Below are 60,948 nucleotides of genomic sequence, written 5' to 3' on the forward strand. Positions count from 1 at the left end.
TATAACAATATTTATCATGTTAATGTATTTTAATTAAATTCTTACCATTTATGGACTTGAAAATTCTATAAATATTCACTGCTAAAAGGAGCACCATGTGATTATCAACTTAAAAAAAAAAAAAAAAAAACTAATTACTTTTGTGGATGTTTAAGTGAGTATCAATTAGTTGAATACATTTAAATATCAATGCTTTTAGTAAGTTTAGTAATGAAGAGATTAGAAATACACATATATGTTGTATAGATCAATCTCATTATCTAATACCTTTATTTTAGGTTATCAATTAAAATTGAAATCTTATTTTTATTAATTTGAATTTCTAAAAACAATATTATCTGGTCATCTTTCATTAATTGTTAAAGCTGCTGAATCTAAGTTTACTCATCAAGGAAGATAAATGATATCATGAAATTTTGAGTGTTTCTGTGACCCATTTTCTTCGACACAGCTTCGTGATTGAAGTGTATATAACCCAGTTGCCTTTGCATGTTCAAGGATAATGTGTATTAAATTTTTAGGTTAAGATTGTGATTATAAAAAAACCTTACTAAAAGTGACAGTTAATGAAGATAAAATTAGCGTAAGATCCAAATTTAAATAAATTTGTAGAAAGTCGTTATTACCACCTTACATTTGACCGGGTTACTAAAGAAACGCAATTACGTTACTTGTTTATCAAATTTTCCACATAATTTAATATTCAATTAACTATCCGTCAATATATTAGAGTTGTTAGCGTATTACTCACGATTTTAAAAAATGTCAACTATTTAATATTTCAATTCAATAACTATTAATTATTAAACATATTTTCACTATGAATGGATCAGATGATGATACTCAATGTTTTATTTTTATTTCAATTCTTAGAGTATTAGAATAAAATATTATATATAATTAAGTATTCAGTTTTTAAATATTTGTATTATTATTTTTATTTATTTTGTTAATATGTTTTCTTATTATATATAGTTATCACCTTTATATAAAAAATATATTTTGTTTTCATAAATTTATTATTATTATTTATTTTTGAATGTGGTATAAAAATGATATTTTTGCATTCATTTTAATAATATATCTAATTATATTTTATTTTAATATAAAATAAATTAAATTGTCCTCTATTTCTATCTAAATCATAAACTCTTAACACTAAGATGTTTAAAATAGTTTAGAATACTAGATAGGGTTCCATGAATAATCAATAAACTTAATGAAGTCAACTCTTGATCTCAACTCTCCCATCAATATCATATCATAAATTGGTATGTTCATGATAAACAAGATGATTCGGCCTTCTTTGTAGAATGAATGGCCATAATAGAGTCAGCCCAATGGAACTTGTACCCAAAACCACATAGTTTGAAAAATATTCAACTAAAAAACAAATGAAAACTCATGGTTGTAGAGTTTACATTTGACTAAACTCTTTTCACATGTTATTGGATGTAGGCTCGTCAATGGCTTAAGCATACAATGGGTGTTGCTCCCTCCACCACCACACATTTCTCTCTCCACCTCCCATTTACTATTTTGCCCCTAAGTAAAATTTTATTTTTAGGGTTATGTTTTACTTTTACCCATTCACAACCTATTCCACTAATAACCTATTATAGTGTCCCGTACATGAGTAAAATATTTTTCTTTCATTTTAACATTATATTTCTTCCTCTTTTTCTTTTACAAGTTGCAAAGGTTGGTGGTGGTGGAAAGAATTATCAAGCAGTCTCCCTCTCGTGGTGCAGTGTCGCTCTCGTAGTGTAGTGTGTGGAGTAGTGCAGTGTGTGGAGTGGTGCAGTGTGTGTTGCTTCCTCAAGGTGCGTATTCAAATAAACCTTCAAATAAAACTCTAAAATAAAAAAGTAAACTTTAAGACATCCTTCAACGGATGTCAAAATCCTTCAACGGATGTCAACATCCGTTTAAGGTAAAACGGATGTCGACATCCATTTTTTCTTAAACGGATGTTGACATCCGTTGAAGGATGTCACCTCCGTTTAAAAGTTACGTTTTTTATTTTAGGGTTTCTTTTATTAGTTTATTCTTTATTTTGGAAATATTTTAATAATTTAATTTAAATGTTTTGATTTATTATTTTTGAATATATTTTTAATGTATTTTAATAATGTAAAGGAATTGAAGAAGAAAGAAACGGAGGAGGAGAAGTGAAACGGAGAAGACAGATTGGGTTGTAGAGTAAAACGAAAGACAAATTATTAAACGAAAATGAGAGATGGAAAGATTGGGTGCAGGAGTAAAATAGGAGAACTAAATTTGAAATAAATTAAAATAGTAAAAGTAAAAAATTTTAATCTAAGGATATAATTGGAATTAAAATAAATTGGGGAGGTGGAGGGAGAAAGGTGTGGTGGTGGAAGGAGCAACACTCGCATACAATAGCTTGGGCCCAAAACAAGGGGAACAACGAGTCACAAGTTGAAACCCAACGGTGAAAAATTGAAAGAAATAAACGATTTTTTTTTTAAATTAAAGTGAAAAATGTTTTTTTATAGAGTTCATCGTTGTATTGAAAATAATTAAATATAATTTTGATCCCTTAACTTTTATAAAAAAAAATTAGAATTAGTCTGAGACAATTTAATCCTCCAACTTCATAAATAAGTGAATTTAACCAATGAAACGACATTAAAATTTTGTTGAGTTGTTTAATGATGTTCTACTATAAAATATATTGCTTAGACAAGTCATTATACATGTGTTAAATTGATACATGTGATGACATTTGAAAAGTTTATTTAATATTTTTTATATAATTAGTTAATATGTGATCACATCCATTAAGTTTTTTTTAGTTTTTAGTTTATTAATTTATTATATTTTAATTCAATATAAAAATATTATTTAATTTTCTTTTAAATTTATTACATGATTATATATAAAATAATTTTATTTTATTTAATAAAATAATTATTATTAATTTAATTTATATAGTATTATTTAATTAATTATTATAATATTTTTTATATTATTAGTTAAACAGATATGGTCACATCTTTTTTTTTGTTTATTAATTTATTATATTTTAAATTAATATATAAATATTATTTAATTTTATTTTAAATTTATTACATAATTATATATAAATCAATTTTATTTTATTTAATTAAATAATTATTATTAATTTAATATTAAAATATTTTTTATGTTATTAGTTAAACCACATCCGTTAAGTTTTTATTTTTATTTTTTAGTTTATTAATTTATTATATTTTAAATTAATATATAAATATTATTTAATTTTATTTTAAATTTATTTCATAATTATATATAAATTAATTTTATTTTATTTAATAAAATAATTATTATCATTTTAATTTATATATTATTATTTAATGAATTATTATAATATTTTTCATTAGTTAAACGAATGTACTCCATCCGTTAAGGTTTTTTTTTTCTTTGATATTTTTTAGTTTACGGATGTGGTCACATCCGTTGACAGATTTCCACATCTGTTAAAAGTGAAACTGATATTGACATTCATTGAAGATAAAATTAATGTTAACATCCGTTTTATTAGAAAGACAAATTAAGTATGAAATAGTGCAGGAAGCATTTGGTTTGGTGGTGGTAGAGGAAGCAACAATCAAAATTTCTGTTGATGACCCAAACAGTATGACAACCAACGTTAATGGGCCAAGCATAGAAGACAAGTATCCACTCACAAATCTCTCTGTTTGCTTCCCCACCACCCCATCCATATCTTTCACAACTTTCCACCCATCTCAAATTTACTCACACTATTAGGCCACTGTCCTTTTCTTTTATTTTTTTTCAAAATTTTTGATAAATTAGATATAAAAAATAATAAATATACCGTTTAGTCCCTAAAAACGTTGATTAACATAACAAACCCTTGCATAGTTTTTTTTTTTGTTTTTTTTTATAAAATAAAAGTTATTTATTTAAAGCAGTTTAAAGTTGGACGATGACGATGAATTCCCGTTTAACGTGAAATGGATCAACGTTTTGGTTGATTGACATTTATTTTTGTGTGGAGTGAATGAAAGAAGAGATGTGATAATAGGAGAAGATTTTGTTAGATTTTGCCACCAACATAGAACGTAAGAAGGATATATAGTGTTGAAGAAAACTTTCCGTATATAATATTGGATGGAAAATAGAGCAGCACGTGTAGATAATGTTTTGTTGGAGCCACTAATTTTTGTTCGCTGCTGTTTATTTTTCCCTTCTTTTCGATAATTTGACGCATTTATAAATATAGTATTATACGAACTAGGGTTGGGTAACTAAATGAAGTATATGTTTTTACCCCAAAAAGAAAAAACACTTAAAAGGCTTTGAGGAGCATTCATTCTTAATGTCGGCCACCTTTTTGGATAAAGCTGTGGAAATACAACAAATAGAATTGTCGTACGTAAGCTAAATATTAGTCAATCCATCCCACTAACATTAACAATAACATTAACATTAACATTGCTTCACATGTTGCTTCTTTCAGCTGCTTAGCAAAAGTGGTCGTAGTCTAACGTAAATGAGTGGACGTACGTATATATCCTTGCATGTTAAACTTTTCAGTGACATATATTCTATTTCTATATATATTCCTCCAACCACATATATATCATATCACATACATCATGCATATGCATGCATGCATCGATGAATTATTCCTCCACTCTACATACATCTCTTTCTTTCATCAACTTTGGTACATGTATAACTCAACAACTTAACTGTCACGTATTCAGTTATACATATTTTAAGTTTAATTTGATTCTGCTTGTCTACGTTTCAACTTATAAAATATCTTTTTTTAATTCTAAAAAATAGGAAGGATAAGAAAGAAAATAAACAATGGCAATTTGAAAACAGAAAATCAAAACAACTTCAAAATGCTTTTTTTCTATTTAAGTATTTGAATATGATATTTTTTTTCCTTTTTTTTTTATAAAAAATTTGCAGCTAGCCTTTTGGTAAAAGTAATTGATGTTTAAGTTTTATATATCCACGCATAAGAAAAATTCCGCGGAAGTTTTATCATCTATGTGTATTCTCTCTCAAATGAATAGGATGAAGCATTGTCACTTTCTATTTTTATTCCAATAGAAAATGGAAAAGGAATAAAGAAAGTAAGTCTAGTTGAGCTCTACATAAAATTTCATTCCCTCCTTAGTCAAAAATCATATTTATTATTTAAATGCCGAAAATATTGTAATAAAGGGTTGAAATAAAGAGGAAAATATAATAAAACAAGAAAAAACTAACACATTTAAAAAAGTATGACCAACATCCGAGTAAGTGTACAAACAGTCAAATAAGGCCAATAATAATAGTCTTGGTTGTAGAAAAATAGGAATTTTTATTGATTGAAAATATTATTATATAAATTAATTTAATATGTGAGTAATTATTTTTTCTCACAAAATAGTCTTAAAAGTTAAAAGAGTTATTAACATGAGGCAATATATTGTTTGGGGGCCACTGCCTTTAAAAGATCCGGCCTTTCTAGCGGGCCGATGATCCACCGTATGTCCTTTAAAATTTGTAGAATATTTTTCTTAGAATATAACTTTATTCATCTAATTTTAAAAATACTAATATTATTTTAATAACATCTTATAATTAATTTCCAATCGATTGAAACAATATAAATTGTTACATAAATTATTCTGAGTAATAACTTGTAAAATATTCTCCTTCACCTCCCTATAAATAACATCATTCTGGCCTCCCTCCATTCTTATCATCATCAACCACAAACCAAATCATACCATTCAATTCCATTCAACCACCACAACACTCACACTCTCCAACCCTCATCCTTGCAACTTCCTCTCACAGTGGTCTCTCTTAAGAGACCTCTGTTGGAAGCTGTTGCCTTGCTTCCTTCAAGGTATATTTCTTAATTCAATTATCGTACAAAATTTATATACAACTTTTTAACTCATATTTGTCTTTTCTGGTCATATTGAAGATAAAACTTCATTTCTGAAAAGAAAACAACACTAAAATCACTTAGAAAATGTATATAAGTTTTGTGCATGTATTTTCCCCACACCTCATGCATGTTGCCTATTTGACTCCACTTTGAAACTTGAAAATTTATTGTTTTTACTTCACTACTTTATAGTTATCATCACGTACACTTCTAGGGAAGTGTTTATGATCTTATTGCTACTTGGCGTTTTGTTCTAAATTCTTGTGACTTTTATGTGCAGCTAGCTAAGTAAGCAGGTCTTTATATTGCACACCTCAGCACCTTCTATTGCCATGACCAACAACGACAACATCAACAATGTCAACAACAAGCTCCAAGGCCAAAGCCTGCTATATTCTTCTTCTTCCTCTGTGAGGAGAGAAGAAGATACGATCATGCAGAAGCAGGGCATCATCACCATTTTGGACTCAAACACAGACACAATTTCTTCTGCTTCTTCTCTGCGAAGAACTCTCTCGGCTGACATGTCCTCAAAGAATTGGCTCTCTCAAACCATTGCTCCTTCCGAAGAACTCGTGCATGCCAAAACCATTGCTCACTCGGAAGATGATGAGAGCAATAACAAGGAGCTTGACGACGAAGCTGAAAGAGAGAGGCTCGAGATTTGGAGTTCCATCCAACGGAACAAGAAGGAGGAGCAAGAGAAATCAGGGTCATTTGATACGTGGAACTCAATCATATCCCTGAAAGGAAAAGATGAAATCTCGAAATCTCTTCCTGCGTCACCTTATGTTCATCCTCTTGTGAAAAGGTCCAAGAGTTGTTTGAGTGAGAAGAGCCTCCAAATCTGCACAGAGAGTCTCGGATCCGAGACCGGCTCTGATGGGTTGTTCTCTTCTTCTGAGACAGGGAATACAGAGGAAGAAGAGAAAGTTGTAGAACCAACAATCCAAGAAGAAGAAGAAGAAGAAGAGTTGAACAATTATGCTTCAGTGGTGGCTACAAAGAAGGCTTCATCACCAACACGTGCTTTCCCTCCTCCACTCCCTTCACTCTCTCATCAACCAGCTGGTCCTTCACTTCACATGCGTTCACGCCGTGACAATGGAAGGTTGGTTCTAGAAGCTGTTTCAGTCCCTTCTCACAACAATTTCAGCATTCAGCGTCAAGGTGGTCGCCTCGTGCTCTCTTTCTCCAATCACCGAGAGGAGGAGGAGGAGGAAGAAGAGAATAACGGTTGTCCGGAGCAAGAATACTTAGAAGAGTTGGAGTTTGAGGAAGAAGAATACTCTTTTGGGACGAAACCACGAGTATCTTCCACTGGATTCAATTCCGGCTTCATGGAATATGAGAGTGTAATGGAGAAAGGACCCTTATTGTCTGGTGGGGTGACAAGTAGTGTTCAAGGGTTGGCTTTGATGATGAAAAATAAGAACAAGCCAATCGGGGCTGTAAACAAGAATCCAAAGTGGTCGGAGAAGTTCAGTGAGATGACCAATTTTAATGATGTTAATGTGGCACAATCGCTGCCTACGATGCCAAGGGTGGCAAGGTTGATTCCATCAGCACCAGCGGTGGCTGCAGCTGCAGCTTCTTTCAATTTCAATGCTTATGAGTACTATTGGAGAACCAACTCTGCTCCATCGAAAAGTACGAGTGTTAAACTTAACCCACTTGACCAAAACAAAAAACATCATCAGAACCATCAAGAGAACATGAAGAGCAAGGTTGTTGTCTCCAGGGACATGAACAAGATGGTTCCAAGGGAGCAACAACAGGTGTTGGTTCTAAGAGGGAAGAATGGTGATTACTTGGTTCACAATCTGAAGAGTTGCAAGGATTCTAGAAGGTCGTTTCTGTTCTGGGAACCCTATTGCATTGCCACCTCTTGAGTCCGTGACAAACATTGATCCAGAATCCATTGCTCAAAACACTAATTATTGCTTCATCATCCTTTTATCTACCTGGTTCCAGTCTTGGCGGGAGCTAGTATAGTGTAGTCAGATAAAGGAAAAAGGATTGGGAGAAAGGGATAGCGAGAGAGGGAAAGGAGAAGATACTTTATTTGTGTTGTAAGATAAGAGAAATGACTTTAACAGTGTTGTCATATATAATACTATTTATCAGTCTGTATTTGCTACTGGCTAATCGTTCAATACATACACAAAGTAATCTGAATTAGTTTATCTTTGACTTGGTCAATTGTCTTGTCTTGCTCTAAAGCTACTGATTTTTTATAGAAAGTAAAGATTATATAGTAAATAGCTGTGTCATTAACTGATGGAATAAATTTGATATTTTTGTTTGTTAATAGAAAGGAACTGAAAGATCGCATGCTGATAAAATTCTTGAATAAGCATTTGTATGGTGGTGGTGTGGTGGATAGGTTAGAAACGTAAAATATGAAGAAATTTTAGGAGTATTTATGCATAATTCATGATTAGAGGACATTTTAAATTTATAGATGTTGTCTAAATGAGAGTGATACGAAATAAGATAAAAAAGGCGAATGAATTCTGAAGCAGTAGATTGACAAGAAAAGAGGTGGGGGAATAAAGGTGGGAAAATAACAGTAATCTTTGTTGTGAGACAGTCTGGAAGATAGGGTTATAGATTGGAGGAGGAGCAAACAAACGTATAATATATGTGGAGTGATGCAGTTCGTGAATTCAGATTAAGCCTCATCGAGAATTTCTCAGACATACCCTTCTGATTCTATCACCAAAAACAGTAAGAAAATGAGTTTTTTTAATATATACATATATATATAATCCCATGCACAGATGTCATGAAATGAGACGTAAAAAATTAACCCTAAGGAATATACATAAATTCTGCTAGGCTGGCTATCAATATATACCAGTTGAATGGAATGAAAATACCGAGCTAGTGGCTAGTGGTGGCTCATTCACTACCACCCCCAATGAGCTTGACCATGATAAAAAAGCCAAAGCCATTGCCACCGCTGGTCTCACCATCATGGTGGGCTAAGGGATTCAACCATTTTGGACCACCGAAAAAAATAAGAAAGGAACTGTGTTTTGTCCTTTTTCTTTTTTTCTTTTAGTTATAAGATTTGTTTGGTGATAAGAAATTGATAAGAATAGTGAGAAAAGTTGCGAGTTTTGTCCTTTTTCTTTTATTTTTGTTTTCACAAATTTTTATAGTTAGTGAAAAGAAAGAATGAAAAACAGACACTTATGCAAAATCGTTGTACATGACTCACGACCGAACTAAGATTACAAGATGGAAGAAGAAAGTGAGAAAAGATCCCTTGTCTTTTTTGCTTTTTTGTTTGTTGAAAATATGCTTCTTTTCAAAATTCGAAAGATTTAGATGAGAAATCTTTGATTTTGAGTACAATAAATGGCTTTTAAATCCTCGAATAAATCTTCAATGTGGTTTTGGTTAATAGCTTTTTTTTTTCGATTTTTTTCTTGAATGTCTCCTTTTATTTATTAAAATATGTTATGCATAACACAATCTTGTCTTCATAAAAAAAATTAGAATGTTGTTTTAGTAAAAGGATTTAAAAATAAAGAAGTACTTTGTTTACAATAAACTACAGTAATAAGATGAAAAAAATCTATTATAAAAGGAAAAGGTTAAATAAGATTATAGTTCTTAAATTTGAAAAAAAGAATTGTTTTTTGACACATTTTTTAGTGAAAAATTAATAAATATGACTTTCTTAATTTAATGATATTTTTAACAGATTGACATTTATCTATCAACCTATATAAATAACTTAAATGTTAATACTATTAAAAAAAACTTAATGTAATTGGATTAAATAAACTAAATCTATTCACTTTTAAATTTTAAAAACTAAAAATATATCAAAATTAAAAAAAAATCCAATTTCACATTAACTAAAAACACATTTAACTTAATTATAACCTGAACTTATTAATAAGCAAGAAAATTTGTAAACAAAAACATTGATATATATTAATAACATGAGAAGATGAGTATGAAGAATAGTAACATAAACCCTAATGGAAGCAGATGCGGTACACAGAGAGACAATCGTGTTCGTTGTGGTTGTGCAGCAGATGGCAATGGGTGATTGGGAAATAGAGTTATTCCCATTTTTAGTGTCGATCTGAATTAATTTAAAAGAATAGCAGAAACAATTTGTATGGATATATGTAATGGAATGGATTGGAATAGTCGGAAACATATTCCAGCATTTAAATTTTCTGTCTTTGTTTCTGTGCCACCATAACGTATCATCCAATCAAAGAGATAATGGAAGAAGAACTTCTTCCCTCATGAGAATAATTTGTGTTAAAGAACTCTTTATTACAAAAGGAACACTTGTTGCTATGCCGAATATCTCCCTTTTCTTTTATCCCTACACTTTTCTTTTATCTCTCTTTCTCCCTCTCTTTGTTTCAACAATTTTCATCCAAATATAATCAGTTTCTAAAAAGTATTTCAAAAGTAGAGATGCTAGCAGCTGCTTCGGATGACGTATATATATATATATATATGTTTTAGTTCTCTTTCGGTTTAAAAGCTGCAAATTCTGATAAATACGAATTTCAATTCTTCAATTGAATGACAAGGGATCTATTTTTATTATTATGTGCCACACTAATTCATACCTAGCTACCTTCCTTCAATTATTCCCTTTATAATTAAATAAACAATTCTTATTGTTTATACTTTATATAACAATCAATTTAAATTCTCCCTTCATCTGTGTTGTATAACTTCTAATTTATCTGTCATTACAAAACACAAAGCAGATGGTATTGAGTTTTTACTGATTTTCATTCTCTCCTATAATACGGTATATTTTCTGTAAAATTTGACTGATTCTCAAATGAATTACTAAATCTTGTAATTCTAATCATTTGATCAAATTATCTTAGTGATTTCTGCTTAAATGATTGTAAGGATTATAAATTTTTATTGTTTTCTAACTACCTCCTTTCATTATAATACCAAACTCATTATTAATGTTGTAGATTTGGACTCTTATGTGAAAAATTTATCTTAATAAATTCAGTTTAATATTATTGGAGTTCTTGTATTAATTAGAGAGAAGATAAATTTATTTATATAAGTAAAGATAAACTTTATCTTTTAAATAAGTTGGTAGGGGTTAAATTGAACTTAAAGTTTATATATTCTCCTATTATTCTCTAAATTATTAACCATAAGTGGTAAATAGCTTGATTAAATAAGATTTATTTTATACTACATATATTAGATAAACATAATTTATTAATTTTATTTCATATATTAAAAATTATTTTAAAAAATTGCCCATGATTCATTTCATCAAAATCCATCAAATTTACCTAACAGCAATATTTTCACAAATGAATATCTAATCCATTCTCAAAAATAGTATGTATCTAACAAGAAGTTATCCAATAAGTAAAAATAAATAATAGGTTAATTTCAACTAATGCCATAATAATTTAAAATCAAAATTTAAAGTTAAAAAAAAATTCAAATGATAGTTATGTTTGATGATACTATTCATAATTTAAAGAATAATATTTCAAACATTAAAAAGGAGTTATATGGTATGATTCAATAAATTCATTACCTTCATAAATAACATAAATGGATATCTCAGAGTGGAATTTGATAGAAGATTTTGGAAGAAGAAAAGAAATAATTTTGGGAGCCAAAAACATGATACAAAATTGTCAACATATGATTATATATATATATATATATATATATATATATATATATATGATAATTAATGATATTTAGTTTACACTAAATAATATTATTTAATATATTTTGAAAACTTACTTGTTGGAAGTCCTACATCGACTACAGATAGTCAATTCATAAATAGGTGCAAACCTCATCCTACAAACCAGTTTTGTGAGGTTAAAGTCCACTTCTAACATAGTATCAAAACCATGGTTAGAGTCTATCCTAACGGTTGAATTAAAAGTATTTTTCATGAAAAATATATCAATAGTAATCAAATTAATATAAAATTATCTAATAACTTATTTTATATATTAAAATAATAAATATTTTATATGATATAATATATGTTAATCACCATTTTATAAAATTTAACACACTTTAGTTGTAACTCATCAGTTGTATTTTCTTTCCATTACATTTTGAATAAATATTTTTTTAGATTCGCCTTGACGGGCTTGTTATTTGTTTCTACGTACTAGCTAGCTACACTGAGCAACATAAAAGTAAAAAATTATGAGGTTGATCATATACGAATCGTTGATCATTTATTTTATAGCAGTAATAAATATATTAAATAAAAATAATTTATTTCAATTTATACATAAACTAATATGTAAATAGTAGTAATATAACTTCCTTCCTTTGCATGGCTTTGTAAATAATATACGTTTTTGTCATAGCATTATAAGACTAAATTTTACATCAAAATTCATATCTTATATAAGTACTAGTAGCATATTCAGAAATAGATTATATATATATATATATATATATATATATTATGTTATAGTTCTTAATTAATTACATTATTTTTTTTATGTCACCTTAGATGAATATATTAGATTTACAAATTTAATTGTTATAAAATAAATAAAATTAAACGAAAAGTACAAAATTTGGCAAATCTGAAAACTAAAATTGCGAAAAAGTAGTTCATTAAAATTTGATATCTGGACATAAAAATTAAAAAGCAGAATTTGAAACATTATAAATATAAAAAATAAGATAATTAATTTGAAAAAGTGATTTATTTAAGAGAAAACACAACTCCTAAAAAAACGATAATTCAAGAGAAGATATTTAAATTTATGATATAAATAACACAGTTGTCCAATTTAGCGGTGAAGATGTGATAGTTTGTGGTATATTCTAATTTCATTGTGATTATTACATGTTATAATTTGTTAATGATAGAGATTGGAATAAGATGAAAATAGTATTGGCAATAATTAAATGAATGAAAAGTAGTTGTCGTACAGCAAATAAACAGTGGAACATAATGAATGAAGAAAACATTTCATGTATACATGAAAGTGATTTTATGTTCAAAGAGTCTAAACTTAGCATATACTGAATATATACATCTCTTCTAAATCCACACACGTAGTGATTAAATTCGGAAAGTGACTTCTATCGTATGCGTATGCATAGAGGCATGGATGCACAGTTATATAGAAGAAAAACACTATTTACTGTTGAACTAAGAATGATTGGTAAAAGGTGTTTATATATATCAACCTATAGTGACTTGAAAAATCTTATAATATTCTTCAGAGTTAAATATACGAGGATATATATTTTAAAAAGTGATCGACTTTTAACTGAGTAAAACATTTTGAATTTTCTGAGTAAGAAAAAATAAATATAAAAATTTTAAATTTTGTAAGTAAGAGAAAATGAATATAAAAGTGAATATATATTTCTTAAAAAATGATATATATTTATATAAGTGCTTTTCAACTTTAAATCTGATATCAAATAATAATAAAATAAGAACTTATATCAAATAAATAATAATAAAAATAATAATGTAATGTTTTATGATAATTAACAATAATAATATCATAATATAATTAAATTGATAAAAATTTGTTATAATTACTCTTAATATGTAATATTTGCTTCAATAAACGTGTTTTTAGAGTATTGTGTAATTGATCTAAGGTGAGAAGGCCTAATGGACCTTGATGGACGACATTTTTAGTAGGGTGTTTCTCCTTGCACTTTCTCACATTTTTTTTCTATGTCTTCATATTTCAAAAATACATTTCTTTAACGGATTTCAAAATCGATTAAAGCTTTCGAAAAATCCTTTAACGAATTTCAAAATTCGTTGAAGAAAAAATCCTTCAACGAATTTTGAAATCGGTTAAAGAATTTTTCGAAAGTTTCAAACAAATTTCAAAATTCATTAAAGGTTTGGAAACCTTTAACAAAATTCAAAAGCTTCAACAGATTTTTAGTCGGACTGTATGAGTGTTGTTGACTTAAGATAGTCTTTGAGTTATACTACCAGTTTTATTAAACTTTGTTTTGTGTTATCGTCCTTGACAAGCTTTGCTTTGTGATGCTAGCTTGGACAAGCTTTGTTTTGTGTTATGTTGTTAGCTTAAGCAAGCTTTTATTTGGTGCTACTGGCGTGATGATTATTTTATTGGTGACAATAAAACATTAATAAAGGATGAATCATCGAAATGATTATCCTACAACGAGTCATCGTTTCATATTAAATAATTTTAATCAAAACTGATATGATTGTATCTCAATCAATAAATTTGAAAACTGTTTCATATTAAATAATTTTAATCAAAACTGATATGATTGTGTTTCAATCGTTAAATTTTGAACGTTACAGCCAGAATCCAACTCAATTTTCATTCTAGATTCAAGTTTTTGTTCTTGTATTCTCTAATTTACTACTAATTATATAATTTTGATAATTTCAAACACTATATTGATAATACTCCACAATTTGAGAAACTAAATAGTTAATAAATTATTGTAAGTAGAGCTTTATGAACGTTCTTCTACGTATAATACATGATTTAAATTTGTGCTAAAAGTGAATAAAGATCGTTGATTGGTGATGGTACAGTGAAGAAGGAAGAAGCAAACAAAGCACACAATCACTTTCACCAACTGACATTCCCAAATATAGAAATACGAAATATCATGAACAATCATTTATGAATAAAAAACGCGAAATTGGGAAAGCAACTTATACGACAACTTATTTACAACATACAATAAATTATTAAAAGTATCCTTTCAATCACCTGCTTTCGCTCTGCATGTAGACGTACTAAAATACATTATCCCAACAAATTTAATGCACCATTTCAATCATATAATATTCTCTGTTGCTTTCTTCAAATATCAGATAAACGTCCTTTTTTGAATAGTTTGACGTGTTTAATCTAATGATAAGGTATTCATTTTTGTTTAAATTAAAGTATATTGTATGATAGATAAACAGCTTTGTAACGAACGTGCTTTTATAACTATCTAAATATACATTACTCAATTTATAACGTGTTTTCCGTTCATAATTTCGTGTCTTAAACATGTTTTTTTTATTGCAGCAAGTTTCTTAAATTGTACTTTAATTAAAACCATATTTTATAATATATTTTTTCAATTTGTATTAGAAATTTTAAAATAAAAAATGGATCAAAACATGCTCTCTGAGAATATTATTAAAAGAAAAAAAAAACTCTATCTCAACATCCATCATCATTAAAAATAAGAAAAAAAATTACTATCGTAAACTTCCATCCGATGTGTATATCTTCAAAATGAACTTCCAAATTGTAAAGCTATAAAAATATGTATACTAACTACAATTCCAAAATGTAAGAATATAGCATGTATGAACAACTAATTTAAGATAAGTAAATATACATACCCCAATTTTACAAACCTAGACAAGCACATAGATTCAGAAAGGTATTCAATACGTTTTTTTTTCTCTTATTTTTTGGTAAATTAATTATCGAAAGAATAATGATTAGAACATCCTCTCACTAACTTCAATAATATGTAAGAGATAATTAATTCTTAAGAGAAAACAGATTATCTATATAATTTCAAACTTAAAAAAAAAAAAAACAATCTTGCTACCTTTACCTAGATTTCTTAGTCCAATGAAGATCGTGATTCGAGAGGGTGATGAGTTAAGGATACCACACCACTCTTTGGTAAATTTCAAATGAAATCCTAACAACAAAACCATTTAAAATTATGCTCCAAATCATCTAAAAATATGACTTCTCCCAATAAGTCTAACACACCTTTACATTCTATAAGGAGAAGAAGGAAATAAAGGAAAAATACTTACTAAAGTTTTTTACTACAAAATTGGTGCTTATGGTTTTCCTCCAATTAGCTAATTATGATAAACAAAATCCTAAAAACTCCCAGTGTACTCCTTTCGAATTACACTGTGTTTAAAGGTTTTTATAATTTTCAGAAAATAAAATATATTATATTTAAATTCTTTTTAACAAAATTCTGTTCATTTTTTAAATATTTTACATGGATAGAATAATTAAAATATTTATATTTCAATTTTTTTATTTAGTGTGTGTGTTTAATTTTTACCCCTTTTTTAGTAACTTTTAAAATTTAATTTTTTAATCATTTAAAATACTTTCTAAATATTCTTAAATTTCATTTTTTTTTATTTTCACTCTAAGTAGTTAACATTTATACTGACTACTTCGCTCTTTTAACTCTTATATCTTCACACGTATAAAATTATTAAGGTAAACATACAATTAAGTAGAGTTAAAAACTCAAATCCTCACATAAATAAACATATTATTACGCATTAAGATTTAGTTCGATAGATAGGAGTAGCACAAAGAGTTGAGCAAATATCTCTTTATCTATCTATACATATAGTACATGAGTAAACTAAAGCGATTAATATGCGTAATCTGAATAAGTCATTTTCCATAAATTTATTGCTAATCAATTGAGCACATTTTTTAATTTTGATTAATTAATATTATAACACTTTTTTAAATTAGTTTCTTAGTGAAAAAATAAAATAGAATTATTTACATAAATATATAATTTTTTAAAAATATGTCTACTTAATTTATACTTTATCAAGAATTATATATTTAATTTTTTTCATTTTCCTTTTTAATTTATTCATTCATTTAATGTGTTCTATTTCTATTTTATAAATTAAGTAGGATAAAAGTCATTTTAGTATTTTAGACGAGAGTACAAAAGTTAAATGAACTTGAAATTTGATATTATTTTTTATGTATTAACAAGTATTGAAGCTTAAGTCCTATTAACAACTTGAAAATTCACCGTGACATACATGACTGCTAGAAGAAGGAAGAAACATATATGTGGTCAATTTTATAGGATCTAGTGGGCAAAAGTGAAAAAGTATAATGGCAATGGATGGACTAGTACAAAATAGGACAACTAAGGTGGGTGAGTTGGTCGAAGGCAGGAGTGAAAACATGTATAATATATAGCAAATACTTGTGAGTTATCTACCTATTTGCAAGCAGTCAATTGTAGGGAATAAATGAGTGCTATGCAACGACTAATACAACTCAAGCAATTACCTCAAATAGAAGCACTTCATTACAAAAATGGGAACTAAGCAAATTGGACTCCAACAAGGGACATATTGCTCCTAAATGATGTTGAATCCTGATAAAATCAACTTGACCTACTGAGATATGCATACCACATTGGGTAAAGTATCACTACAATGTAGTGGTCTCGAACAAAACTTATAACTTGGTGACATTTTGACTCTTCATTGTTGCATCTGCTTAGACAAAAAAACTAGACTCTAGATGAATTTTATCAAACAAATATTTTGGTTATATTTGTTGTTTTGGAAGGGTTTGATAGTTCAAAAAGACATGTGGGAAAATTTTGGGTTTAATAGTAACCTATAATAAAAACAAGGTTTTGTTTAAGGATTGAGACACCATTAGTGTCTTTGTGTGTGTGTGTGTGTGTATATATATATATATATATATATATATATATATATATATATATATATATATATATATATATTCATGTTGAGTAAGAAATTGCTGAAAGCAAACACAAATTGAAATTGATGGACCATAGTAATTTAAAGAGGTAGAATTATAAAACATGACATGAAAACAAACATAGATGTACCTTGGCATCTTGAAAAAGAGTTCAACAAGGAAACCCCTTGGCACCTTTTTAGTAGATGGGTGGGTTGGAATGGTTAAGATAGGAATGGGAAAATTTTGTGAAATGTGAAATTTTCCAAAAAAGTGGAGGTTTAGGAATTAAAGACTTAAAGGAGGGTTGGAACAAAATGTGAAAGACTATGGAAAACAGTTATAGATCCCAAATATGGTTCATGTAAGTCTTAATAATAGTATTGGTAACAAACTCCATAGTATATGAAGTGGAACATAGGAATGGAATTAGCATTAGATTTTGGAGTGATAGGTGGTTAGGCCATGAACCACTATGCAATACATACCCAATGTTATATGCAAACTCCATAAAGAAACAAGCAATTTTTTTTAGAGAGGGACAATTGTCATAATAACAATTGGAGGAGACAAAGGTTTGAGTAGGAGGCAAACCAATTGAATACTTTAAAGGAACAAATGGGAACTAAAACTCTTACCAAGGAGATAGAAGATAGTTAGGCTTGGAAAGATGAAGGTTGAAAGGATTTTACCATTTGGTCAAATTATAGAAAATTGCAAATTATCACTAATAAGAATGAAACAACAGTGTGTTTGATAAATTATGGATGTTGAGCATTTTGTCCGAAAAGTGATTTGGACAAAGCTACAACAAAGGAAAATTTAGGAAATAGGGAAAAGGGTGAATTGCCTGTAAATATCCAAAAGCAGAGTTTACTTACTCTGATTGGTGTTTTAATCCTTTTTATGCTTAAAAGTTATAAGGTAACACAACTTAATGATGGGTGTAGGCATAAAAGGTAATCTAAAATTTCAGAGCTTTTATTATTTTGTTTGTTGTTTGCTTTGTATCAAAATGTATCTGTATATTTTAACTCAGTTGTTATGTTTTATGACCACCCTTCAGGTGAAACTGGTTGCACAACACGGGTCAATAAACAAAGACACTTATTATCAAGATGAAAATAAAAAGAAGAGTACAACAATATAACATGGAGAGGAAATGATGTAACCAAGAAATGACATGCATGTTATTTGTTTTTGTTTTTTCGAGAGGGTATTGCACTAACGCAAAAATCATTTTTTGTTACAAATTTTTATACCCATTATAATTCACTCGCTATAATAACTTATGCGGTTGCAAAATTGTAAATAAGATAATACATCCTATAATAAGAGTTATAACTTATATACAAAGTAATTACGGTGACATACGAATTTGGATAACCCACATATCTAATATATATATATATATATATATATATATATATATATATATATATATATATATATATATATATATATATATATATATAGTTTTGTTGTTTGAGAAAACAAACATAATTAAACTTTTTCATATATGAAAAGAAATGTAAATAGGACAAAAGTAATATACATTTTCTATATTATGTTTCAAAATATATTAAATATTTTCTACATTTTATATTTTATTATTGTTTTGAGTGTATGGGGTTCAGAGTTTACATCGTCTTCTTCACTCTTTAACTTCTTTTTTAGTTTGGATATTTCAAGTCATCGTGTGTACCTACTATAGATATTTTGATCTTTAGATCAGTTTCATATTTGATTGATTTAATAATTATTGATGTAATAAATGTATCGTAAAAGTCTTAACAATAATACATTTGAGCTATATTTATAACTTTCTCCATGAATTTCTAATTAGGTTTGCCTACTCAGCTTAATTTTGTTAAACATGATTATTGACCTCTTTAGTTTAACTAAATGATTTGTTGAACTTGATTGGCACCGTTCAATTTTCTTCTAGTCTAGACTATCTGTTTGAGAAATTTGATGAGTATAAATAAGAGTTGGTACATATACAATACACTTATATTTGTAAAAGAGTTATAACATGATAATTAATATTATATTTAATGAATTCTTTATTATTTATAGAAAAACATTAAGTTAATCTTTTTCACCTCCATTGTTTGCAGAAGACCGTTAGCAAGTGGAAAGGAGGGACAGAATCGTATACTTTCCCTTTACAAAATTTTAAAAACGATTGGTTTCCCTTTAAATGACAATTGTTTATTAGGTAAAGCAAAGTAGTGGCCTATGTTCTTAAAGTTTTCATGTTCTTCACAAGTGCCATTTTCTCACTGGTCATATTTCTCAATGGGTTTGCCACTCACAAATGCCATTTCATATACGTACTTCAATTAACTAATACCAAAAACATTCATTTTTTAACCAATAGGGGAGGGGACAAAATAAATTATATCCAAATAAAAAGGGTCTTTTGAAGAAAAAGATAAATTCACATTTAATATGCTACTTTAATCTTGCCGCGCGCAGCTGCTTCTCAAACCAGCGTTTTACAAGTACTTGGTATTTAGACAAAGCTGATTCAAACGGAATTTAGGTTAAAAACAATGTTATCACACACTATAAAAGAATCACTACACTTAATTCTTATATTATAATAATATATAAATTAAGTATAATATGATAAAAAAAAATTAAATCTGGATATAAACTTATGTTGAATGAAAAAAATTAAAATATACGTAAAGTAGAAGAATTATAAATTTATTGTCTTAGTCTTAAGTAATCTTTAACTGTTTTTAAAAAACAAGGAGTTCTTCAGCTGCCTTTATATAATGCGAAAGGAACTATAAATTAAGACGATAGTGTCTACCGAGTAATTAATCAACTAACCTAAAAATGAAAAGAAAAATTGTGGAAGAACGAATACAAATAGAAAAGTAAACATAAGAAAAGTTTTCTTTCGATAATTTAATCATTTTCATACGTATGCTAAAGGGCACCAAGGTTTGCTTCAATTTGGTACATGCAATAGTTAATTCAAAGTTTTAGGTCAAACACTATACTAACGAACCTTTATAGGTTAAAATAATTGGTAAAAAGTTTGAAATAGTCAATTAAGCTTTATTTTGGAGCTTAGGTCCTTTAATGATGCATGCTAATCCAATACTATAAAGCTATGAGAGTTAGAAACAATAGTCTTTAGGTTGACGGAATCAATTAAACAATAATGAAAGCATTAACGATGTGGTTAATTAGTAGTTGAATTAATCAGTGCGAGAAACTCGTATATGCTTTTTGGCGTAAGTAAGAGTGATATGCTTGTGAATATTATTATACTGCGTAATAGCTAGTTATGCTAAATGATAGCTTGCTATTATCAATATAAGTGAAAGAAGTTGGAAAGTAAAATTCTGATTCAAAGAATGAAAACGTCGATAAAATGAACTCAGAAGTGGAGTCAACTCCGAATCAAACCGTCCAGGCCATTGCATGCTAACACGCCATTACCAAATTCTAACAAATATTATATCACTAACACTACTTTTTCCCATTAAATATCAGCTTCAACACTGCTTTCACATTTTAAGGATTTTTCTATTCTAAAATGAAAATTTTGAACAAAAAAAATTGGCTTGTTATGTTTTAAGCATTCTTAATTAAGTTTTCAGTCTCTCGGAAATTTTGATATTTTTAATTGAGTTTTTATTAATTTTTTTGTTTGATCGGTACTAAAAAATTTCATATTTTCAATTGAGTTATTTTTGTTTATTATTTTTCATTAATTGGGTGGAGTGATTATTATCTTAGTCTCTCATTTTATTTTTGTGTATATATCTGTTAATAGATGTAAAACTTTGTAGTTAAAAAAATGGTATTTCAGAATGACAATAAATAAATTTTATTATTATAATATTGATTTATATTAAACATAAAATCTCATATTTCTTATCACTTATAAATAACAAAGTGAGATGGTAAGATAATATAACAATTAGTACATTCAATTAACAAAAAAATTAGCATATAGAAACTCAATTAAAAAGTATAAAAAATTCAAGTACCCACTAGAAAAAAATATTAGTAAAGATTAATTGAAAATATACCAAATTTATAAGAAAGTTGAAACTTAATTAAATCTTGTGCTAAAGCAAAGTATATGATATTTATTGTTCAATGTTCTTAAGGTATTATCGAATAGAATTGTTATAAATGAGTTATGAGTAAACTCTTATAATTTAAAAGAGATTGTGAAAAAGTATTTTTTATATATTAGTTAATTTTTTTAATTTTTATTAAACGTGAGATAAGAAAAAAGTATTTTTAGAGAAATATAGTTATTAAAATATAGGCATAATGGGGTGAAGAAAGAAAAACCTGGAAGTAAGATGTGGGCAGTAATACTGTTGTTAGATTTGTTAAATGACAAATGATATTCGAAAGATGAGGAGAAATTGTTCGACGAAATGTCACGTCACTTTTTGTGTTTTTTGGCCTTTGTTTAAACGTACGTATATCCATCAATTCCTTAAGAGTGTTTCATCCTACACCTCCAACATCTCATCCTGCACCTCCAAAAATTCCATTTTTAACCTTCTGACATATGCACCTCCAACTTTTCAAAAAATTTTATTTTTTAATAAATATATTTTTATTTTCTTCTCTCTCTTATTAAAGACACTTTAATAAATACATTTTTATTTTTTTCTCTTTCTTATTAAAGTTCCTCTGCACCATTTTAATAATAATCTAATTTAATTTAAAATTTAAATATTATTTAATATAATTTTATATTTTAATAATTATTAAAATATGATTTATATCATAATAATAGTTATATTAAATATATAAAAATCAAATAACAAAATAAAAGTAATAATGATAAAAATAAAAATAAAAATAAACAATAACAATAATATAATATTTGCTTTAATATATTCAAATATATTAAATTATATTAAAATATTACAATAAATTAAAGAGTTATTAAATTTTAAATAAAAACAAAATTTTTAAAAACTTATTTATTGGATAGTTTTTTATTTAAAATATAATATATATTTTTATAATAGTTTTATTAAAATTACTAAAAATAATAATAATAAAAATAATAATAATATTTAAAATCACATTTAATATATTTAAATATGTTAAATTATATTAAATTATTAAATTAAATTAAATAATTATTAAAATTAAATAAAAAACAAAATTTTGAAAACTTCTCGGATACCCATATCCGATTCATACGTTATCGGATTTCTATATCCGATTAAGAAATTTTAAATTTATTTTCTATTTAAATTTTAATAATTATTTAATTAAATTAACATTTTAATATAATATAATATATTTAAGTATCTTTTATGTGATTTTCAATACTATTTTTATTTTTATTATTATTAACTTTATTTTAGTTATTTTATTTTACGTTTTTAATAAAATTATTATAAAATATAAATAATATTTTAATAATATTAAATTAGAAAGATATAATAAATAATATTATTATTTTTAATTAAATTAAATATTTAATAAATTTAAAAACAAAACTATTAACATATTTTACGGTATCCAATAAATAAGTTTTTAAAAATTTTGTTTTTATTCAAAATTTAATAACGGTTTAATTTATTGTAATATTTTAATATAATTTAATATATTTAATATATTAAAGCAAATTTTATATTATTATTATTATTATTTTATTTTTTTATTTTTATCATTATTACTTTTATTTTAGTTATTTGATTTTTATATATTTAATATAACTATTATATAAATCATATTTTAATAATTATTAAATATAAAATTATATTAAATAATATTTAAATTTTAAATTAAATTAGATTATTATTAAAATGGTGCAGAGGAACTTTAATAAGAAAGAGAAAAAAATAAAAATGTATTTATTAAAGTGTCTTTAATAAGAGAGAAGAAAATAAAAATATATTTATTAAAAAATAAAATTTTTTGAAAAGTTGGAGGTGCATATGTCAGAAGGTTAAAAATGGAATTTTTGGAGGTGCAGGATGAGATGTTGGAGGTGTAGGATGAAACACCCATTCCTTAATTCTCTTCTGTTTATCCTTATCAAAAGAATTTGTGAAATGAATCCTTTGCAGCTACCACAACCGCTTATTTTTTTCCCCCTTTAATTTTATTTTACTTTACTATTATGAATCTTCGCTCACTAATCTCACACTTTGCTTAGCACAAGATTCTCACACATTTTTAAATTCATATGCCAATTGCTTGCTATATATATATATACTTATACTTTCCTCCACTAATATCAGATGACCTAAATCAGAAACTAATGCTCTACAAATGCCATTTTTCATCATCTTTTGTTTCTTCACACCTGCATTCTGGATTCCACTTAAATGCCAGTTCAACACATATTTCAATAGGCATAGCTACTATACTAATATTATATTTTATATGCCATAAAACAAATATTATATTTCAGGTTAAATGTGCAGACCCTGTTATGTTTTTGTTCTGCTAACTATTGTATATTTGACTTATATATGAATATTGTAAATAAAACCAAAAATGTATAACATCATGCATACTGTGGCTACTACAGCCATAGCTAATTAAATAATGACTGTATATCATCACTGTCTTTTTTCGTTACCAGTCCACTTTAGTAAGATACTATATTTATTTAATATAGAGATTAAATAACTTGATTTTAAAAAACTATATCACTAAATATTGATTTAATAAGATTTAATTAAGTTTTTTTTTATAGTTTGATGTTGTAGATAATATGATAGTTTAATATTGTTTATAATTCAATATCGTTATATAGTTGAAAATTTTATGGTGGTTTATCAGTTGTCTTGATGAGTTCATCTATCTTTATCAATTTACTTGCATTGAATTAGATCTTAGTTAACTTTCTCTGTTTGTAATAAGAGAATCAGTCTAACGGTGAAAACGTTAACGTTATTCACGTATTTTCCTATCATAATTTATGTATGATTATGAAAACTAATTATGACACTTATTTATATATAATTCTTTTATCATAAATGTTAGTAATTGATTTTATTAATAGAATTAAACTCACATCCTCCTTAATCTTTCATTCTAAACTCTTTAAACAAACTTTATTTGTGCATAGGTAAGATTTTATGATTAATTGAGAATCTAAAGTTCAACTTTAGATTTTAGGGTTTAGGGAAATTTCAAATTACAGTTTTTGTTTCATAATGAATTTGTGTCGTGAATATATATTGAAGTTGATAACATTTGAATTAAACACTTTAGTTAATCTCTTTTATGTTTTTTCAGTTTTCTCTTATTAACCTTTTAAGTGTTCTTCATAATTTTCTTTTATATTATGGATTTATTTAAGTTATTTTCACTACATGATCACATTCATCTTTTAATCTGTTGTCTTCGAAATCTATCATTAATTTGGATAATTTTAGTGAGCCCGATATATATAAAAATATATGTTGGTCCAAAACATTATATATGAAGTAGTTTTTCTTAACTAAATTAATACTTTTGACACTTTTGTGATTGATTATGAAATATATTAGGTAAAAAAAAACTCACGACCATCGATTATTATTTTATAACAATTTGAATCTCCTAGAGTCGTAATTATATATACATAAGTTTTTTTCTCACCAATTTTTGGTATTAAAGAAACATTTTATCCATGTTTAATTTAATGATATATGTTATACGTTTGTAAAACTAACGCTAACCACAGTATATAAATTGATTATGTGAAATTAAACTAAAATAAAAATAAATTAAAACGTATCAATCCGTATAACACAATTAAGATACAATAACACTTTTAATAAGAAAAACGAACCAAACATTACAAATTCATACCACATTAATTAAACTTCATTCAACTCAACTCAAAATGCTATTATTTAAAAGAAAGGAGTTACATGTTCTCCAAGAGGACTAAAATAAACCGACAAATATTAGGATAAGAGGTGTAGTTTATACTATTATTATATATATATGATTTCTATATAAAATTCAATTTTTATTATTTTCAGTAATAAAAAACAATGTTTTTGGAGAAATAATTTGATTTTCTTTTTCTCTTAGTTGTAGTATAACACCTTAAAAATTAAAGTAATTTTAAACAGTGAGTAGTATTTAGAATGGGTTATGTGAAAAGCATGTATATATGCGTAGTTATGAGGAACGTTGGGGAGTGCAGCATTGGAGAATTGTTTATCCTTTTCAGAGCCGAAACAATTGGAATGTGATTCCTGCTTCATTTTGTTTATTAAAAGGATAAACAAATGATGAGCATTTAAAAGGACATTTCAATGTTGCAAAGCCAAATGTGCTTAGGCCATGCTCCTCCGAATTTGGTACCCAGCCATCTCCATCTATCAATTTTTAGGATCACCCTTCCCTTTTTGGCTCCTCAAGGTCACGTACCACAATCATTAATTACAGTTCATAAACAAAACAAAAATCTCACACATTCATTCATGCATCACCAACAACCTAACCCTAGCACACGTAACATCACAACTTAATAAAACACAAAAGCAACTTAAAGGTTCTCTCTTTAATGGACGAAAAAACAAAAAACACGAAGGAGTCTGTGCTTGGTTAGTGGTGCTTGCCAGTTGCATGGAAATATCTTGAAGTAGCATCTGGGTATCGATCACCATTTTTTTTTTCTGGTTAAAATTGAAAAGAATTTAAAAAAAAAAAAATGTAGAGGGTATACTATAGCGTTGAACGTAGTAGATAAGCTTTTGTAGGTTGAGTGGCTTAGCTTTATAGTTTTTATAGGCAGACAAAGGGCATCTACTTACCATCTTTGCGTTCCTCAGTTCGTGGCAAAGGATACTACTTGCCTTTCAATTCTTCTATCTATTCGTTCATTCATTCATATATATACTTTCTTTATGCTATTTCGTATTTCATATATACATCGTATATATTATTCTTTTTTCTCTCTCTCTCTCTAAATATACTCTTTGAAAATCATCAACATCATCACCTTTTAGTTGTATATATTTGTATAGAGAAACCCTAATATGAGTATTTTATACGAATAATACAAAAAGTAGAGTGATGGGAGGGAGAGAAAGAAGTGAGGATTGTATCCAAAAAGGGTCCCTCAAAATCAAGAAGTGACGCGCGTTCATTTGTTTCCACATACAATATTCCTTGTGATTAAACTATTCTGTAATATTTATTTATTGTTATGTGTGTGTGTGCGTGTGCATGTAAGTGTTGTGGGATTGTAGCAGCCAATCATGTTTTCCTTCTACAAAGGTGATTCCTTTGCTTCCTTCTTAAGCCAATTTCGACCACTTTCTGTCTTACCTAATTGGTTGTATTAGTAATGTGCATGAAACTGTGTTTTTCTCCATTCAGTAATGTTATGGTGCTAATTAATTACCTCACTTTTCTTGTCATCCTCTTATTGGCATTTCCCCTACCAATATCACTTTTATGTTCCTTCCCAATTTCTTTACAAAAATAATACTTTTTCTTTTCTGGGAGAGGAGGATCCGTTTCTTTCACTCTCAAAATTCTATGTAATTTGTTTCCATATACATTTTACAACTTTTTGCAATCCACAGAATTTATATAATTAACTTATTTGGTTTTTTTTATCAAAAAAATAAATATAATTAAACAAGACAATTGGTTATCTCAACTCATATAAAAAATAGTTAAAAATAAAGTAAAAACTCTATTAATACAGAATCTTTAAAATTCAAATAACAAAAAAAAATTAATTAAGTAAAAATACATTTCCCCAAAAAAAAAGTATAGAATTTTTCAAGAAAAATTACTTGGTTTGTTTACGAAGTATAGTTTGAAATTTTTGTAAGGGTTTCTAAAACTAAGAAAAAAAATTGACCCTTCACCATGTAAAAATTCTTAATCTAAAGCCCCCATAAATTATCAATCATTAGCCATTTAAAAGCAACTATAAAGTTGATTTAGTGATAACATTTTGAAGAGAGGGTGGAAGAAATTGTGTTGAACTTTTCATACCAACTTTTAAAAGATATAAAATTGATATTTGAAAAGTTAGAAAAGAAAAGTGAAAGAGGTTGTAAGTTCAACTCTTACCACTAACAAAATATTACTAACTAACATAATTAATACACGTTAATAAATTTCACTTAAAATGCTTTTAAGATATTTTCATTCTCAAAGTAAACATCTTAATTAGTGAAAGGTAATTGCATGAACCAGATGAACTAATACACAACATAATAAATGTATAATTTATAACATCCAAATTTGGTGTGGTGAATTCTACCATATTTCAATTTAAAATATTAAAATAATAAATTTATGAATTTTATTATTATATAATTTTATTTATTTTTATTTTTATTTAATATAAAACTTAAACTCAAACTTGCAAAATAGTTGCAAAATTAAATGTTATGTATGACACTGTCTTATGTTGCTATTACCTCAATTTCCACACATCAGATTTCAAATTGGGTATAATTCAACTTGCAATGACTATGTAACCATATTAGCATGGTTTGGCAGGTACATATATGCTTCATAGTATCAATAACTTCTGAAATATGACTAAATTTTAGCATATATGTTTTTTTTTTTTTGGAAATATCACTGTTGATAAGACAGAGAATTTAAAACTAATAATGCTTTTATTTTAGGATAACGATAGTTTGACAACATTTTTTTACAATATTTTAACATCATCTACTTGTTATTATGTGATTAGTCCATGTTAGTGTTTATGATTATTATTATTGATAGTAAAATAATTTTAGACCAATAACAAAATGACACGTAAATAATATTAAAATATTATAAAAAAATGTTGTCAAACTATCATTATCTTTTATTTTATTTTATGTATTTTTCTTAATTTTTCTTTTGAAAGTGTGTCATTTAATCCTAATGTTTTAAAGCTATCCATACGAAATTACAGAACCATAAAGCTGAATTTTCATACGATAAAAATCAAGTTAAACAAAAAGAGGCACCACAAAAATCACTTGATTTACTTCTGAGCCAACAATTTAAATTATTATGGTTGTTGGTGGATCTCTTTGTAAAAAATTTTCTAATTTTATTAAAATAGAAATAAATTTATAAATTTATTTTTTATATTAATATTATAAATGTTACATATATTAAATTATTAGATATTTTATATAAATATTTCATTTTTAATTTTTATCTTTAATTAATTTATTATTATTTTTTATTTGTATTATGAATTTAGTTCATGTTTGTTTTATTATATATGTTTTATTGAATATTCAATTCAAGGAAATTAATTTATATATAACTTTTACTATATTAAATAGAAGGTAAGAACGGTGATGTGATTATGCATATTCATTTTGACTGCTCATCATCGTCGTCCATTTTCATTTGTTCACCGATGTAATTAAATTCAGAAAACGAGTAAACGGCACATAACATATATTGCGTGACAGATCACAGTGTATTTAATATCCAATCACGGATCCTGTTTCTCTTCTCAAAATAATTTCTATTTTTGTTAAAATTTACTGTATTTTTATTTTTGTTTTTCTATTTTCATCACTTTTCTATTGTAATAATTTATTTTTTTAATTATATAATTTATTTTTTTAATTATATAATTTATTTTTAAAATATTAAAATTTATTTAATAATATTTGAATGGTTTATATATTTAATTATAAAATTGATATTTTAATTACACTGAACTAAATACATAAAATGAAATTGGAGAAAAAATTTACTTAATTGAGTTAACTTATTCATGTGTAGTTGATCTATTTAGATTATAATTTTTTTTACTTTTTTAAAATTAAATCGAATCAAATTATATTTATTTAATTTAACAATTTATTTCTTATATATATTTTAGTTTTTATAATTTTTTATTTAATTAAGTTTTAATATATTTTAAATAGAGTTAATTTAACTTCTTACATGCTAATATTATTTGAAATCTGTCGTGTGTCAAAATGTAAATTCTCATTTATTTTGATAATGTTTTTGTTTAATACGTGATATTCTCTAAAGAGTTTGATATGTAACATCTTCAAGATTTGGACGCGACATCTTCAAAATGACATGTTAATGTTTAATTAATTAATAAATCAAATTGAATAGATGAAAATTATTAAAATTTAATGAAATAAAAAGAAATATAAAAATTAATATAAATTTAAATATAAAAAGTAAATTACTAATTAAATATTTTTATTGAAAACAAATGGATGAAATTATGAGTTTCACGTCTTTTTCCTATTATCAAGTGCAGAGTATTGATAAATTTTGACAACACGCATGAATTTATATCTTGAAATTATCTATAATAAATAGGCACATCAACATTTTACAGAATCCCTCAGAAACCTGTGTCCATAATAAAATGGGAAAAGAGAAAGAAAAATAAAATAGAAATTGATAAAGGAGTGTTTTCCTGGTGCGTAAGTAGGGCCCACTGAACACGGTTCCTAGAGCTTTTGGCCCTTTAAATACCCTCATTCTCCCCTTCCACCATTCCCATCATCAACCACAAACCAAACCAACACTCACCCTCTCTTTCACGTTCTTGCCTTCAATCTTCTTTCAAGGTATATTTTCTTAATTCAATTCCTTTCACTTCACTCTTTTACAAAATCTCCATACAATTTTTTTAACTCATTTTTTCTTCTCTTTTCTTGTCAGAATTAAGATAAAACTTCATTTCTGAAAACAAAAAATAACACTAAAATCACTTACATAAATGTATCTAAGTTTTCTGCATGTATTTTCCCTGCCCTTCATTAATATTGTGCGTTTTCCAAAACCTCATGCATGTTACCTATCTGACTCCACTTTGAAACTTGAAAACTTGTTTTTAAACACTCCTCACTACTTTATAGTTTTTATCATGTACACTTCTAGGGAGTGTTTATGATGTTGTTAATTGTTATTTGGCGTCTTGTTCTAAATTCTTGTGACCTTTCTGTGCAGCTAGCTAAGTAAGAAGCACTTTTATTGGACATGTCAGCATCTTCTGTTGCCATCACCAACAACAACGTCAACAACAAGCTTCAAGGCCAAAGTCTATTCCTTTCTTCTTCTTCTTCTTCTTCTTCTTCTTCTTCCTCTGTGAAGAGAGAAGAAGAGACCATGATGCAGAATCAAGGCATCATCACCATTTTCGACTCAAACACAAACACAATTTCTCCTGCTTCTTCTATGCCAAGAGCTCTCTCGGCAGACATGTCCTCAGAGAACTTCCTCTCTCAAACCATTGCTCTTTCCGAAGAATTCGTGCATGCCAAAACCATTGACGACTCGGAAGATGAAGAGAGCAATGACAAGGAGCTTGACGATGAAGCTGAAAGAGAGAGGCTCGAGATTTGGAGTTCCATCCAACGGAACAAGAAGGAGGAGCAAGAGAAATCAGGGTCATTTGATACGTGGAGCTCAATCATATCCCTGAAAGGAAAAGATGAAATCTCGAAATCTCTTCCTGCGTCACTTTATGTTCATCCTCTTGTGAAAAGGACCAAGAGTTGTTTGAGTGAGAAGAGCCTCCAAATCTGCACAGAGAGTCTCGGATCCGAGACTGGCTCTGATGGGTTGTTGTCCTCTTCTTATTCTTCTACTGAGACAGGGGATGCAGAGGAACAAGAGAAAGTTGCAGAACCAACACACCAAGAAGAAGAAGAGTTGAGCAATTATGCATCAGTAGTGGTGGCTACAAAGAAGGCTTCGTCACCAACACGTGCTTTCCCTCCGCCACTCCCTTCACTCTCTCATCAACAAGCCGGTCCTTCACTTCACATGCGTTCACGCCGTGACAACGGAAGGTTGGTTCTAGAAGCTGTTTCGGTCCCTTCTCACAACAATTTCAGCATTCAGCGCCAAGGTGGTCGCCTCGTCCTCTCTTTCTCCAACCACCAAGAAGAGGATGAGGAGGAGGAGGAAGAAGAAGAGAATGATGATTGTGTGGAGCAAGAATACTCAGGAGGGTTGGAGTTTGAGGAAGATGAGGCAGACGCGGAAGAAGAATACGCTTTTGGGACGAAAGGACACTTATTGTCTAGTGGGGTGACAAGTAATGTTCAAGGGTTGGCTTTGATGACGAATAATAAGAAAAAGACAATCGGGGTATTGAACAGGAGTCCAAAGTGGACGGAGAAGTTCAATGAGATGACCAGTTTTAATGATGCTAATGTGGCACAATCGCTGCCCCCGAGGCCAAGGGTGGCAAGGTTGATTCCATCAGCACCAGCGGTGGCTGCAGCTGCAGCTTCTTTCAATTTCAATGCTTATGAGTACTATTGGAGGTCCAACTCTGCTCCATCAAAAGGTACGAGTGTTAAACTTAACCCACTTGACCAAAACAAAAAACATCATCAGAACCATCAAGAGAACATGAAGAGCAAGGTTGTTGTCTCCAGGGACATGAACAAGATGGTCCCAAGGGAGCAACAACAGGTGTTGGTTCTAAGAGGGAAGAATGGTGATTACTTGGTTCACAATCTGAAGAGTTGCAAGGATTCTAGAAGGTCGTTTCTGTTCTGGGAACCCTATTGCATTGCCACCTCTTGAGTCAGTGACAAACAACTAATCCAAAATCCATTGCTCAAAACGCTAATTATTGCTTCATCATCCTTTTATCTCTACCTGGTTCCAGTCTTTGAGGGAGTTGTTTAGTGCAATCAAATAAAGGAAAAGGGAGCGGAAGAAAAGGACAGTGAGAGAGAGAGAGAGGAGAAAATACTTTATTTGTGTTGTAAGACGAGAGAGATGACTTGAACAGTGTTGTCATATATAATACTATTTATCTGTCTGTATTTGCTATTGGCTAATGGTTTAATACGTACACAACGTAATCTTAGCTCATCTTTGACTTGGACGATTGTCTTGTCTTGCTCTAAGATTATCATCACTTCTTAGCTTTTCAGCTTTCTTACTTTTCTAATCCTAACCAATGGGGTTTCAGAATCAGTCCTGTCCTGCCTAATTGGTCTTATTTTTTGGGAACACCATGATCATTCCCTGATATGCCTTTCCCTTCCGAGCTGTTAAACTAACAAAGTGACAGCTATATGTACGTAACCAACTAAATTAAAATCATATTTTTCTTTATTGTACTAAACTTTTTTTAGAAATGTCCATAATTACAATTTCGTGAGAGGTAAATTTGAAGAACAAGGAAACATAGGAAAAACCTTAGTTATATCTATGATTTTGTTAATAGAGACTAATCTATACTGCAGTTAATGGTTGTACGTGCATCCACCGATTCATGCTTTTGGTTTTGCGTTCCTTGGTTTTGAGAGAAATAAAGTTGTGAAAAGAGCCTAGCACTATAAAAGGAAAATGTAGCTATATGTGTCATGCTACATCAGCACTGCATTTTTGAATAATATTATTAAACATGTGAGACAACTATGGAAAGGAAGATGACAGCATCATCAACTTCATCTGATACATATATATTTTAGCTGTCAATTTTCTGTTGGTGGAGATGACGACTTACCAATAGAAAACAGAAATGCACAAACTTAGGAATAAAAAATTAACATCAAGTGTGATTTTACTTCCAATATGTTGCTAATGGTAAACCATGGATTGCATGCTACTCATTTTGTTTTTCTGTAGTAACCTAAATTTCCTAAGGTTATCTCTTTATTCTCTTGGGCTACAAGAAAGAAAACCTTTCCTTTGTTTACTTGTATTATTATACATCTACTTGTCATATTATACATCCACGTCTTTAAAAAATTGTCATATTCATTACATTGAAATTGATAATTTAAAATAGATAGGGTAAGATAAGTTTTATTTACGAAGAAATGACATCATTTATGGGTTGTTCTAATTTAGTTATATGTGTTGGTATTTTTAGAAAAAATTTAAGTGAATATGGGAATGACTTATCGTTTTAAGAATGGAAACTTTTGTTTATATTAGGTTTATGAAATCGTTTATGTTTTGGAAGAATAGCTTTTACAAGTTTTTATTAGAAAGTGATTTTAGTTTAGTTTGTCATGATTTATTGTATAAATGAGTAACTTCTTCAAGTTTTAAAAAGAGATGACATCGATGCTTACATTTTTTAAGCATATACACTTTAAAAATTTACATGTTTTTATGAAAGAAATCATTACATCAATAAGTTAAATAATTTGGCTTTAGCTAAAATCTCTTTTCAGTCCTCTTATTTGTTTGAAAATTTTAATTACGTTCCTAATTTCTTTTTGGTTTAATTAAGTTATCTAATTTTTAAAAATATCCAATTTAGTCTTAATCAATGACAACTTTTAAATCGTTAACGATAGAGTGAGAATGGTTGCATAGATGATAGGTGTGTCCAGAACCTTTTTACAATTAAACACAACAAGTTACCCATGTGTCTTTATAGCTATCAAACCCTTCCAAAACAACAAATATAATCAAACTATTTGTTTGATAAAAAAACACCTAGATTCTAGTTTTTGGTCTAAGTCAGTGCAACAATAAAGAGTCAAAATGACACCATGTTATAGGTTTTATTCCAAACCACTATATTATACTAATACTCTGCCCAATGTATTATTCTTATCTCAGTAGGTTAGATTTATATTCCTTGCAATTTAATGCTTGCAAATATAGTAGATAACTCTCAAGCATTTGTTATATATTATACATCTTTTCACCCCTGCCTCTCACCAGCCCAACCACCTTAATTGTCTTATGTTGTGCTAGCCCATTTGTTAGCATTACCCTTTACTACTTTTCCAAAGGCCTTGCACTAATCTATTTTCCACACTAGATCTTAGCCAACCACATGTTTGTTTCCTCATTTTTCCAACTCCCATGTAGGTCATAGTGTTTTCAAGTAGTCAATAAGGCTTAATTTGTGTTGTTCGATTTTGAATATGTACTGTAAGTTTTTGATGTGTTGCTTCAAGCTTCAAATGAGTTGTCCAAGATTGATCTATGCTAATTTGGTATGTTGTCGTGTTTTTTTGGTATGTTATGCTATTTTAGTATGTTATCATGTTAGTTTTTGGTCAGTTATCGTGTTGTGTAGTTTTGTACCAGGTTGGGTTTGTTTTTTGTCGGGCTGAGTAGGTCTTGGTCGGGCTATGTTAGTGATTGTGTCAAGTTGGGTTGTTTCTGATTGAGCTATGTTGTTTGGACCGAGTTGTTTTAGACCTCGTATTAGAGGTTTTAGAACTTAGCTTGTATGCTTTGGAGGTCGACCACTTCAGTTCTATCAAACAATCTCCTACTATGACAATCAACTTCTTGTTTAAACAACTTAAACCTTTATCCATCAACCCTAACCCCCAAACCTAAGCAAACATAAATGGAATAAACACACATCTAACTTGAAATCCTCCCCTCATCTTTAATCACTTACTACACAATTCTTCAAGTAATGTTCTACTATATTTCACCTTCACAACAATGGACAATAGTCATGAAAAAGGAGTTCACTGTGTAAATGACTTTTTCCAATCCGTTAATAATCTATTCACACCTGCCAAATACTTTATTTTGCACGATTGTCGTAGATAGACCTACATATGAGAGTAAACAATTCAACATGTCAAACACAACTTTAACAAATAATATTTAATGAAATAAAAACATTATAGTTTCCCTTCAAACTTTTTTTCTCCATAATTTCCATTTAAACTTTTTTCTCCATAATTTCCACTGCAAGCAAGTCTCTACTTTTACTGCATCACCATAAAAGAAAATTCATAGTGCCACTAAATTCCAATATATATTACTATTGCCACCAATGTCTCATTTCAAATAATGTATTCCAAACATAACTACCAATATTATTGAAAAATAATACTATGGATGAGTAAAACGAACAGGACAACAAGTTTTTTTCCACTGTACAGAAACCTTGAATACTCCACCCAAGTTGTTGTCAAGTCCCACATAGTTTTTTCCTTTTGTTAAAAAAAATTAACTATTAGATCAACAAACCAAATAATCTTATACTACAAAATACACAAACATCATCAAATAATTTCTTTTCAAAACGACGCCTTTTTCATATTTTAAAAAATAATTATGAAAGGAATAAACAAATGGAGATTTACTCTGCCCTTAGAGCACCCACTACAACAACTATAAGGGACGAACCATCAACCAATAATTTTCACAATGACTCACACAGTTGCCAACAAATCATCCACGACAGGAATCTTATTCAAGTCATCACAATAATTCGATTTATTGTACTTTTTCCCACGGCAACCACCATAGCGCGCAACAATCACCCATGAAACGACCCTACGTTGTTGCAGCATTTTCACGACTTTGCGCCTCTTCACAACCATTATTTGTAACCCTTACCGATTCGTATTTCCCTTTAAAGAACCCTAACACATGTTCTCCTTGCGTCAAACAATCACCCACAAAAGAACCCTAACACAATTGCCACAATATTTTCACGACTTCGCATTTCTTCATGGCCACCATCCATAACCCTTACCCACTTGTCTTTCTCTTTAAAGAACTCTAACCCACGCCTGTGCCAAAAATTTACCCACAAAACGAACCTTAACATAGTCGTAACAGTATATGTAACTTTTACCCACTCGCCTTACTCTTTAAACAACCTTAACCCACATTTTCCCTTTTAATGTACCAATATTAATCCCCTTCACCCTCCCACCATATCTTTCAAGGATATTTCGAAAACAAACAACATAAGTGAGAACATACTCATTGGACGCCTTCCATACAAGCAAAAACACTAAAATATAATTTAGATCAAGAAAATGAAAAATTTTAAAAGGAAAAATAAGTGAGAAAAAAATAGAAAATCAAAGAGACGAAGAGTAAATCCAGCTATAAAAAGTTTTAACAGCATAAAAAAGAATAAAAAAAAAGATAGGTGTAGAAATGTATATATACACATAAAAACCTGCTATAATAGCCCAAAATTCAAAATTCGAAACATGAATTGAACTTGAACCCTAAATCTATGCAACAGAGCCAAAATTAGTGAAAACAATAAACCCTAAATTTGGATTAAACCTGTAATGGAAAACTAAAAAGCATGAAAGGACAGAGGAAAAAAATTAAAAACATTAGAATCCAATGTTTTTTTTATAGATGTGCAAAAAAAATGTTTCATTTTTTTTCTGTAAGCACACTTGTCAGTATCAAGCCTTAGGAGAAATGAGAAAAGAGAAGAGAGAGATTGAAGATTTTTTCACATTCGTGAAAGTATGAGGAAATGAGAGAAAGGTGAATTAGAAAAAAATGAAATTAGGGAGATTGTGTGTTAAGAAGAGAGAAGCTTATTTATTATGTTGCATAAATGTTTTTTTCTTACTCAGCAAAAGTATGATAAGTGTGGCATCATTTTATTACATTTACTCTTTTTTTATTTTGGACTCTAGGCACCTATTAGATGTGATTTAATTTTTTTTACATATGGTTGAGTTAGGTTGTTGCCATTTAACAAATTTCCTTTGAGGTAAAGATATGGGAAGTTTTTAATATATTTTTAGATTTAATATCTATTTTGGTCTCTCGTATTTGTTCAAAGTGATTTTATTTATTTTTTTAATCAAGAACACATAGGAATCCCAAATCAATACAAAAAAATTGCAATACCAAACCAACACAGAAAATTCAAGAACGCATAGGAATCCCAAACATCCAATTACCAACCTGCAAATCCCAAATTTAAAAATTGAGAAAGCAAGAACCAAAAATCCCAAATTGCAAGATAATGAACATCAAAATCCAAAACGCGAGATCAACCCAAGAAAAGGAAACTCAATTCGCAAATAAAGAAAAGAACATCAAAATGCGAAATCAACCCTTATTCAAAACCGTAATCTAAAATCCCTAAAATTTGCAAGATCTGAAACACAATGAAGAAAGTGGATAGTTCATTCAGTTTTGGTTAGAGGGCAGCTATATCGATAGAGTTTTTAACACCACCAGTAAAAAGAACTAACTTGAACCATTTTTACACAATATGGAATAATTTTGAACTTTTTTTAAGACCACTTTAAATAAACGTTATGAATCAATTGACCAAAATAGGTATTCAGTCTATTTTTTTAATTTAAGTTTAGATGCTTTGAATGTGTCAAATATCATATTTTGTTAAGTTTATTTCTTGTTAAGTGTAGTATTATTTCTTCTTATTATTATTCTTGTACCACTTATTTCTTCTTCTTTTTCCTTGTACTTTTTTTTTATATTATTTTTTTTTACTTTTTTAACATATGGCAAATATCACTTCTTCATCTTCTTTTTGTACTTCTTTTTCTCATACTTCTTCTTTGAACATGTGACAAATATCAGTTCTTGTTGTACTATTACTAATGTTATTTCTTCTTCTTCTTGTACTTTTTCTTTTCGTACTTCTTCATGTTCTTATACTTCTGAGATTGTTCAATTCTTTCAAAAAAAAAATGGTTATTTTGTTTTATATTTTTTGCATCCATAATATATATCAATAAGAAACTTTTAAGTTCTTAAAAATTGAAAACTTCTATACCACATCGTTCTCTCATACTTCAAATTAAATTATCAAGAAAAATAATGGATTTCGCTACTTTATTCATATGTTTACAAACAAATGTGAACAAATATAAAAGTTAGAGAAAGATATTAACAACGATTAATCCTAACACTTAAAGAATTAAGAAATACAAATTTTGACTTGTAGAAATATAATTAGACGGAAAAAGACATAAAAATAGACTCCACCAACCATAAGGTTTGATAAGTATTTCAAAATCACAACAAAAAATAATAAATTCTTAGTAAAATAAAAATAGTTCAAGAAAAATCCTAAAAAAGAATTTCTCCTACTTCAAATAATAACTAAAACATTTTATCTATTCCTTCGCTCACAAAATTATTTATATGCTTTTTACAAAAAATAAAATAACAAATAAAATTTTAAATCTTTTATTCAAAGTCTAACAATTGAGTTTAGTTGCAAGCAAATAACACATAAATAACACATTCACATGTTAAGCCTCAAGCAAATAACACATATAAGTAACACTTTCATATATTAGACCTTATGATATAATTGTGTATTAACCACTTTCGTATAAATCTGTACATATAAATTACCTTCTTGAAAATTCCATTACTGTTCAGTATAGGCCCCTCAAGTATTTTCTTAGTTTCATTACTTTTACTTTTAATTAAACATTCTCAGTATTCTCCAAATGTGCTTTTCATAGATATTAACCAAAAAAATGTTCTCCGATCATTTCAAACTTCTTATTTTACCTCAAGATATCTATATTTTAATTTCCTAACTGTCTATCCCTTCTAATGTCCCTTTTTATCATCATCCTATCTTTGTAAGAAACATTGGTAGTCAAAAAGTATTTGTAAATCGAAAACATAAATTATATTTAAATATAATCTTCATTATGAATTTCAATTACAATGTACAAAAAAATATTTATTTTTAAAAAATAAAGTTAAAAAATAAAACTGATTTATTATTCTCAACCATAAAAAATACATTATAATATCCTCTATTTATAATAATATAATTCTCCTAAAATAAAAAATAGAAAAACTAAGAAAATAAAATAAAATAAAATATTATATATATTTTCTCTAATCTAATAAGAAAGATTTTAAAGATATTATTTCAAATTACAACAAATAAAATTTATCAACTTTATGTAATGTTTTTTTTTAAGTTTTTTATACAGATTAACATGTAAAAAATGAAATTCTTAGGCAGACTGATGCATCTCAATCCGCTTTTTTACCAGTTAAATACAAAACAGATGAAAACGGACCAAGTATATTCCTATTCAGAGTTGGAAAGTAAGAATGGGAATTAAAACATGCAATTTCTATCACTGCCGGGATCAGTGTATGCTATTTGAAGCACAAGGCAATATACAAAATTCTATTTTCAAAATTCACATTTCTGTCAGAATATGTGGGTTCACACAGAAGTTAGTTGTACAGAGCATGGATGGGAATTACACAAAGCAACACCTATGATACATGGACCCCCCAAGAAAGATTTCTGATTTATATATCTCACCATCACAGGGAAAAAGAAAAGAAACCCGTCCTCTTCATTTAAAATATAAATTCAAAAAACAATAACCTAGGGACGATGAGTAAAAAATATGTAAGAAAAATAATGACAAAAATAACCAGCACTGACAATCCATGATGCACACATCCATGACCTTGATTTTGTACCTACGGCTCAATTTACAACAGCTGGGTGGGAACCCAAACTGCAACTTCTAGCTTTGTCAAAGTCAACCAACCTAGCAGTGGCTACCAACTTTGCTTCTCGAGCTTGTATCTTGTAGATGCCAGATGATTGAGTAGTGAGAACCAAGACAAAGAAAAGCTTGGTCCTTCAAGCATTCTGCGGGTATCAGATCACAAGCTCCAATACCCCGTAAATGGCATCATGCTATATATGTAACACCGGAAATTCAGGCGATAGCACAAGCGTCAAGGCATAAACATTACGGGTTTCCTTAATAATCATTATATCCAAGCAAGAGAACCTCGGTCATTTGTTACTTGAGGACGGCCTCTAGTTGGTGTTGGTGGTCTGTTGGCATTCAACTCCTATTTACGTTTTAACCAAAAAGAAATGTGTGAATAGCAAAGAGAAAACGCCAGAAATATAGATTTAGTCGCATAATACTAATTTTCAGATTAAAAGTCACTTAGATAGATATGAACGTAATCATTTAATAAGTGAAATATTATGCAGCACCAAGAGCGTGCTAAAAATTGAATGAACAATACCTGCATCCATGTGTCCTCAATGTGTCGCTCCGGTGAAGTTTCCGGTGAAGAAATTGCAGGTGGTAATGGATGAATCAATTTAGGAACCACAACAAGATCTCTTCCCAAAACTAAAATCGCCCCAGCATTATTTGCCGTACCTATTACCCAGCCAACAATACAGTGCCAAAATTTAGAACGGAGAATTATCTTTAGAGGAAAGTGCAATAGACAAAGGCCAGTAACAAATACCACAGTAGTTTGTCGCAGAAAAAAGTGTGATCAAATGTCCCTGAGCAAATCGCTCAAAGCCATCCATCACACATTCATGTGCCCGAACAATCAGCTGAAGATCATTGTTGTTGCAAAATTCCATGACCCGATCAGGCTGCAACAGTAAGACCCATTTAGATGAGCATAATATCACATATAGGAGTTTGGAGTTTAAACAATTAAGCCAACAGAAGCCTTAAAAAAAAAAATTTTAAAAAAAAAAGACTATCCAAGAAGGCAAGTGCCTAGATCTTAGGTGAACGAAACAAAAGATAGAATTAGAGAAGAACCGAAAATATTTTATCCCATCACACTGAAAACATGAGTACAGAAATGTATTTATAGGCATTGGTTACTGACAGTTGTACTAACTAACTCACTAATAAAACCTAAAGCAGTACAAAATGACTTACATATGATGACTATATAAGCTGTACAGACTAACTTGTTTCTACCAACACTAGAACAATAAAAATAATAGCCATCACAAAATGTATGCACTTCAAATTAGACGAAATATTGAGTGTAGCATTAACAATAACGTCAGAAAATGTTTGGGGCTAAGGTAACTCAAGTTGTAGCATTAACAATAACGTCAGAAAATGCTTGGGGCTAAGGTAACTCAAGTGGGAGAGCCGTGTTATGGGTGACCTTATTGCACGGTTCAGAGAGCACTTGTGTATGTGATGCAAGTGAACGTGTACGAAAAAGCTGTATCTAGGGTGAGTTCTTCGTTCCGTCGTCGACCCTATCTATGTTTCTACGATGGCCCAAGAACACGCTCATTCTTCAGCCGTAGAGAGACTCTTTATGGGAAGGGAATAAATGAGACTGGAGACATGCAGTATAGAAAAGCCAAACAACAGCACTAGTAAATGAATGAAATCAGATTTGTAGTTTTTGCAACTATCTATGATAAGGCTAGCTTTGAAAATAATCGCCCAATATATGCACGTTACAAGTACATAAGTTTCAGGGCATAAACACTGCACAATTTATTTGAAAAGTTTCAAATGATTCATCAAAATTATTATACAGTAATACATAAACATGAATTTTCTAGAATAATAAAACAATTAATGTATGAGCATTAAAAATTTGTCAAAGTTATGAAACCGAAAAAACAAAATAAACAATATTATTATACAAATTGAATTATAATGTAATGACATTCTAAAGATTTTATTCACCATCCTCTGATCATATATAGTCAATTATGTACAACTGTTGACATTAATAACAATTACTTTATAACTCATATAAGGTATTTTTTTAATTCTTTGATGGAGTAAAAATATTTACAATGCCAGTAAATAAAAATTAAACTCTTGTATATTTGTTGTCAAATGTAGAAAAAACAAAACCTGAACCTATTTGTCATTCTACTGCAAACTAAAAATCATAATGGTTTGTCCAAATACCAAATAACAACCACTCACCCCAAAAGTAACTAATCCTGGACCCCGAGCATTTGGCCGCAGCCCTTCCACACTGTCATTCTCTGTAGGGTCAGACCTGGAGAAACACTTCATGCTGTCATTCTTTCCAAAGAAAATGAAATAAATTGTTACAAACATCATGAGTATACAAAAAGCACCAACCACAATAGATCCATAAGCACGATTGATCCTGCTTCCATCGTAATTGGACGCTGAATATTCTCAATTTGTTCAACGTGGTTTATTGAACGACCAATACCCCCATGCATGCAAATAATTTTTTTCTCAATTAGTGCTGCCAGAGGAAGCCAATTAAACAGACGGTTTATACGGTGCCATGCCCAAATTCCATCTCTCTCACCCTATCAGCAAATAACAGAAGTTCTTGAGTGACAAATAACAAAAGAAAATATGCCCTGCATATGTAATGTCAAAGTCCTTACCATCCTCTCGATGCACTCTATTCGGAATCCAAAAAGGGCATTAATATCTGCAGCTTCATGATTTCCACGTATTAAATGTACGTTGTTTGGATACTCAACCTGCATAATCCAAACAACCATGCATAAATTTGATGCCATCAAACATGTCAAACAACACAAAAAGACAACCTATAGCATCCAGAGTACCTTCAGAGCAAGCAGAAGGCTAATAGTTTCCAGGCTGTGTTGACCCCTATCAACATAATCTCCAAGGAATAGATAGTCGATGTATCTGATAGTCATTATACAAATTAACATTAGAGGACATTAAATGCCTAAATCACTTACATTAGAATAGACCAAAAAATATAATGCTGCTCGGTCATGGGGGAAGGGGAAATAAATACAAATTATTTATTCTCTTCAGTACCTCTGCAACAGCCAGAAAACCAGTAAAAGTTTAAGAACCTTCTTATAAACTGATTTCAACTGGTCTTTTTAGAAAAAATAAGAAAAAAAAATGACTTATTCAATTTTTTTATTAATTTAAAAAATATTCTAAAGAATCTATTTGATAAGAAACTTGAAATGAAAGATTATATTACTTTTTTTTTAGAAAACGTTTTTTCTAACAGAAGCAAGAAAGGAGTCTTGAGAATTGGGTTTGATTCTAAATTCTAAGCATTAGTAGCTTTGTTTGTTCTAAAAAATGTTTAAATATTTTTGTCTCGGATTCAAGGAAAGATTCTAGTAGTGAAAAGGAATCAATAATTTTAGAAATGAATAAAGGATCATATATGATATTTACATATTTTGCTTTCATTTAACTAGTTATAAAGAACTTTAAAAAATTAAGAATCTGCAATATGATCCTTTTATACTAACTTAAAAATGATCTAACTAAATAATTTAACAATTCTGTAATAGTATATTTCTTGATATAATATAAAAGTATGCGTTAAAATTACCAACTCAACCTACTTCAACCACAATTAAACCAGCGAGCTCTCAATCAAGCCCCTTACCAGTCCATTGTTTGGTCTGATTTAAAACAAATCATTAACATTAACCATACAGTTGGACTCCACGATGTTCAAGACATATTATGAAAGCAAACCCTCTGGCTCAAACAATTAAAAAGCAGGTTGCCATCGTTTGGACATCTTAACATGCTACTAATCATGCACAGAAACGATCTGATAAATACTGACCCATAGGCTATTACTAGAAATAAGAGACAGATGCCATAATAATAATAATAAATAAAATTATTGACACAATATAACTATCCTTCATTCACATTTATATACAAATAATCCACAAAAACTAAGCAACTTACGCTATGTCACCAGCCGTGGATGGTGAGCCATACTCATCAAAGAGGCGCATGAGATCTCCAAATTGCCCATGTAAATCACCAAATATTTTAATTGGAGCCCTAAGCTGTATGACGCTTGGTTCACTTGAAAATATTCGTTCTGCACTATCACAAAGATCCGCAATTTCATTGCAGTCCAAGAAAAACTGTCGCCGAACCGGAGGTTTCCAACCACGTGGCTTTAAGAGGTGAGCTACAACCTAAAAAAGAAGGTCCAGAAGCTTGATAAGAAACAGGCAGATATAACTTGAAGCCAACAAGCTGGGTGATTAAACATAATATTTACAAAGTAACCCATGAAGAGACGTACAAGGAAATCAAGCTTCAACACCACAGATTTAAAATATTGCAATGCAGGAAAATGATGTGAATGTAATGGTGTATTTATTAGTGAATGCCAACAAAAGGAAGGTTAACGAACAAGACTAAACGAATACCTGACCCTACTCATGACTACCAGATTTTATTGGTCAGGTTGTTAATTTTTAGTTGTTCATGTTATTTTAAATCGATCACATATAAAGATATAGTGCACCGATCCACTACTATTGCTTAACTAATAAACACAAATACTATTTATTCTTAAAGAATTTAATTTTAATCTTCTAGTAGTGCAAAAATTCTTCACTGTCATCCAATCATTTATTCTCAGTTTTAACGTCATTAAAGAGTTTGACCATTATAACCACCATTAGCTCAAACGCTTCCAACAGTGTGGCAACCTATTATTGATACCATTAAAAATATATGGAAGATTAAAGATTTTTTTCTAATACTATTAGTATGAATACTGTAATCAATTATAACTAATAAAGAGACACGTACCTTCTTTGGTACACTATTGATAGACATCTGCCGATCTAATAACTTCCTAGCAGCTGTTGCACTTTCAGGAGTCCCATAACTGACTCGCCTGCCTTCATTCTCAAACTGATCAATTGAAAGCTGTCTAACCATGCCACCTAATGCACCACCAGTCTCTGCAGCAACAACCACCTGCAGAAAATTCCAGGAAATGGAAATTGGGCTTCAACATCCATGAAATTTGAGACAACAAAATTTTCCCAAGGAGATAAAAAATGTATTACTCACAGCTCTGTGATGCAGCCTCACTCCACCAGGAGGAATGCTATTTGACGCAGAAGAATCAGGCTTAATCAAGGAATATATTTGTTTCCCACTAGGTGTTGCCTCAGCCCCACGATCTCGGTCAGGCAATTCAACTTCCCCATTTACTTGCCGTGCTTTGGCAGCAGCCAGTGTGGCACTAATAGCTTCAGCTTCTGCGGCTGATGCTTCAACTAGATATTCAACTCCTTTGCTTGTTCGCCTGTTAAAAATTCTTCACATGAATGACAGCCAAAATAACAATTCAATACGTTCAGATGATAAAAACAGACATACCTAGATCCTGGGAGTAAGGCATTTTCAGTGCTGATATCAGTATGTATGTCCCCATTTACAGGGGGTGCAACTGGATTTCCCAAAACAACAGCACCATCCGGAGTTGCTTCAATCATGGTTTGCCTTGTCCTATCATCAACAAATCCACCATATCGTCCAGGTAGTCGTCCAGCTTGTACATTAGATGCAGCTGCAGCTGCTGCATGTGAAGCAGCAGCTGTTGTTTCAGCAGCAGCAAGATCTTCAGCAACAAGTAGATCGTCCAGCAAGACCCCTACAGCATGAAGAATACAACATGGTCACTCACATACATCAAGCAAAAATATCAGAACTCACCACAACATACAATACCAAACTGAGGTTGATAACAAGCTTTTCAGCTTCCAAGAAAAAAAAAGTCACTGGTCATGCTCAATAACAGTTCAAATTTGAAATTATATTGTTATCCTAGATCCATAAAAAAGAAAAAATAAATGAATTTTATATCCTCTAATGAATTTTACAACTGTTAATAGGAATTATCTCTCATAATGTTCACGCATGCCTAGTGTGGGAAGAGAGAAAAGTTAAACCGAAACCATATGTTTTTGACACAACACTCGTGCATTATTTATATTCAGAAAAAATAATCAATACAATAAATAGAGGAGATTTTATATCCTATAATAATAAAGATATAGAACGGGAAAAAAATAAAAATGTTCCTAATCATACATATATAATTTAGATTTTCCTGATTATATAGGATAAGCACCTTATTTTTATTTCTACAATTATAGCAACTATCAATACCCCAATGTTTCTCTCAACAGTCTAGATGTGCTCTTCTCAACTCAAAGTCTTCCTCAAAAACAGCTAGCTAAACATGCAGTTGAGCAATATTAAGATTAAGATTTTCGAAAGTCATGTAAGAAGACCAGAGAACAATCACTGATAGGTATTAGAATTAACTGACTGCTCTTGTCAGTTAAAACTAACACTTGAGATTGAAACTATAAAATAATTCTAGAAGGCTTGATTGATCCCTCTCATAATCTTTTATTTATAAAAATAAATTGATAAAAGAGTACTTGATAATTAGGGTAACATTAAACACAATATAATCATGATAGGGTAACCTAGACACAATATAATCATGATAAATAGGGTAACCTAGACACAAAATAATAATGATAAATAGGGTAACCCTAGACATGGTAACTCTGACTTCGAATAAGATGTACATATGCTTCAGACCATCAAGAGAGAATGTCTATAAACCAAATTGGACTCACAAACCAGCGTAACCAAAGAGACTCTTCATAAGCTTATGGAGAATAATATTGGACAACCACAAAACTTCATCTAGCACCATGAACCTTCAAGTAGGATGACTTTGACAAAGTTGATTTCCATCAAAAGTGAATGATGAGTGGTAGACAACGACAAACTGCAGAGACTGGATTTCCATCAAGTAAGGATGGGACCTGCATGGCTAAAAGCGACAAAAATGCAGAGACTGTTATTTCTGACTAGTTGGGGCCTACAGTGGCTGAAAGCGACAAAAAATGCAGGGACTGCTATCTCTGACTAGTTGGGGCCTGCAGTGGCGGAAAGCGACAAAACTGCAGGGACTGCCATCTCTGACTAATTGGGGCCTGCAATGACGGAAAACAGGACTGTCATCTCTGACTAGTTGGGGCCTCTGACTAGTGTTTGACTAGTGGGTGGAAACATACTCCCCTCACTACAGGGACTAAATTGCCATTACTGATTGATGGGGCCTGCAGGGACTAAATTGTATTGATGGAGCCTGCAAGGACTAAATTGCCATCAAATAAGGATGGAGCCTGCAGTGGACAAAATCATACTGCAGGGACTAAACTGCCATCAAGTAAGGATGGGGCCTGTAGTGGCTAAAAGCGACAAACTATAGGGATTAAAGTGGCCATCAGTGAACTGCAGGGACTAAACTGCCATCAAGTAAGGATGGGGCCTGTAGTGGCTAAAAGCGACAAACTATAGGGATTAAAGTGGCCATCAGTGACTGATGAGGCCTGTAGTGGCTGAAACATACTCCCCCTTACGACAAACGACGAAAATGATGACGCGCCAATGACAAATCATGAAGGTGGAAGATCATAATGGTCTCTATAATTCATCAAAGCATCCAAAAACAAATCTGACAAGGGACTGGTGAAATTGTTTGACTAAGATTCTTAATCTTGCCATAAATAGACTCCCCCTCATGTCATGAGCAACGTTCAACCCATGACTTTAGTGTTGAAATTCCTTGGTCTTAACTAGTTGATAACACTGACTCTCCTTAGAGACTTTTAAATAAATAACATAAGTCATCAAGAACATCACAACTGCTACAATATGCAAAGCTAAACAAATATTATGAAGGGAGGCTAATGAACAATGCTGAAACAGAGGTAAAATGTTGAAACAGAGAGTTTTTTCTTTTTTTTTTATTTGATCGAGCGAGACGAACGGCAGTGGCACGTGTGATTCCGACACCAGGAAGGTGGCATATGGCAAACACGCGCCGGAAGCTTATCGGAGAGAAATTGTGCATGACATCGCGTGTGGATGAGAATGAGGCAACGACTAGGGATGGGTCGCGCTCCTCGAGGCGCACAAAACCCCTAACTTTACCAGAGAAAATATGACGACGGCAGAGGCGGACGGATGTGGCGCACGTGACAGTGCCTGGATGAGAACTAACCCTCTCGCTCAAGGAGGGGATCCAGATCCACTAGTCGTCAGACTAAACTGTGGCAGCAAATGGCAACATACGACAGTAGACGGTAGACGATGGTTGGCAGTGGACAGAGGCGAACAGTGGGCGGCAACGGACGTTGGGAAACAACACACAGTGGCAGACAGTGGCGAACGACATCAGGAACCGTGGTTGATGGTGACAAACTTTTGTGGACAGCTCCTCATGGTGGCAAAACAGTGTTAGATGGACAACGGCAAATGGCACCAGACAACGACAAACGGCGCCAGACAGTGGCAAACAACGTCGGACAGAGACAAACAAGCAGTTGCGGACAACAACTAAGATTTGAAGACTAGACACAAATCAAAATGAGACTGGTCATTGAGATATTTTGGAAAAAATGAAATTTTTAAGGCCGTCGGTGGCGGCAGCCACGGGCCACCGGCGGCAACAAAGACAGAGTAGGAAGAGACTTAAACAACCTGATCTGATACCAACTTGAGATTGAAACTATAAAATAATTCTAGAAGGCTTGATTGATCCCTCTCATAATCTTCTATTTATAAAAATAAATTGATACAAGAGTACATAATAATTAAGATAACCTTAGACACAATATAATCATGATAGGGTAACCTAGACACAATATAATCATGATAAATAGGGTAACCTAGACACAAAATAATAATGATAAATAGGGTAACCCTAGACATAATATAATCATGATAAATAGAATAAATATTCTAACACTAACATAAGAGAGTCTAACAGAAAATCAGTGCAACCGAAAAGAGAAAGAAATATCTTCAACAGAATTATTCTGACAAAATAGTAAAAAGCTAAGAAATATTCATCGATCCGAAAAATTGAAGCTCTGATAATGGAAAATACAGTTTTCATGATAAGGACCGTTCCCTACTTTTACACTATAATTTGATCATTCTCTAGTTAATATAAGATATCCAACATATTCTTTCACACTATGCATCAAACATCTCAAGCATAAGACTAAATATTTGTGGTGAGTAATTCAATAGTAGATGACAAAATAGTCGATAGCAAGTGGGACAAAATAAAAAGATGAGAATTGCTCCGATTAATATGCTACTATTTGGCCACATATATGGTTGAAGTGGGATATTTTGTAAATATCTAGTCTCATGCTTGAGAATCTAACATGGCTTGGTATGGTCAAAATATAACATATAAGTGAGTGTAAACCTTACCTTAAAAACCATTTGCGTAAAGTTGAGTTCAATCAGATCTCATTTCACAAATTATAATGAAAGAGGTTATCCTGGCTATTTTGTTGGACCGACCATCCAATAAACTATTGGGCCATAATTAGACCACTCATATTTATGCTCACATTGAAGATGTCCAATCCTCAACTTGAAATAGTATATTGAAGATCCTGCGTTAACTAGTAATATGACTAAAATGTAATATATAAATGGAGCGTAAATCTCATCTTATAAATTAATTTTGAGGTTAAATTAAGCCTGAATCCATATTCTAAGATATGCTAAGATGATCATGTGATTTGAGCTATTTCATAAGTTTCTACCTTCCACCTTATCTCCTAACACCATTTAAGAATTCATATTCTAGTAAGCAATACTAACATTTAATACCATTTGCTTCAAAGTCCAAACAAAAATATAAAAAAATAATAATAATAATAAATTCAACTGAATATTAAGCAAAATAAAATGTGTGAATTAGATACATTAAAGTAACTAAATTAACATCACAAAGCAGTCTGACCTTATCAACAACATTGATATTGATAAAGGTGTTGAACAATAGGAAAAAAAAGAGATTGAACTGAAACTGTGTTTTTCTAATAAAACGGAATGAATACAATAAATATAGGAGATTTGATATTGATAAAGGTGTTGAACAATAGGAAAAAAAGAGATTGAGCTGAAACTGTGTTTTTCTAATAAAAAGGAACTGATACAATAAATAAAGTATATTTGATATCCTCAAATAATAAAGATATGATCCTTGTTTCTTTAAGTATAACACTCCTCAAGTTGGAGCATGAGTCATATGTGTCCAGCTTGCAGCAAATATAATCATTTTTTTATCCTCTTAGAGACTTCGTGAATGCAACCAACAATTTACTAGAATTGACAAATCTAGTGGTGATATCTGGAGACTCCAGTTTCTTCTTTTATGAGTGACAATCCCCTTTATATGCTTGGCCCTCCTACTAAAGACAGCATACGAGACAATGTGTAATATTGTCTAGTTGTTACATATAAGATGCATTAAGAAATTTTATTCAAGTCTAAGCTCTTTGAGGAGTTGTTTTAGCCATATGAGCTCACAAATGACTCATGTTATTTCTTTGTATTCTTGTTCTGTACTTGATCTTGCCACAAAAATTTGTTCTTATTGTTCTACAATATTAAATCACTTCAACAAGAATACAATACCCTAAAGAGGAGGGTCAATCACTTGGCTCCCTGCCTAGTCGACATCAAAATATCCAACGATTTGATTGTTTCCCTTATCTTTGTAAATGAGGCTTTTAACAAGAGCATTCTTATCATACTTTAGTATTTGTATGGTTGTGAACTTGACCAGAAAAGTTTAAAAATTGACTTACTATGGTCACTACAGAGATCATCTCAGGTTTAGTCACAGTTAGGAATTTAGTTTACCAATTAACATAATGTATACCCCAGAATCAAAATACAGCACTACTCGGTCAAGTACAAGTTTGACACTCAGTCATTCATGTGTCCACAGACTATACATCTCTATTTCTCCTAGAATGTCAAGAGCATATTTTCTCTAACATATGACTATCCTTGGATTGTGCAACTTCTATACCAAGAAAATGCCTTATGTGTCCAAGATCTTTTGTCTAGAACTTTTGAACAATATACTGTTTTAGTTGTACGATACCCTCCTTATCAATATACTTTTGAACAATAGTAGTTGGTGCGATAGATCCAACAACAAACTTTGCTAGAATAGGCCTAAAACCATGTTAAACTATAGGAAAGAGAGAGACATTGAGTTGTATGTGTTTTTAAAACAACACTTGCTTTATTTATAATCAATACAATAATTAGAGGAGATTTTATATCCCCTAATAATAAAGATATGATACGGTAATACATAAAAACTTTCCTAATAATACACATATATAATCTAGATATTCTTTATTACATAAAATTTACTCCTTATTTTTATAATTATAACAAAAACAGTCATGCATGTTCAAGCAAATAGGAAATTAATTCAATTTAGATGAACCGATTTAACTTAAATTTAAGACTTACCCCCACGCAAACCACCATAGATAAAAATCAGGTCACCGATAGCTGCGGCAGCATGCCTACAACGCCGTGTCAACTCAACTGATGCATCTCCACCAGCAGCATCAGCACTGTATCTACCTGTTCTTGGACTGGTAACAACAGATTTTGTATCACACCAAACACCAGCAGCGGTGTCCAACACTACAAAAGGCAAAAAAAAAACAATAGAAATACTTATAAATGCCACATTAATTGGCATAACAATAAATCATGCTTTCACATACAAAAGAAATTACCATCGGAAAAAAATAACTAAAGGCTACAGCAGCATCTAGGCACGAGCAAGCTACCCTACAAACAGTAGCTAAAACAGTAATGAAACTTCAAAAGCATTTGGTATCGCTTATAACAAGATCATCCCAATTTCCACAAGATTCTCTTTCTCAATTTGTGCAAAGTAAATTCATCCTTCAGTCAAAAATGAAAAAATATGTACACAAGAACATAGGAAGATATAAGGTTATAAAGGCTACTTTATAAAAGATATAAGTTCTCTAAAGTGAGGGATACACAGATAAAGTACAAGTCATAACAGTTGATCCAAAATTAAAAAGGCATAGATTTTAACAACTTCATAGTTTGTTATGCCATAGGATGTATGTTAGTACAATATAAGCCACTAACTTTTCAATCACCAGTTGTACCTCTGCTCTTTATCCAAGATTAAGCATCACAACTAAGAACCAAGTACCTGCAACACTTGATGAATCTTCAACCATCTGTCCTCCCCCAAGAGCCCCACCAAACACATGAAGCCTTGCATTAACAAATACCTGGAATCGTTAAACAAGTAAATCGAAATCCTTAGAATATATGACCAACTAAGAAATAAATATAAAAAATAAAAGAAACTAAGTCATACTGCTGCATGTTGATATCTTGGAGATGGTGAGACACCAGGAGCAATGGCCCATTCCCAACGACCATCTCTATGCTTAGCAAGTCCATATGCACTTGCCAATGGCTGTAATATAAGATTTAGGGGAAGGGCAAGAATGAAAGAACATGTGGTCAGGTTAGAAACAAGAAATTCGTATGAGCCACGTGAAAATGCTTAACAAAGACAGAATTACATGAATCCACCAATAAGTGTTTGTTGATGACAAAACAAAAAACATAAATTGATAATAGCTATCAGTAGAAACGAGGTCAATCATAAAATAACCACGAGTGTTGACTATTTTCCCGCAGGTAATAGCCTGCCTGAAAAATTTAAAGATTCTGTATAGTTGTCAGATTTTTCAACAGATTATTGTGATAGGTTTGGCCTTGTGTATAAAAGGAGGAATAACTGAATGTGACAGTCATAACCTCCTGTAGATGTTTTCCATGTACCTGACTATTATAAATAGTCAAGGTTTAGTTTTAGGGAGGTTAGCTTGCTGTTTTCTAAAGGGGAAAGGAGTGGTGGGAGGGTAAGGTCCTCTCAAAGGAACCTCAATTGTTGTACACTGTTACTGTTTTCTACCACATTCGAAGAGACAGTCTTGTTCTGTAAGTTCTGTTGGCCCTATCATTCTAGAGTCTGTCTTCAATATTTCTGTAAGTTCTGTTGGCCCTATCATATTGCCAAAAGTATTATCTAGCTTCATTTATTGGAACTCAAATATCAATAAGAAAATATTCAACCATTTATGGTAGGATACTAAGAGTGTATGAGAGAAGAAAGACAAGGGGGGTTAGGCCGAACGGTAGGATACATACTCTACAGAATTAATAAAATTCGTACACATACATACTTTCATTTTTGTTGTTATAGTATTTGAGTGAGGAGAGAGCATCGATTTAGGTTTCTCGCATAAAGAAACCTAACAATTTATCACCGGATTCTATATCAAGCCTGTATATGGGTGATGAGGCCTAGAGAATGAGTGAGTTTCCTCAACCTCTAGCCCACGAAGGTACCAAGACATGGTGGGGAAAAGTATAAGTGAGAAAGAAGAATCCAAGGGCTGAGGTGGCATGTAGTTAGAGGAGAGAGAAATCAGGAGGGGAATGGAGAGATTCTATTGGTATTAGTTTTGACTGAACGTCGGGGAGGACTGGCATTTTGGTTGTGAGAGGAGAGGAACCGTTTGTGTTGCTCTAGAGAGGAGCGAAGCTCTGGGTGGGATTTATTATCCTTCTATTTCATGTTTTGTTGACAGAATAATACTTACATCAGTGTTCCTTTCATTCCTTTCTTTTTCTTCTAAGCTTTTAAGGTGTGGGTCTGTATCAGTGGGTAAGTCAGATTTTAAAATTAAATGAGTGGGTGCCAAGACTCAATTCAACAATGTGCTCTGGATGGATGTTAAAACAGTGGGCAAAATGAACAGAGATTATGCTTAGTCAAGGGAGTGGGATCTACGAAATGATCATATATTGCTACTAGCTGGATTTTGTACCGCACTTTGACCAAATGAAGAGCTAATGGGGTCATGGATTTTTTTCCTTCAAAGTAATAACTCTACAAGGAAGCAAATTATTTTACTTATCAAGAAAGAGTAAATACAGTTTACAACAGAATGGATGGAGATGTCATTCCAGTGATTACCTCTACTCACACTAATCCATGGATGCTTATCTCAGGAACATTTCTTTCAGAGAACTGGTCACTCTTAAAATCAACCTGACTTCGCCCAAATTAAGTTTTCTGATGATGCCTGGGTGGAAACTATACGTGTGCTTGACCATATAACTTTTCTAATTCTGATAATAGGACACAAAATAAAATCCTAGCCATGCTGCTCCTTTTATTGAGATTTTAGGAAGAGGAAAAAACCTTCAGTATTAGAGGCAAGTTAGACCAAGTATTCATAATTTTTTTTTTTAATTCACTTGAATCTACTTGCTTCTGTGCATATTCAGGCACAAGGGTTTGAACTCACTTCTCGATTATTCTTCATTTTATATTCCTGTGGCTTCTTAGTTACCTGAATGTCAAAGGTTTTTCCCAGACAAAACTAGCTGGAAGTTCAAAGTTCCCTCAATAGTAAATTGAGGTTCCTTTGCTCAAACAGCAGTTCAACAGGATTAAGATATTATTTTCCACTGAATTGCAAGCCTCACATTGCTCTCATTCTTGATCTACTTCACACTCAAGCCAAGCACAAAAACAGAAGATCACTTATTTATGAAGAATTGAAAGGCAGTCACGATTCTTTGGATCAATCCAATTTGCAAAAGAAATATACTGTCCTGTAATTTGCTACATTCCTCCTAGTATCTCTGTTTTGTTTTTGCCTTTTTTTTTCAACTCTTGAACATACCTTATCTTTGCCTCTGTTTACTCCTCCATCAGAATGTTCCTTATATGGCAACCAGGTAGAGACAGACCTAATTATTATGGTGAGTTAACATCTTAATCTACCATGGTAGCTTAAGAAAAGTGGATGGGCCACTGTGCAGCTAAACCACAAAGGCATAACGGGAAATAAAAGTGATACTAATGACAGACTATGGCAAATTCATACCAGGAAATTCCTACAGAATTTAATTCAATAGAATGACAAAGTGAATGTCTGAATAGATAACTCACAGCACTATTGGCATCCCTCCCTCCACAAAGCAGAAGAAGCCCATCAGATCGTGCACTGGCAGTTGCATACCTAATAAAAAGTAAATGACAAAACAGTAACTCAATCCCAAATCATAAAAAATTCAAGTATACAAGATAATAAAGAAAAGGAAAGTTTTAGTTGTGGTAACAACAATCAAGATCCTTATAGTACACTCCTGAGCTCAATAAAAACAGTATTAGCTAAGCAAGACTTTAGCAAAAAGGGTCATGAATCATGATTGATTAAATAACAACAGGAGAAAGCTCCCCTAAAGTAAGTTTGCCACCAAAGTGAACAACTAAGGGTACATTCAACCTTACATCATATATTGAGTTAAGATTACAATGTAATTTATTAAATTTCTAAGAAAGTAGAACTAGACCTAACTCAACCCTACAAAACTATCTTGTAAGATAAGGTTTGCACCCACTTATATATTATAATATAGTCATATGTTTAGTTCCCGTGAGATCTCCAATACACCCTACAATATGTTTAGAGCATGTGACTAAATACTTGTGGTGATTTGACAGTGGTCCAATAGCAAGAAGCACAATAGAAAGTGGAGTAAAGCCTAACTCCACCCTATAAAAATAACTTGCAAAGTAAGATTTGTATCTATTTATAAACTATAATTTGGCTATATCTCTAATTGATATAGGATCTCCAACAAAATTAAGGGAGGTTATCTTTATTTGCTAACCTCAACAAATACAAACTTGCTTCCGAGTTGCCTTTTCCATTAAACAATAATGTAGCATTTAATTCACTCTTCATTAAGAATATTCCACAACCTAATTATCATCATACATAAAAGCAACCCCAATATAAAGGCAATCCAACTCTAATATCAAAACGTTCTCAAGCTGTAGGAAGAATAAAGCAGTGATCAACAAATATACCAGCCCAAATATACAATGCAATAGTAAACTAGATAATAGCATGCTTAACATGGCAGCACTACTGAAAATTACAGAAAAATCTGTTTTCACCAATTTTGTCCTGGAGGGGGAAGAGGGGGATAGAAAAAACAAAAGAACATTAGGAACAAACCCAAGGCATAGAAATAGTGAAAAAATGGGACAAATAATATGATATGAAGGGAAGCAAACTTAAAAATAAATTTAACCAAAAGCATGTCAGTCTAACAAACCAACACATCCACATCTTCACACGCATGTCAATCTAACAAACCAACATGAAGGATTCAAATTTATTCAACTCAATTACAGTCACCTCTATGTTGACCATCAGAACCTAGTTAAGACATCAAAGGCTACAGAACAAGAAAAACCTGCCCTAAGTGACCCTCAGAACCTAGTCCATGACATCAATGGATTTTGAAACGAGACATGCATAATATTCAATGTGGTTAATTGAAATGTGTGCGTAGTGAAGTCAAGATATTACTAAGGAAGGGTAAGACACATTACATGCATGGAGGTGGACCCTCTCCTTCTGGCTCCAACTTGCGCCATTCATAAGGCTTGGCAGCTGTGTCCAAAGCCCATACATCAGCCAAAGGTCTCTTTCCTGGAAAGCAGGGAACAAATGAGTTAACATCAGTAAATTTGCATTCAGAGGAAACATCCAGTACGAACAATGTAAAAAGGAGCATTCCAGTAGTTACCATCATTGCCTCCAATTACCATGAGATACCTCTGCCCCACCAAAGCCATAACATGTCCATAGCGTGGTCCTGGTCCAGGGCCAGGAACACCAACTCTAAATGCAATTCAGAACAAACTAAATCAGATAAACATCATTAAGGAGGAAAAGAAAACGTAGTTTATTATTCTATCTAACCTATGCCATCGTGGTCGTTGCTGAGTGAGATCAAGAACATGAAGATCCTCAGCAAACAAACCAGCAGGACCGATGCCACCCTGTTTTATGGTGTGCAAATACTCCAGTGAGAATGGCAGTACTCATTTAGGGAAACAAATTAAACAATATTCAGATAACCTAAGAGATAGACTCTCAACAATACCTGAATAACAACCATAGTTCCCACAGCAGTTGCCACATGTGCAGCCCTAGGCGTTGGCGGTTCACCAATGGGAGTTATCCTGCATCAAATTTCCTTATAAGCACTGAAGCAAAGTATACAAGCATTACTTAAGAAATAAAAGAGGCTGAAAAGAAGAACTTAGTACTGAGCTTACCTAGACCATTTATTAGTTATGACATCATAACAGTGGACATCAGCAGTGGCACCAGATAAACCTGCATGGCAAATGAAATGCACCAGTCATGACAAATTTCAACCATAAACACCAACCAATCCAATCCAATCCAATCAATATCAATGCTTATACAAAGGGTGGGGCGAGGAATGCACAACATGTAGACAAAAATCATTGTTTGTCTTGAAACATCCCTAACACAATGAACAGATTATGCAAATTCCATTAAATTAGGAACGGCCTAATCAAGTTTTAACACCAGTCTTTAGCTTCTGACATTGGCTTGCACCAGAAATAATGAATGATAGCTGGAACTTCAAGAACTGCACCAATTGTATGGAGCTTCAAATGATGTACAAAAGTATAACCGTTAAATTATGATATATAGCAAGGCCTGTCAACTACGTAGAAATGGGTGGCATTGCTTGCCCAAAACAATATCACTTGGGCCCAGATGAGAAACAAAACATTCTTTATCAGCCTTATTTTTTTTTCCTTGATCAGTAGTGATATATAAAGTAACCCACCAGAAACAACAACAGTCAACCATCAATCTTGTTGAACCATTTCTGTCCTATAATTTATGATAATTTACAATCAATACTACTTAATACTGCAATTCACGAGAAAAAAACATATTCGGGTATTCAGGAAATAAAGAGCCAAATATGCAAACAACCATCTCTTGACAGATATGATAAGTACCTTTTTCGAATCCAAAGTTTTTCAGGAATAAAATGACTGTTTCCATTATACATCACAATATCTCAAACAAAAAACTTACCAGTTACAGCAGCAAGAAAAGCAATAGGAAGAAAGGAATTAAAAAAGTTAAGACAAAGGGAGCCTAGATCTTCAAGTAACTCGGAAATTATGTGACACGGATACAAGAATACAGAAATTTAGTAAAAATACAATATATAATTTGAGTGCTAGATATGTTGACATGAATTATATACAAAAAAATAAAACGACAAACCCATGCAAATGCATAGTGTTTGTAAAGAGATATTGATATTTTGCCGTTAATTCAAGACTTTATCATGGATGATGATCAAAATTTGGAACCAAAAAAGTATCTTCCCTTTACATATTTTTCCATAACCTGTGTTAGAATGTGACAAAATGTATCATTTGTACTATTTAAAAGAATTCTGGCTACATATAATTGCCAATAGCTTTATGGATATTGAGGAAAAGATACAATCATATATAATTTTATTTGTACTCAAAGTAGCAGAAACACATCCAAACATCAGTCAATTAAATTAAAAAATAAATGAAAATAAAAGTTGAAGAATACTCCTTAAATACTTTATATAGGATATTGGTATCAGATATCAGATATGTGGATTGCACCAATAAGTTACCAGTTTTTTAAGAATCTGAGCTTCATAGCTTCAGACAAAGACAATATTCCATAATCCACAGCAAAGAAATGGGGATTGGTCTAATTGAACAATTGGTTAAGATGTAATTGATAATGAAATAAAATTCTGGCTCATAAGTAAGCATAGAAGTACGGATGGAGTAAACATGTATTGGATTGGAATGGATGAGACACATTATATTCAGAAATTAAAGACCAGCTAATGTGATGAAATGTTTCCCAATACTGTTTTTTCCATCCATTTCGTGCCCCACTAAAAAGGGGGCAGAAAGCCATGCAAATGGAAACGTTTTAAAATTAACTATAAACTTCCAATTTAACCCACAGAACACAAAAAAGGAAACAAATAATTAAACGCAATATCTGTAAAAATTTCCATAGATTTCAATTCATTTATTGCACTGTAGTGTGCCCAAGATGAATGAAGTATCCAAAACCAGGTTAATGAGAACCATGGTCTCCATGACCAGCATTTAGTTCATAAGGATAACGACGGGAAGGAAAAAAACCTCTCGCATAGCACTTACATTTCCATAACCTTAACCAACAAAACAATCGAAGCCATCGTGTATAAACATCTATAATAACTTGCCAAATAGATACATGGCCGCATGCAAAGCGCGAAGCATAAATTTCAAGATTCTGATCAGACTAACAAACCAAAAGTTAAAATACTCGGCAGCTGCATCTACGTTATGTTATTGCCTTCACGACGAAAAGGAAAATAAAATACATACGTATGCCAGCATTTCCAGCGGATGAAGGAGTCCCTGAGGCCGCAGAATTCCCTTCAAGCTCAGTGGCACCGCCGAACAAAATCAGCCTCGGACCAATGTACCCCGGCGTCCCCTCCTCTCCGACCGCCGCCACCGCCGTCAAAGTGTGACCGCACCGCGGTCCCGGCCCATCCTCCTTCTTCTCCAAAATAGCATTCACCACTGAGTAAGTCGGCGCGAGTCTCGGACCAACCACCGGACTATGCTGCACCTGACCCCCCGTCACCGGCGAAGACGGCTGCTGTTGCGACGGCGACTGAGCCTGAGATCCACCTGCCGTCGACAAAGGCGGCGGCGACGGAGGAGGCGGTGACTCTTTTAACTGGTCTCTCTCAGCATGGTTCTGCACCGCCGAATCGTGATCGGCCTCCGGCAACATCGAGGAATCAACGTCCATTTCTTAACCCTAAGATTCGAGCAATTGCTCTAAGATCGGAGCTAGAATTCCCGCGAAACCGCGTCCTGAGCCAACATTTCGATTCGGTTCAAAAAATTGCTATTAAAAACCCTAAGACAGATCCTCCGCTCCTCCAATTCAAATTAAGATTTTCACGCACGCAAATTTTCCAAAAATAGAGGAAAATTCAATTAGGTTATTTCGTCTCTCTTTCTCTCTCTGTGTTTTCGCTCTCTGTCTGTGCGAAAAACAAAGAAATGAAAGAAGCGGTGGTGAACGAAACAAAACGGGACGGAGGAGCAATCTGAATTCTCACACACAATTCGCAACCCAAAGCAGAAAAATAAATTAATAAAAAATTAGAAGAAAAAAAATTCTTTAACTGAGGCAAAAGGATCGTGTCTTTCTCTCTCTACTTTTATTTTTCTACCTTTCTAATCTTTTTTTAAAAAAGGTAATTATATATTATATTATACTATATATATTATTTTGAAGGGCATGTATTTATTGATACCGAATTATTCGGTATTTGGTTGGTTGACAAGGTTGATTGTGTCGAGGAACGGAGAGTGAAGTTGGTGACCGGTAGGGGCGGTCGTACGGACGAATTCACAGGCGGCGACACAGCGGAGAACGGAAGAGTTACCGGGACAACCGGCGATTGGTTTAACTCTACAAAAACAAACCAGCTAGTTAAGGTAACATCATTCTCTTTCTTTTTCGCATTACCGTGCCAATAAACATGGAAGGTGACACCACGCGCTGTCTTTACAAAAAATTCTCCTTTTTATGATCAAAAAGCGGAAATTTTTTATTTAAAAAATAATTTAGAAAAAATTAAATATAATTATCTTATAAGCTATGGTTGAATAATCATCAATGAATAAAGTAGCATAAATTCATGTTTGAAAATTATTTCAAACAATAGTTTCTTATTTTATCACTTATATTTAAGAAATCTTTTTATGCTCCTAAACTAATATTTTATAATAACACGTAGTGAATAAGTTGACTTCTTTTAATTGCAATATTTTTTTGTCTCAACAATATATGAGCATTGACTTTTGTTTTTTTTTTTCAGCTGAAACTATTTACTGTCAAAAAGTCAAAGTGAGTGAAATGATGGTGAAAATTTTGATTGTAAACTATTTACTAAAATAAAATAAAAGAAAGCAATGACATTTGAACTCTCTTTTTCTTCGTATGAAACAAAAATAAAAACACTTATCCCTTCACTGTAGTTTCTGTTTTCAGTGATAGTTATGTAAACATGAATTTAAAAGTTGTTTTTTTAATAAATAAAAAAAGGGTGAAAGTGTTGTGGTATGAGTATATTTTGGCAAAAGGAATGTTGAGAAGGAAAGTTTGTAGAGTGGAAAGGAAACCTATTCATAAAGACATTAATGGTGTTGAGTGGCATGTGTTGTATTATGTTTAGGTGAGTTATGAAAACATGAGGGTACACATTCTTTCTGGTTATGGAAAAAAAGGCACTTTATTAAATACTACATTACAATGTCACATTTCATGACTGCATTCCTTTTGCTTAGCTCATTTCCCATGTCATGCCAATTATTGACAACTAAGGATAGGACCTCCAT

At 30.9% G+C, this 60,948-nt stretch overlaps 3 protein-coding genes across 3 annotated transcripts; 2 read left to right on the forward strand and 1 right to left on the reverse strand.

Annotated features, from left to right (window-relative positions):
• The first annotated feature begins 5,747 nt into the window (after positions 1 to 5,747).
• Positions 5,748 to 8,131, forward strand: LOC148203095 (protein FAF-like, chloroplastic). The gene is made up of 2 exons (XM_088106378.1): positions 5,748 to 5,884; positions 6,210 to 8,131. The coding sequence occupies exon 2, from the start codon at positions 6,262 to 6,264 to the stop codon at positions 7,819 to 7,821; it is 1,560 nt and encodes a 519-aa protein (XP_087962504.1). The 5' UTR covers positions 5,748 to 5,884; positions 6,210 to 6,261; the 3' UTR covers positions 7,822 to 8,131.
• A 21,754-nt stretch (positions 8,132 to 29,885) lies between these two features.
• On the forward strand, positions 29,886 to 32,233 carry LOC148203096 (protein FAF-like, chloroplastic). Its single transcript, XM_088106194.1, has 2 exons — positions 29,886 to 29,954; positions 30,337 to 32,233. Exon 2 carries the CDS (start codon positions 30,367 to 30,369, stop codon positions 31,924 to 31,926), a length of 1,560 nt encoding a protein of 519 aa, XP_087962320.1. The 5' UTR covers positions 29,886 to 29,954; positions 30,337 to 30,366; the 3' UTR covers positions 31,927 to 32,233.
• A 7,002-nt stretch (positions 32,234 to 39,235) lies between these two features.
• On the reverse strand, positions 39,236 to 59,790 carry LOC124846313 (serine/threonine-protein phosphatase BSL3-like). Its single transcript, XM_088105646.1, has 21 exons — positions 58,912 to 59,790; positions 56,764 to 56,824; positions 56,589 to 56,667; positions 56,405 to 56,484; positions 56,229 to 56,323; positions 56,032 to 56,131; positions 54,577 to 54,646; positions 51,919 to 52,020; positions 51,748 to 51,829; positions 51,018 to 51,197; positions 45,012 to 45,285; positions 44,700 to 44,937; positions 44,433 to 44,603; positions 43,569 to 43,807; positions 42,437 to 42,521; positions 42,251 to 42,349; positions 41,970 to 42,169; positions 41,808 to 41,883; positions 40,348 to 40,483; positions 40,117 to 40,256; positions 39,236 to 39,933 (listed from the first exon to the last, which is right to left on the reverse strand). Exons 1-21 carry the CDS (start codon positions 59,345 to 59,347, stop codon positions 39,850 to 39,852), a joined length of 3,027 nt encoding a protein of 1,008 aa, XP_087961772.1. The 5' UTR covers positions 59,348 to 59,790; the 3' UTR covers positions 39,236 to 39,849.
• Between the last annotated feature and the right edge of the window lie 1,158 nt (positions 59,791 to 60,948).

The sequence above is a fragment of the Vigna umbellata genome, chromosome 2 (genome assembly GCF_029865625.1).
Source record: "Vigna umbellata cultivar VRB3 chromosome 2, Vumbellata_1.0, whole genome shotgun sequence".
NCBI classification, from domain to species: domain Eukaryota; kingdom Viridiplantae; phylum Streptophyta; class Magnoliopsida; order Fabales; family Fabaceae; genus Vigna; species Vigna umbellata.

Coding starts and splice junctions, on each gene's coding strand:
- LOC124846313 (XM_088105646.1), bottom strand. CDS start 59,347: ATGGACGTTGATTCCTCGATGTTGCCGGAGGCCGATCACGATTCGGCG. Junction 56,485..56,588: donor GAACTATGGTTGTTATTCAG/GTATTGTTGAGA, acceptor ACCATAAAACAG/GGTGGCATCGGTCCTGCTGG. Junction 51,830..51,918: donor CAAGATATCAACATGCAGCA/GTATGACTTAGT, acceptor TAACGATTCCAG/GTATTTGTTAATGCAAGGCT.
- LOC148203095 (XM_088106378.1), top strand. CDS start 6,262: ATGACCAACAACGACAACATCAACAATGTCAACAACAAGCTCCAAGGC.
- LOC148203096 (XM_088106194.1), top strand. CDS start 30,367: ATGTCAGCATCTTCTGTTGCCATCACCAACAACAACGTCAACAACAAG.